This window comes from Hordeum vulgare, chromosome 6H (genome assembly GCF_904849725.1).
Source record: "Hordeum vulgare subsp. vulgare chromosome 6H, MorexV3_pseudomolecules_assembly, whole genome shotgun sequence".
NCBI classification, from domain to species: Eukaryota; Viridiplantae; Streptophyta; class Magnoliopsida; order Poales; family Poaceae; genus Hordeum; species Hordeum vulgare.
This window is the reverse complement of record NC_058523.1, coordinates 301,569,779-301,641,867: the sequence shown is the minus strand read 5'-3', so window position 1 is coordinate 301,641,867 and position 72,089 is coordinate 301,569,779.

Below are 72,089 nucleotides of genomic sequence, written 5' to 3'. Positions count from 1 at the left end.
GTCTTGTTTTGTCGCTTGAGGGGCCCGCCGGCTGCGAGGTCCCGTCTGTCTGTGGGACCCATCGGCTATCCAATGAGGCTCTCGTGTAAGGTTGACGCAGGACACGTGCGGTACGTCCGGCGTCTTCCAGCGAGATTCGTGATGGGCGGACAATACGGCCACCTCCAGAGTTCCCATGCCGAGTGCAGTAATGGAGTGGGAGTTTGACGGGCCGACACTGTGTTGGGTGATGGATCAGAGCCGGGGGAGGTCAGCGGCGTGGCCGCCGACGCTGGTACTCTCCATGCACTCCGATCTAGTACCTTTGTTGACGCGTAGCCAGCTTTAATCGTAGGGTCTCGTCATGACCTATGATCTGATGTGACTTGACGTACTCGGTCGGCTAGCGTGTTTGACTAGCCGGCCTGGGAACGGCCGCCTCGTCCCTAGCCGGCTGGCTTGGCCTAGGCGGCCAGGAAGAGGTAGCCGTCTTGCCTCTAGCCGGTAGGTGTTGCCTGGCCGGCCAGAGAGTTGGCCGTCTCTCCCCCCAGCAGGTAGGTGTCGCCTAGCCGATCAGGGTACTTGGGCCTTGTAGAATTGTTTTTGGTCATTCCTTCTGGCCGAAGACAAGGGTGTGGATTCGCTTGACCTAGCTCTCAATCTATGGTTACTTGAATCTATTGACCCTAGAGACTCGCCTTTATATAAAGGTCGAGACCTAGGTTTAGAAGAATCAGGGTCACGTTATGATTCGTGACAATGTCTCTAACTCGCCTTGCCTGTCAAGCAAGGCCTATCTTTTGCCTATCTTCTACCTCGTGGGCCTTGACCCGCCATCTTCATAGCGAGAACTGAGAGGTGGAACAGGACGCCTTCCACCTTTGGTATTGTTCATGTAAGCCCATCTTGAATACATCCTTAAGCCGACATAATCATGACCCGGCCCATAGGGCGGGTTATACGACGGGGTAATATCCCCAATAGGCACTGAGCCAAGGGTTCCCATTTATTGCGCCACAGGCCTAGGCACTTCCTAAAATGACCGAGCCGGTCAACACGCGTGGGATTACATAAACCAATACCCATATCCCCTTAGATGCGGGGCATGATCTCCACATCGACGAGACGTGCGTGTGGGAAAGTGGCCTCGAGCCGCGAATCTATTTTTCGTCAGAACTGCGTGTTGTGAACTTTCGTCAGAAAGGTTGTCAGTTCAGGAACTGTTCACACTCGGGCCTTTTGGCCTTCTGATTAACCAAAGTATATTTTGAAGGCATGATATCACTAAAGGAACAATTTTAAAGCCAACCGAACATGAGAGGAACCATTTACATCGGCATTGCATGCTACTTCGGGGGCTAGTGAGGGAGTCCAGGATTAAGGGGTCCTCAAGTAGTCGGGCTATTGTTCATGGGCCGCATTATTGAAGACCGGACTACATGATGATCTCATAAACAAGTAGGAAAGCTCCAAAGAGTGGCGTGTCATCCAAGTTGCGTAGGCTAGCTTAGCACGTTTACCCTTGGTTGATGTCGGTTGTATGTAGCCCTAGGGACCCGTGGTGTCTATATAAACCAGGAGGTTTCATCCGCATAGACAAGCTGATTCATCTAGGGTTTAGCTCATATGATCTCGAGGTAGATCAACTTTATAATCATCATACTTCGTCAATATAATCAAGCAGGACGTAGGGTTTTACCTCCTCAAGAGGGCCCGAACCTGGGTAAAACAATGTCCCCTTTGTCTCATGCAACCCATCGATCCAATGTTTTGACACCGACACCGGCGCTGCCCTCAGGCTGGGTTTTCTTCTTGTAACCGGTCCCTGCCTCCATCGCGAGGGGAGCGCGTTATCACCGAAAGCGTCATGCGAGGGGAGTTGGCTCCACCCTCGAGAGAGGTCGTGGTGCCGGGGCCCACGGGCGTGAGTCCGGGTCGATGGTGAGCCTGCCGAGCTCCATCCAAGTTGTCTCTAGCCTCTGCTCCACCTGGGGGCTCTAGGCCCCTCGGCCTCCGAGCCTCGGGGATCGCCAGGAGGGGGTTGTCCCGCTTACCCTCGTGGCCCGTCGGAAGAGGGCCCCATTGATCATTGCGGGGCATCCCCTCGACGAGGGTCGCCCAGTTCTTATGGTTGTATAGGGGGAGCATCCTTTTGGGAAGCGTGTTGGGTTCTTTGCCAGTTAGGATTTTGAACACCCTGCTTAGTACGATGTGTGGTAAGCGAGCCGCACGGATCTGCAAGGGGTCAAATGGACCTATACTGGCCCATATTGGGCAAGAATGGCATTGGAGGAGACCAATCCGTCGGCCGATGAACACCCTCACGACCATCAGCGCTATTACATACAATGCCCTCGGGGCGTCCAGTCTCATCTTCACTCATGAAAGTCCAATCCAGAGCCTCACGAATTCCAATCCAGAGCTCGGCTCTTCACGGGATGATGGAGTCAGTAGCAGGGAGTTATACTGATCTGCATCTGCGTACACCAACTGACGCCTTGAGACCAATGTTTCGCTTCTAAGATCCTTGTCTATGGATTCGCCCGCCGTTGCACTCACCGCAAGGAGTATGATACTCGTAATCTGCGTTGGGTTTTCCGTGAAGAGGAAAGGGTTATCGCAGCACAAACTGGGTAAGTATTTCCCTCAGTTATGAAACCAAGGTTTATCGGACCAATGGAAATATAACCCACTACCGTCTTCAGCTCCTGCATAAAAAAGAACAAACAACTTGCACTCAACAGGGGCAAGAGGGTTGTCAATCCTCTTGCCTTTTTTACTTAAATCAAGTGAGGTGTCTAGATAATTGTAGATAGCAAGATAAAATAAAAACAAGTAAATGGAAGAATGGTAATGAAGGTTTTATCAGTATGTTGTGAATAGACCCGGGGGCATATCTTTCCCTAATGGCATCTCTCATTGAAAAATAGCATAAAGTGGGTAAACAAATTAATGTTTGGTAATTGACAGTAAACCAGATAGTTATGCGATATTCATGGAAATGATCATGTGTCTTTAGGTATCACGTCCATAAACAAACAAGCCGACTCCTGCCTATACCTATTACTATTACTCCACTCATCGACTGCTATCGAGCATGCATCTAGAGTATTAAGTAAAATAGATTAATGCATGGAGAACAATGACATGATGTAGACAAACTAAAGTCAAGCAATATGAATAAACACCATCGTTTTATCCTTAGTAGCAGAAACACAAAGACGCAACTTTCACCCTTCTGTCACTAGGATACAAAAATTCGCCACGTTGAACCTACCACAACGCACCTTCTCACTTAAGAAATATCAATCTAGTTGGCCAAACTATTTCAATAGATTGGAGAGAATTACAAAGCTATCATAATCATGCACATGAGAATCATTTAAGTATGCAAAGGTGACTCTAATATTTATCATGCATAATCTGAACATAAACAAACAATTCATCGGATCCCAACGAACGCACCACAAAAAAGGATATACATCATAATGATCAAAGCGAAGATGCGATGATCATTGTATTGAAGATTAAAGAGAGAGATATTGCCACCTAGGTACTGACTATGGACTCGTAGGTCTGTGGTGAACTACACACACATCATCGTGAGGGCACCAAGGTTGATGAAGAGGCCCACCGTGACCGATCACCCTCAGGTAGTGCATCGGAATGGAGCTCCAGATGGCCTCCTACTGGAATAGAGATTTGGGGCCGCATAGAAAGTGTTTCGGGACTCCCTCTAGTGTTTTTATGGTAGATGAGAATTGGTAAGCCAAAGAACAAAGTCAGGAGTGCCACGTGGGTGGCACAAGCCATTAGGGCCCCTCTAGGCCGCACCCTGTTGGCTTGTGGGCCCGTCGTGGGGCCTGCGACTTTCTTCCAATGCTTGTTGGTCTTGTTTTGGTCCACGAAAAATCACCCAAATATTTCATGACAATTGGACCTTGTTTGGTATGGAAAACCTGCAAAGTCAAAAACGTGCTGAAAACAGCAACTCGCCCTGGGCACTAGGTTAGGTTAGTGCTAAAAAATAATATAAAATGGTAAATAAATACCCCAAAAGTATTCTAGAATGATAATATATCAGCATGGAACAATCAAGAATTATAGATACGTTGGATACAAGCGTCCCCAACCTTATGTCCTTCTCGTCCTCGAGTAGGTAAGTGATAAAAACAGAATATTTGATGTGACATGATATCCATGATGTAACCTTATGCATCTATGCTGATTGAGAAACGATGAATTAGGAAACATTAACATAGCAACACTTATTGGTATAAGCAACAAATCATTAATCTTTCAAAGTATACGATCCTCGAAGATTATTTTACCCCCCATCCATCTTTATTATAATATGAAGGCATGGCTCCTCTTCACCACATTAATACAAATGTCAAGCACCATGGTTTTCAATTCAGGCAATTGGATCGTCCTTCCTCAATATGCATCAATTTTTATTCTTCACGCAATACATGAGCGGGAACCATTGGACATAGCATAAAGGTGGAATAGAATATGGTGGTAGGTTTCAAAGGGGTAAAACTGTACAAAATAGTCTCACATCAACTAGGCGCGCCAACGAGCTATGGAGATGCCGTCGATAGATGTCGATGTGAGGAGTAGGGATTGCCAAGAAAACGATGCACAAGAGCTATAGGTGTATGAAACCAAGGTTTATCAAAACAATAGGGATATCAACCAAAACTGTCTTGAGCGGCTGCACACAAAAGAACAAACATCTTGCGCCCAAAGCGGGCAAGAGGGTTGTCAATCCTCTTCTGTTGTTATTTGCGGTGTGTAGATAATTGTAGATAGCAAGATAAAATAAAAACAACTAAATGTCCCAAGGTAATGAAGGTTTTATCAATATGGTGTGAATAGACATGGGGCCATAGCTTCCCTATTGGAATCTCTCATGGAAAAATAGCATACGGTGCGTAAACAAATTCCTGTTGGGCAATTGACAAAAAAGCGGATAGTTATGCGATATTCACGGTAATGATAATGTGTATATAGGAATCATGTCCATCAACAAATAGGCTGACTTCTACCTACACCTATTACAATTACTCCACTCATCGACCGCTATCTAGCATGCATCTAGAGTATTAAGTAAAACCGAGTAATACATGGAGAACAATGAAATGATGTAGACAAAGTAAACTCAAGCAATATTTATAGACCCCACCGTTTTATACTTAGTAGAGGAAACACAAAGACACATCATTTACCCTTCTGTCACTCGGATATATAAATTCTCTAGGTTGGACCTACCACAACGCACCTCTCTCAACGAAGAAATATTGATCTAGTTGGCCAAACTATTTCAATTGATCGCACATAATTAAGAAGCTATCATAATCATGCACATAAGAAACATATAAGTATTCAGGGGTGAATCAAATATTTATCATGAATAACCTGAACATAAACCCACAATTCATCGTATCCCAACAAACGCACTTTACAAAAGGATTTACGTCATATGGATCAAAGCGAAGATGCGATGATCATTGTATTGAAGATAAAAGAGAGAGAGAGAGAGATTGCGATCTAGGTACTGAATATAAACCCGTAGGTCTATGGTGAACTACTCACACGTCATCGTGAGGACAACAAGGTTTACGAAGAGGTCCTCCATGATTGATCCCCCTCCGGTAGGGTGCGGGAACGGAGCTCCAGATGGCCTCATGTCTGAACAGAGACTTGTGGACGGGTAAAAAGTGTTTTGAGACTCCCTTTGGTTTTTTCGGATAGATGAGAATTTATAAGCTAAATAACGGAGTCGGGAGGGCCACGAGGGAGGCACAATCCATAAGGGCGCCCCCTAGGCCACGCCCTGTTAGCTTGTGGGCCCCTTGTGAGGCCTCCGACCTTCTTTTAATGATCGTTAGTCTTCTTTTGATCCAAAAAATCACCAAACATTTCAGGGCAATTGGACATCGTTAGTGCTCAAAATAATATAAAATCTTAAATATATAACCCAAAAGTATTCTAAAATGATAATATATATCAGCATGGAACAATCAGAAATTATAGATACATTGGAGACGTATCAGAGTGAGACGCACCCGGAGCATTGGTTGGGCCCGGTCAGCAGGAGGCACAAGAAGTGTCGGAGTGGCACCACTTATGGGGCTACGCCGAGAAAATCTTCCCACAAGAAGCCAAAGGTGGAAAGGAGGAGGATGGATTTTGGCTCAAAGTGTAGCACATGAATTTGGTAGTGCGAGAGTATGTCGTTGAAGAGGTCTGAGAATGGGGGCAACAACTCGGAGAAGAGTGTTGGAAGATGGATAGTGATTGTAGTGGCATCCACATCAAGGATGGGCCGTGAAGACGGCCGGATCCGCCCCCCAATCATTGTAGCGGTGGAAGTATAACTTGATTGAGCCCCTCGAGGTTGCGCACCATGGAGTCTCCCAGGGAGGGTGCCAGCACCGATGTCTCCTCCACCCCCGTCATTGCTGTTTTTCTCGCGCTAGTGGGGCATGGTGCATGGGTGGAGCAGAAGACGGCATAAGTTCGGCGGTGAGTGGGTAATCTAGCACGAAGACGAAGGATCGGCGGTGAGTGGGAAAGCACAGTAATGGCAATCCAGTGCTGCGCGCAGGCTTTATGACAGCCTGAGCAGTTGCCGAGGCGTTGCGGGGGAGACCAGCTAACTCGCGTTTGACAGCCCGAGACCGACGTTCCAGAATATTCCCCTTTCTTTATGTTTTCGTTGTGTGTCTTTTTTATTTTGTCGCATCATCATCGCATCATGCGCATCATCTGCATTGCATCGGTGTTCCGTTGCCGCAAGTTTCAAAACTTGGATCCGTTGTTAGTTGCCTGTTCTCGTCGTTGTCCGTTATGAGCCCGACCGCACACGCACGCGCCCGCGGCACCGTCAAAAACTCTGTTTTAAAAGGGTGCGTAAAACTTTCTCTGATTGGGTGAGATTTGACGTGCGGTATTGTTTTAATATAGCTAAGCCGCCTGTCGAATTTCATTGCGATCGGAGTCCGTCTGGTACCCGAACGGTCGACCATAGCGGCACCGTATTCGGTCCATCGTCGGACGTCTGTCGGTGTTTTAGAAGTACGTTGCCGGGTCGCCCGTCTTCCCTCTCATCTTAGCCAACACCACTCTACACAGCTAACCCTAACCCGCCTCTCCGACTGGACCGCACGAACGCGATCGGAGGGTCGAAAAACCACCAGATACCCTCCATCCTAGCCCCTTCCTATAAAAGAAGCCCCCTGCCATTTTAGGCAAACCCTAGTGGCTGCCTCAAATTCCGCGCCCACCAACCCAGCCACCGCCACCTGGTCTACCTCCTCTCCCCGGAGCACCTCCTACCCCAGCGGCCGACCCACATGAGCCCATCCGGGGCCCGCCGGTCCCGAACCGCCGTCGCCGCCTCGCCCGTTCCTCCCGCAACCCCCGTGCTCCCGTGCCCCTGGTGGTGAGCCGCCACCCCGCTGCCGTGTCGCCCCAAGGTCCCCGTGCCCGGCTGCCGGCAGCAGCTCGCCGGAGAGCCGAGCGCAGCACCTCGCCGTCGCATCCCCGCTACTCGCCGGAGACCCGCGCGTCCTCTGCCATGCCCGCTTCGCCGCCGAGCTCCCATGTGCCGCCTCGAGACGCCTCACCTCGAATCCGGGTGGATCCCGGCTGGACACCGTCGCCCCTCGCCTCCCTCGCCTCGTTGAAGGTCGCCGACGCCAGCAGTTCCCGCTCGGGAGGACGAGGAAGCCCTCGTTCGTTCGCTGGCGTTGACGCCTCCCCAGCAGGTCGGATCTCGTCCCCTATTCGTCCTGGCCAAGCCGGGCCCACGTGGCCACTGCAGCCGACCTCCCCATCCAGCGCCTCGGCCCACCAGCAGTCTCCCCCGCATGGGCAGGACCATCCGGCTCCGACCGGCCGCCCTCCCCTCTGCAGCACCGGGCCAGGCCCAAGGTGAGCACTCGTTCATTTTTTTCTTCCCCCTGCCTCTATGCACCGCCTAAGCACATTTTAATTAGGTTATGCCCCCTGTCCGGCCCGTTAGTAATTTAGAAATTTTGGAATTAATATAAATTCTAGAAATTAGACGTATAATCAACCCTCGTAACTTTTATTCCGTAAGTCGGATTGAGGCGTGTAGCATATGGTTTTGCGCGTAGAATTTCTCGTAGAATCCGTTTTGCAACATGCATAATTGTTTGACGTAGTTTGAGACGCCATATGTATAGATTCACGTGCTGTCCTATTATGTTTGTGTCCCGTGTTATTTTCCGCATGTGTCCGGTTAGCTCGAATGCCGTAGTAGAAATGTCCATGTTTTAGGAACCACTTTTCCATGTATTTTAGAGTAGACGTTGGTATTTTTGCGTGTAGTGGTTGCCGCTAGTTTATTTTTCCGTGTATAGGTTATTATCTCGCATTTACGTGTGACATTATTTTTGTTGCGCAACCCCACATATTTTATATGTTTTCGGGGTAGAAAAATCCATGGTATTTTTCTGTGCAATTAGTTTTAGCATTAGAGCAAGTTAGTTCGCATGATATTTTGCTATGTTGCCCTCTTGTCTATTTCGTAGGATTTATTTCGTGCTTCGTTTGATTAAGTTGTCAACTAGGGAGTTGTTCTTTGATGTTTAGTATAGCCGCTGGTATTTTTAGTTGCAATAGGAAAGCATGTTTAGGTGTGGTTTTCTTGCTCTCAAGTTGCAAGAAATAGTGCTGATTTGGAGGTGCTGAAATATTTTGTTATATTTTGTTGCTGTCTTGTCTTGCTTCTATCTTGTGTTCTGTAGGTCTTCTGAGGTTCGTGCAACGGAGTTAGTTGTAGCCCTTGTGATTCTCTAGGATGCTGTGAATTTTCATGAGGTGTTATTTTCACTAAGTCTGAAATAGTGTGTGGGAAGCCATTTTGTGACTTCTTTTCCTAGTGTTCCTTGTTGCCATGCTAGTTGTTGTTAGTTGTTTGTTGTAGTGCTTCTTGCTCTCTATCGTGTCATTCCTTGGTTGAGTTTATAGGAGTTGAGTAGCTCGTAGTTGTGGGGTGTAGGAAATGCTATGTGGCTGATTTTGGCAGATTGTAGTGATTTCTTGTTTTGCTCGTAGTTGTTGAAGCGTAGCTCCGATTTGACCGTGTCCTACATGAAACTTGCTTAGAATCTCGTGTAGCTTCATTTTCTCTTGCTGGATGTATGTTTTGAAGTGCTCGAGACCGCCGTTGCACACATATTGCATTCATGCCATCATATCTTGCGGTGCTTGTAACTTTTGATCCGTAGCTCCGTTCGTGATGTTCTCTATGTGTAAATTGCTTGTAACGACGCGTAGAATCACATGAACCTATTTGTTTTGGTGTTTAACAACTAATTAAATGTGTTAGTTCAGATCTGGACAGAATTGTAAATTAACATGTGAGGTCGTTTCGGAGATGTTATACGTCATTTCCGACCTCATTTAAAATGCCTAGAAAGGTAGATTAATTACGCTTCACCTCTTGCCATGTTTAACCACATTTAATATTGCCGAGTACCTAATCGGGATAGAAATAAATAAAGTAACGTGGAGTTTCGTCCATATGCAACTCGTTGCATATTGAACTTCACTTAATGTGTGGTGTCTGTTTGTGTGAATTGTCATGCCATGACTTGCATGTATTCAGCTGCTCATGCATCATTTGTGTTGTGCATCGTGTGGTGAATATCGTGTGGTGATGCTTGTTTCCGGTTTCCCCCATCTCTGTAGAGCTCCGCAAGCGTGTCGGATGTGAGGACCCGTTCGACTACGTCGGTTCGTCTGCTTCACGGAGTCATTCTTCTTCCAAGCGAGATCTCAGGCAAGATGACCATTTCCCGGATACCATTACTATCATTGCCATGCTAGTTATATCGATGCTATCGATTATGTCTCGTTGCCTACCACATGTTCAATATCAGCCTGTTCAATATCAACACTGCCATGAAAACCTTCAACCTGTTCAACCTAGCAAACCACTGATTGGCTATGTTACTGCTTGCTTAACCTTGTGTTAGTGTTGCTAGTTGCAGGTACAGTTGCTTCCATGTGATAACATGGGTTCCTTGATATATCACCATATTAAATTCTATTTAATTTAATGCACCTATATACTTGGTAAAAGGTGGAAGGCTTGGCCTTTCTAGCCTGGTGTTTTGTTCCACCTTTGCCCCCTTAGTTTTCGGCTACCTGTGTTATGTTCCATAAATGAGCGCTCCTAACACGATCGGGGTTGTTATCGGGACCCCCTTGATAAATCGTTTTAGATTAAGACTGGTCTGGAAAGGCCCAACTTTGGTACTACATTTGCCTAATAACCTAATAATAATACATAGGGACCCGCCGGCACCCGCGGACTAATTTAATCAACCCCCGGGCGAGTGCTCCTCATGAGGGTTGGTCCAAATTGGCAGACTATGGGGCCACCGCGGGGCAACCCGAGGTTTGGTTTCTCCTAGTGTGACCCATCCATCGTGTCCTAAGAACGAGATACGCGTCTCCTATCGGGATCGTCGACACGTCAGGCGGCCTTGCTGGATTAGTTTTACCTTTGACGAAATATCTTATGCATCGGGATTCTGGTGATGGTTTGGGTAATCTCAGAGTTGAGGTTTTCCACTAGGGAATCCGACGAGATCGCGAGCTTCGTGATTGAGGATTTCTATGCGGCTTGTGGTAATTTGTGATGGACTAGTTGGATCACCCCTGCAGGGTTAAATCTTTTCGGAAAGCCGTGCTCGCGGTTACGTGGCAACGTGGAAACTTTGTTTAACACTGGTTCTAGTTAACTTGAAGTAACATAGTTAAAATATGCCAATTGTGTGCGTAAACGTGACTGTCTCTTTCGCGAGTTCTTACTCCGATCGAGGACACGGTGGGGTTAAGTCTGACGTAGGTAGGTGTTCAGGATAATTCATTTGATCAACAGCAGTTCACGTCCGTTATGTGTAGATCTTCCCTCTCTTATTTCTTGTACTCGTAAGTTTATCCACCAAATATATGCCTAGCCACTGCTGCAACCTCACCACTTAACCATACCTCACCCATTAAGCTTTGCTAGTCTTCATACCCTTGGAAATGAGATTGCTGAGTCCCCTGTGGCTCACAGATTACTACAACACCAGTTGCAGGTACAGGTAAAGGTTACTTGACGCGAGCGCGTTGATTGTTCATTTGGAGTTGCTTCTTCTTCTTCTTCATCGATCTAGGATGGGTTCCAGGCCGGCAGCCTGGGATAGCAAGGATGGACGTCGTTCTTCTTTTCTCGTTTGTTTTCGTCCGTAGTCGGACCCCGCTCTTCTTCATGATATTTATGTATTGTACTGTTGTGACTCTGATGTAGCTTGTGGCGAGTGTAAGCCAATTCTATTGTATATCTCTTCTTTTTAGTACATGTACTTGTAACGATATCCATTCTTGCGACACGGCGAGATGCGCTTCTATCCCTGACGAGGCTCTCGTGCCAAATTGAGGATAGGGTCGCATCTTGGGCGTGACATCACGCCCCTTCATGCACCGCGTGTCGTGCCTGGGACGCACGCGATTGGGGCCTGCGCCATTTCGCTCCAGCCGTGGGCGAGATCATGCACAACACGAGCCCACGGGCTACTGTCGGGCACGTGGGACTGGGATACCGACGCGTGTCTACCTACGTCCCAAGATGTGATGCACGCCATGGTCCCGGCATGTCCTACCATTGGTTCTCACGAGCAAGTTCCTCGCGAGGGCCTCCGCCTCATGGTGCACACGTCGATGAGCAGCATCGCGAACCACACAAAGGCCCTCTCATGAGGTCGCCACCCGAGGCTACCCCCAAGGCCCTGCAGGGCAGTTTAATCATAGGAGGCCCGGTGAGGTCACACGGCCATGCACCTCCATACATATAAGGCACACCATGTCGTACGGTGTCAGGACCCATGCCAGCTGGCACGGACGGGGAGGCTTTCCCCTTTTGCGCTGAGGGACTGGAGCGAGCTCCCGGTTCCCAAGGAGTCCCCAAAGGTTTCCCATTGTGTGCGAGAAGACTAAAGCATCTCTCTCTAGGTGTGCAGTAAGGACGATTGTGACACAACAAAACTAAAAGACTCCTACGATACAAGACGCTCCTAGCAAATCACATAACATGTGGCGAATAAAAATATAGCCCCAAGTAACGTTACCGATGGATTGAAGACGAAAGAGGGGATGCCTTCCCGGGGTATCCCCAAGCTTAGGCTTTTACGACATCCTTGAATCAACTTGGGGTGCCTTGGGCATCCCCAAGCTTGAGCTCTTGCCACTCTTTATCTTTTTGTCCATAAGAACTTCACCCAAAACTTGAAAACTTCACAACACGAAACTTAAACAGAAACTCGTGATAACATTAGTATAAGAAAGCAAACCACCACTTCCTTAGGTACTAAGAAAACTTAAATTCTACTTATGTTGATGTTGGGTTACTGTATTTTCAATATTCCATGGCTAATACCACCCGATACTATCCATAGTTTCATCAAAATAAGCAACCAACTCAAAAAAAACAGAATCTGTTAACAGCAGACCAGTCTGTAGCAATCTGTATACTTCGTATACTTCTGGTACTTCAAAAATTCTCAAACATTACTACAATCTGAAGAATTTGCCTAGCAATCAACAGCAAAAAGAATCAACTCAAAATCTCTTACAGAAAAAAAATGAAAATTATTTTCGTTAGCAGAAAGTTTCTGTCTTTTCCAGCATGACCAAACGATCATCCCCAAGACTAATCATAACGGTTTTGCTTGGCACAAACGCAAAAAGAAACACACACAAAAATCATAACATAATTATGAAAGTGTGGAGAACACAAAACGGAAAGAAAAAGGATAGATTGGTTAGGTTGCCTCCCAACAAGCGCTATTGTTTAACACCCTTAGCTAGGCATAAGGTGATGGAATCACGTATAGTCACCCTTGGTGCTCAAACCATAAGTAGCCCTCATCATAGATTCATAAGGCAATCTTATTTTATTTCTAGGAAAATGCTCCATGCCCTTCTTTAGGGGAAATTGAAATCGAATATTCCCTTCCTTCATATCGATGATAGCACTAATAGTCCTGAGGAAAGGTCTACCAAGAATAATGGGACATGAAGGATTGCAATCTATGTTAAGTACAATGAAATCCACGGGTACATAGTTCTTATTTGCAACAATAAGAACATAATCGATCCTTCCCATGGGTTTTTTGACAGTAGAATCCGCAAGATGCAAATTAAGAGAACACTCTTCAATCTCATGGAAACCAAGAATATCACATAAAGACTTTGGAATCACGGAAACACTAGCACCCAAATCACCCAAAGCATTGCATTCATAGTTTTTGATCTTGATTTTGATAGTAGGTTCCCACTCATCATGAAGTTTTCTAGGTATAGAGACTTCTAATTCAAGCTTCTCTTCAAGAGATCTCATCATAGCATCTACGATATGTGCGGTAAAGGCTTTGCTTTGGCTATAAGCATGTGGAGAGTTTGCAATGGATTGCATCAAGGAAATGCATTCCAACAAGGACCAACTACCAATAATTGAATTCCTTGAAATCGAAAGTGGGAGTTTCATTACTACCCAAAATTTTGTTTTCTTCTACTCCACTCTCCACACCTTTATCATCAAGATAGGTGGGCTCCAAATCATTGGGGCGTTTTTCAACCAAAGTGGACTCATATCCAGCCCCATCATCAATTGGTTTGACACGCGAAAACAAAGATTCAAGAGGAGTCACACCAAGCACTTTAAGATCTTCGTGATTTGCATCACTAGAACGCACCCTTTTAAACCATTCATGCCTAGCGTGAATTTGGGCGGTTCTTTCTTTGCTCTCATTCATGGAGACATGCATAGCTTTTAAAATTTCATCCAAGTTGACCTTGGGAGGAGCACATCTAACTTTCAAAGCATCAATATCACAAGACATCCTATCAACGCTCTTAGCCAAATCGTCTATTTTGAGTAGTTTTTCCTCAATGGACGCACTGAAAATGTTTTGAGAGTTGATGAGTTCTTTGATATTCCTCTCTAAATCAGAGGGTAATTTTTTGTGATTTCCATAAGTGTTGTTGTAGGAATTGCCATAATTGTTAGAGGAGTTACTAGGAAAAGGCCTAGGAACATAGTTTCCTCTAAAAGCATTGTTGTTGCCAAAATTATTCCTACCAACAAAATTAACGTCCAAACTAGCATTGCTACTCTCAATCAAGGAAGATAGTGGCATGTCATTAGGATCTAAAGGAGCATTTCTACTAGCAACCAAATTCATCAACTCGTCCATCTTAGCACTGAGCGAGTTAATTTCTTCTATAACGTGTACCTTTTTGCTAGCAGGTGACCTTTCAGTGTGCCACTGAGAGTAGTTGGTCATGCTATTGTCTAGGAGTTTTGTAGCGTCTCCTAACGTGATTTCCATGAATGTTCCACTTGAGGCGGAGTCCAAGATATTGTGAGAAGCGAAATTCAAACCAGCGTAAAAGGTTTGTATAATCATCCACAAACTCAAGCCATGAGAGGGACAATTTCTAATCATTAACTTCGTCCTCTCCCAAGATTGTGCAACGTGTTCATGATCGTGTTTCTTGAAATTCATGATATCTATACGTAGGGAGATAATCTTAGCCGGCGGAAAATACTTGGATATGTAAGCATCTTTGCACATATCCCAAGAATCGATACTAGTTTTAGGCAAAGAAGAAAACCAAGTTTTTGCGCGATCTCGCAACGAGAAAGGAAAAAGCTTCAACTTAATCACGTCATTATCCACATCTCTTTTCTTTTCCATATCGCAAAGCTCAGTGAAGGTATTGAGATGGGATGCGGCATCTTCACTAGGAAGGCCAGATAATTGCTCTTTCATAACAAGATTCAGCAAAGCTGCGTTGATTTCATACGAGTTCGCACTAGTGGTGGGAGCAATCGGAGTACTAATAAATACGATTCAGCCATGATGACTTCAACAAACCAACAAGTACACAAGCAAGCAAGAAAACTGGCAAAGTAAAACGGGAAAGGGCAAAAGAAAACGGCAAAGGAAAACGACAAAAAGCCAAAAGGAAACAGCAAAGGAGAAAGGCAAAAGATAACGGCAAATGTGAAGTGGGGGAGAGCAAAACCAGAGGCAACTGGCAAAAAAAAGTAAATGCAAGAGATGAGTTTGTGACACCTACTTGGATAGATCTCCTCACCGGCAACGGCGCATGAAATCCTTCTGCTACTGCGACAACAGACCTTTCCCGGCAACGGCGTCAGAAATCCTTCTGCTACAGCGACAACAAACCTTCCCTGTTAAGGGCGCCAGGAATCCTGCTGCTGCGGCTACGCCTATATGGACTTCATTGGCAAATATGCAAAGGTTTTCCCCGCGGCCTTGGAGCCCTGCGTTGGTGTTCCCTTTAAGAGGAAAGGGTGATGTAGCACAGCGGCGGTAAGTATTTCCCTCAGTTTTAAGAACCAAGGTATCAATCCAGTAGGAGGAGAATGATAAGTCACAAGTACCTGCACAAACACAAAGAGCTTGCACCCAACTCTATAAAGGGGCTGTCAATCCCTTATAGATTGTTTGCAAAGTGAGAACTGAAAGCAAAGAGTAAACAAAGTAAAGTAAAAGTGAAAGTGGAAACGATAGTTGTGAATAGACCCGGGGGCCATAGTGTTCACTAGTGGCTTCTCTCATGAAAACAAGTAGACGGTGGGTGAACAAATTACTGTCGAGCAATTGATAGAACCGCGCAAAGTTGTGACGTTATCTAAGGCAATGATTATATCTATAGGCATCACGTCCAAAACAAGTAGACCAATACTTTCTGCATCTACTACTATTATTCCACACATCAACCGCTATCCAGCATGCATCTAGTGTATTAAGTCCGAAAGAACAGAGTAACGCCTTAAGCATGATGACATGATGTAGATGGACAATCTCATATCTACGATAAAAGCCCATCTTGTTACCCTTGATGGCAACAACACGATGCTTACCTTGCTACCCCTTCTATCATTGGGAAAGGTCACCACACGGTATGAACCCAAAACCAAGCACTTCTCCCATTGCAAGAATCATAGATCTAGTTGGCCAAACAAAACCCAAGAATCGGAGAGACTTACAAGGATATCAAATCATGCATATAAGAAATTAGCAAAGAGTCAAATATAATTCATAGATAATCTGATCACAAATCCACAATTCATCGGATCTCGACAAACACACCACCAAAGAGGATTACATCCGATAGATCTCCATGAAGATCATGGAGAACTTTGTATTGAAGACCCAAGAGAGAGAAGAAGCCATGTAGCTACTAACTACGGACCTGTAGGTCTGAAATAGACTACTCACGAGTCATTGGAGAGGCGATGATGTTGATGTAGAAGCCCTCCAACTCCAAAGTCCCCTCCGGCAGGGCACCTGGAAGGGTCTCCAGATGTGATCTCGCGGAAACGGAAGCTTGCGGCGGCGGAAAAGTGTTTTCGTGGATGCCCTCATTTTTCCTTGATTGTTAGGGAATTTATTGGCCAAAGAGCTAGGGCAGGGGTGCGTCAGGGAGGCCACAAGCTTGGTTGCCGCGGGCCCCCCCTAGCCGCGGCAACAGGGCTTGTGGGCTCCCTGTGGGCCCCCTACCTTGGCCCTCAAGTCTCCCGATCTTCTTCCGTTCTGGAAAAATTTATTTCGGGGATTTTATTCCGTTTGGACTCCGTTCCAAAATCAGATCTGAAAAGAGTCAAAAACACAGAAAAACAGGAACTGGCACTTTGCACTGAATTAATAAGTTAGTCCCAAAAAAGATATAAAAGGTAAACAAAACATCCAAAGTTGACAAGATAACAGCATGAAACCATCAAAAATTATAGATACGTTTGAGACGTATCAAGCATCCCCAAGCTTAATTCCTGCTCGTCCTCAACTAGGGAAGTGATAAAGAATGAATTTTTGATGCTTTCATGCTACCTAGCATAGATGTCCATTGTAACTCCTCTTATGTGACGTGAATGTTCAGATCCATTAGATTCAAAACAAGAGTTTGCTATTGACGTGCAGACAATAATAATTCAAGCAAACTAGCAAGGTAATCATGAACTTTAAAAATAGCAAGCCCAAAAGAAAGTTATCCCTACAAAATCATATAGTCTGGCTATGCTCCATCATCCTTGCACAACGAATTTAAATCATGCACAACCCCGGTATTGGCCAAGTAATTGTTCTCACACCTTTACTTTCTCAAACTTTTTTGACTCTCACGCAATACTTGAGCGTGAGCCATGATTTTAGCTTGTGGGATCACTGTGGGCCCCCTGCCTTCGCCCTCAAGTCTCCCGATCTTCTTCCATTCTGGAAATAATTATTTTGGGGATTTTATTCCGTTTGGGCTCCGTTCCAAAATCAGATCTGAAAAGAGTCAAAAACACCGAAAAAACAGGAACTGGCACTTGGCACTGAATTAATAAGTTAGTCCCAAAAAAAGATATAAAAGGTAAACAAAACATCCAAAGTTGACAAGATAACAGCGTGAAACCATCAAAAATTATAGATACGTTTGAGACGTATCAGGCCCTACCGTGTGAACTTGACCATTCGGTCACGCGATGTAATAATTCAGTACTTTGATGTACGACTCTTATTATTCAGTATATGTGTGTTCGGTGAGCATTGATCTCTAGGATCACTGAGCACGTTCGTTGGCGATCTCGACTGGTAAGACGGGGTCCCCACAAATTTGTATTTGAATAATAACATAACAGAGAAGTTGCTTGGAAAAATGTGCAAAGCACATCTTTGGAGAGCCCTTGATTTTAGGAACATGCAGGATTTTGAATCATTAAATTTGGAGCTCATATGATTTTAATATAGATTTTTGAAGTTTCCGAAAATGAATAAGGTGAGAAAGGTGGGATTTACCGTGGAGCTAAGCTGTGCTCAGGCGGACTATAGGCAGGTGGGCCAGCCTAGCCACGCGAGCTAGCCAGCGGAGCGGCCACGCCGAAGGCGCATTCCATGGAATGTGTCTCACATGTGGGGATGCGGCCTCCATCCGAAGACGCGACCACTTAACCTAGGGGGGCCGAGGCCTTAGCCACTTACAGGTGGCCCCGATGGCAGGCCCTTCCTCTACCCCTCGCCTGAAGTAGAGGAGGGCAGAGAAGAAAGAGCCCAGTCGCGCGAGATCTTGTGCCGGTGGCTTCGGCCAGTTCCGGTGATTGCCCGGCCACAGACGGCCGCGGGGCGAGGGCCGCGTTCCTCTGAGGATGCTAGCTCTAATACGTGTCCAATGTATCTATAATTTTTTATGGTTTCATGCTATTATCTTGTCAAACTTTGGATGTTCTGCATGCCTTTTATATATTTTTTGGGACTAACATATTAACTCTGTGCCAAGTGCCAGTTCCTGTTTTTTCCATGTTTTTGACCCCTTTCAGAGGAGATTTTGAAACGGGGACCAAACGGAAGAAAATCCCCGAAAAGATTTTTTCTGGAACGGAAGAAGATCGGGAAGCTTGGGGTCCTAGGAAGGGGAGCCCCAGGGGCCCCACAAGCCCCCACCCCGCCGCCAGGTGGGTAGGCCGCACCACCCAGGCTTGTGGGCCCCCTGAGCGCCCCCTGGCCTAGGGGTTGCACCTATAAATTCCCTAAAAATCCCAAAAAAATCAGGAGATCATCGAAAGTAGTTTTTCGCCGTCGCAAGCTTCTCTCTCCGCAAGATCCCATCTAGGGCACGTTCTGGTGCCTTGCCGGAGGCGGATTCGGATACGGATGGCTTCTTCATCAACACCATGACCTCTCCGATGATGCATGAGTAGTTCACCATAGACCTACGGGTCCATAGCTAGTAACTAGATAGCTTCTTCTCTCTCTTGGATCTTCAATACAAAGTTCTCCATGATCTTCATGGAGATCTATCTAATGTAATCTTCTTTTGCGGTGTGTTTGTCGAGATCCAATGAATTGTGGGTTTATGATCAGATTATCTATGAATCTTATTTGAGTTTCTTCTAATCTCTCTTATGCATGATTTCATATCCTTGTAATTCTCTTCGAGTTGTGGGTTTTGTTTGGCCAACTAGATCTATGATTCTTGCAATGGGAGAAGTGCTTGGTTTTGGGTTCATACCGTGCGGTGACCTCACCCAGTGACAGAAGGGGTAGCCAGGCACGCATCGTGTTGTTGCCAGCAAGGGTAAAAAGATGGTGTTTTCATCATTGGTTTGACATTATCCCTCTACATCATGTCATCTTGCTTAGCGTGACTCTGTTCGTCATGAACTCAATACACTAGATGCATGCTGGATAGCGGTCGATGTGTGGAGTAATAGTATTAGTTGCAGAAAGTATCGGTCTACTTGTCTCGGACGTGATGCCTATATGTATGATCATTCCTTAGATATCGTCATAACTCTGCACGGTTCTATCAATTGCTCGACAGTAATTTGTGCACCCACCGTGATATTTGCTATTTTGAGAGAAGCCTCTAGTGAACACTATATCCCCCAGGGTCTACTCCTCACCATATTTTCAGCCTTACACTTTTTCCTCGTTGCACTTTCCGCCTTCAGATCTCACTTTGCAAACAATCTTGAAGGGATTGACAACCCCTTTGAAGCGTTGGGTGCAAGCTTGTTTGTGTTTGCGGAGGTACTTTGGACTTGATGAGGCCCTCCTTCTGGATCGATACCTTGGTTCTCAAACTAAGGGAAATACTTAATGCTCCTTTTCTGCATCACCCTTTCCTCTTCCACGGAAAAACCGACACAAACCAGAGAAGTAATAAGAAGAATTCCTAGCGCCAAGGAAGGACTTTTGTTGCCGCAGCAAAAGAATTTCTGGCTTCGTTGCCGGGGAGGAAGATCAAGTCAAGAACTCATCCAAGTAGGTGTCGCAAACTCATCTCTTGCATTTACTTTGTTTGACAGTTGCCTCCCGTTTTCCTCTCCCCCACTTCACCAATTTGCCTTTTCCGTTTGCCCTTTTGTTCGCCTTTTCGTTCGCCCTTTTTTTTCTCGCCTGCTCTTTGTTTGCTCGCTTGCTTGCCTGCTTGCTGAAGTCACCATGAACGAAAACGCCAAACTTTGTGACTTCTCGAATACTAATAAAATGATTTTATTAGTACTCTGATTGCTCCCGCCACTAGTGCAGAGTCATACGAAATCAATGCCGCTTTGCTGAATCTTGTTATGAAAGAGAAATTCTCTGGCCTTCCTAGTGAAGATGTGACATCCCATCTCAATACCTTCATTGATCTTCGCAATATGCAAAAGAAGAAAGATGTGGATAATGGCATAATTAAATTGAAGCTTCTTCCTTTCTCGTTGCGAGATCGCGCAGAAACTTGGTTTTCTTCTTTGCCCAAAAATAGTATTGATTCTTGGGATAAGTGCAAAGATGCTTATATATCCAAATATTTTCCGCCGGCTAAGATCATCTCTCTCCGTAATGATATCATGAATTTCAAGCAACTTGATCATCAACAGGTTGCACAAGCTTGGGAGAAAATGAAATTAATGATTAGAAATTGTCCCGCTCATGGCTTGAGCCTTTAGATGATTATTCAAATCTTTTACGCTGGCTTGAATTTCACTTCTAGAAATATCTTGGACTTCGCCTCATGTTGAATATTCATAGAAATCACGTTAGGAGAAGCCACAATGCTCTTAGACAACATCATGATGAACTACTCTAGGTGGCACACTGAAGTTCACCTACTAGGAAGAAGGTACACGCTATATAAGAAATTAACTCGTTGAGTGCTAAGATGGACGAGTTAATGAATTTGGTTGCTAGTAGAAGTTCTCCTTTGGATCCTAATGATATGCCTTTGTCTTCTTTGATTGAGAGTAGCAACGCTAGCTTGGACGTTAATTTTGTTGGTAGGAATAACTTTGGCAACAACAATGCTTTTAGAGGAAACTATGTTCCTAGGCCTTTTCCTGGTAACTCCTCTAATAACTTTGGCAACTCCTACAACAATACCCATGTTAATTACAATAGCTTACCCTCTGATCTAGAGAGTAATATCAAAGAGTTAATCAACTCTCGAAAGATTTTCAATGCGTCCATAGAGGAAAAGCTACTCAAATTTGACGATGTAGCTAAGAGCGTTGATAGAATGTCTAGTGATGTTGATGCTTTGAAAGTTAGATGTGCTCCTCCCAAAATCAACATGGATGAAACTTTGAAAGCTATGCGCGTTTCCATGATTGAGAGCCAAGAAAGAACCGCCAAAATTCGTGCTATACATGAATGGCTTAAAAAGGCGTGTTCTCGTGATGAGAATCACGAAGATCTTAAACTGCTTGGTGTGACTCCCATTGAATCTTTGTTTTCTTGTGTCAAACCTAATGATAATGGGGCTGGATATGAATCCACTTTGGTTGAAAAGTGCCCCAATGATTCAGAGTCCATCTATCTTGATGCTAAAAGCATTGAAAGTGGAGTAGAAGATGTTAAAACTTTGAGTAGTAATGAAATTACTACCATGGATTTCAAGGAATTCAATTATGGTATTTGCTCCTTGATTGAATGCATTTCTTTGATGCAATCCATGTTAAACTCGCCACACGCTTATAACCAAAACAAGGCCTTTACCGATCATATCGTCGAAGCTATGATAAACTCTCTTGAAGAGAAACTTGAATTGGAATTCTCTATCCCTAGAAAGCTTCATGATGAGTGGGAACCTACCATCAAAATCAAAATCAAAAACTATGAATGCAATGCTTTGTGTGATTTGGGTGCTAGTGTTTCTGCGATTCCAAAGTATTTCTGTGATGTTCTGGGTTTTAATGAGATTGAAGAGTGCTCTCTTAATTTGCATCTTGCTTATTCTACTGTCAAGAAACCCATGAGAAGGATCAATGATGTTCTTATTATTGCAAATAGGAACTATGTACCCGTGGATTTCACTGTGCTTGTCATTGATCGCAATCCGACTTGCCCTATTACTCTTGGTAGACCTTTCCTCAGGACTATCGGTGCTATCATCGATATGAAGGAAGGGAATATTAGATTTCAATTTCCTTCAAGGAAGGGCATGTAACACTTTCCTATAAATAAAACAAGATTGCCTTATGAATCCATGATGAGGGCCACTTATGGTTTGAGCACCAAAGACGATGATACGTGATTCTATCGCTTTTATGCCTAGCTAAGGGCGTTAAACGATAGTGCTTGTTGGGAGGCAACCCAATGAATTTATCTTTTTTCTTTCTGTTTTGTTGCATCTACACCATCACAATTCTGTTGTGATTGTGTTTTTTGTTTTTCTTTTTGTGTTTGAGCCAAGAAAAACCTTTATGACTAGTCTTGGTAATGGTTGTTTGATCCTGCTGGAAAAAGACAGAAACTTTTCGCTCATGAGATGATTTTTCATTCTTATTCAGAAAGTGGTTTTGAGTTGATTCTTTATGCTGCTGGTTGATATGCTTTTTTCCCAGGCCGTCGTAAGTTTTCTGATTTTTGGAGGTAATAGAAGTATACGAAGTATACAGATTGCTACAGACTGGTCTGTTTTTGACAGATTCTGTTTTTGTTGAGTTGGTTGCTTGTTTTGATGAAACTATGGTTAGTATCGGGGGGTACTAGCCATGGAAAAGTGAGAATACAATAGACCAACACCAATATAGATGGAATTCAAGTTTTCTACAGTACCAAAAGAAGTGGTAGTTTGTTTTCTTGTACTAACGTTATCACGAGTTTCTGTTTAAGTTTTGTGTTGTGAAGTCTTCAAGTTTTGGGTGATATTCTCATGGACGATGAGATAAGGAGTGGAAAGAGCTCAAGCTTGGGGATGCCAAGGCATCCCAAGCCAAATTCAAGGACACCAAAAAGCCTAAGCTTGGGGATGCCCCGGGAAGGCATCCCCTCTTTCGTCTTCAATCCATCGGTGACATTACTTGGAGCTATATTTTTATTCACCACATGATATGTGTTTTGCTTGGAGCGTCTTGTATCGTAGGAGTATTTTCTTTTTTTTTCACAATCATCCATGCGGCACACCTTTTTGAGAGAGAGAGACATGCACTCATCGTGATTTTGCTAGAATGCTCATAGTGCTTCACTTATATCTTTTGAGCTAGATACTTTTGCTCTAGTGCTTCACTTATATCTTTTAGAGCACGGCGGTGCGTGATTTGGTAGTTGGATTATGCTATGAAAGTAGTCCCAAAAGTGATAGATACCTAAAGAGGAAGCAAAAACCTCCATCTTCATGTGCATTGAGTAGAAAGAGAAGTTTCGATTCCTCTCAATTAGTTTTGAGACGTGGATTCGTAATATTGAGAGCTATGTTAGTAGGGTGTTGTGAATCTAGAGATACTTGTGTTGAAGTTAGTGATTCACGTAGCATGCATGTATGGTGAACCGCTATGTTATGAAGTCGGAGCATAATTGATCTATTGATTGTCATCCTTCGTGTTGAGGTAGGGATCGCGCGATGGTTAACACCTACCAACCTTTCCCCTCGGAGTATGCATTTAGCACTTTGTTTCGATTACTAATAAAAACTTTCACAACAAGTATGTGAGTTCTTCATGACTAATGTGAGCCCATGGTATAGATGCCCTTTCACCTTCCACCATTGCTAGCCTCTCTAGTGCCGCGCGATTCTCGCCGGTGCACAAACCCACCAAATTCCTTCCTCAAAAAAGCCCCCATATCTACCTACTATGGCATTTTCATAGCCATTCCGAGATATATTGCCATGCAACTCCCACCGTTCAATCTCATGACTTGTGCCGTCACTCTCATATTGCAATTGCATGGTCGTAAGATAGCTAGCGAGATGTTCTCAACGTCATACGCCATGCTAGATCGTTGCACATCCCGGTACACTGCCGGAGGCATTTCCTATGGAGTCATCATCATTGTGATCTTTGAGCTGTGAGTAAATAAAAGTGTGATGATCATCATTATTAGAGCATTTTCCCATGTGAGAAAAAAAGAGGCCAAAGAGCCCAAAAACAAAAAAAACAAAAAAAGAAAAGAAAAAAAGAGGCCTAAGAGCCCAAATGAAAAAAAGAGAGAAAAAGAGAGAAGGGACAATGCTACTATTTTTTCCACACTTGTGCTTCATAATAGCACCATGTTCTTCATGATTGAGAGCTTCTTGCTTCGTCCCCACCATACGCTAGTGGGAATCTTCATTATATAACTTGTCTTGTATATTCCAAGGATGGGCTTCCTCAAAATTGCCCTAGGTCTTCGTGAGCAAGCAAGATGGATGCACACCCACTAGTTCTCCTTTTGAGCTTTCACATACTTATAGCTCTAGTGCATCCTTCTGTATGGCAATCCCTACTCATTCACATTGATATCTATTAATGGGCATCTCCATAGCCTATTGATACGCCGAGTCAATGTGACCATCTCCTCTTTTTTGTCTCACAACCACCACCAAACTCTATTCCACCTATAGTGCTATATCCATGGCTCGCGCTCATGTATTGCGTGATTGTTTTAAAAAGTTTGAGAAAGTAAGAGTGCGAAAACAATTACTTGGCCAATACCGGGGTTCTGCATGATTTACATTGATTGTGTGAGGATGATGGAGCATAGCCAGACTATATGATTTTGTAGGGATAACTTTCTTTGGCCTTGTTATTTTGAAAGTTCATGATTACCTTGCTAGTTTGCATGAAGTATTATTGTTTTCATGTCAATAGCAAACTATTGCTTCGAATCTTACAGATCTGAACATTCATGTCATGTGAAAGACGTTGCAAAGGACAACTATGCTAGGTAGCATTCCACATCAAATATTCATTCTTTATCACTTCGCTACTCGAGGAACAGCATGAGTTAAGCTTGGGGATGCTTCATACGTCTCCAACGTATCTATAATTTTTGATGGTTTCATGATATTATCTTGTCAAACTTTGGATGTTTTGCATGCCTTTTATATATTTTTTGCGACTAACTTATTAACTCAGTGCGAAGTGCCAGTTCCTGTTTTTCCATGTTTTTGACCCCTTTCAGAGGAGATTTTGAAACGGAGTCCAAACAGAAGAAAACTCCCTGAAAAGATTTTTTCTGGAAGGGAAGAAGATCTGGAAGCTTTAGGGCCAAGGCAGGGGAGCCCCGGGGGCCCCACAAGCCTCCACCCCGAGACTAGGGGGGTAGGCCGCGCCACCCAGGCTTGTGGGCCCCCTGAGCGCACCTTGACCTAGGGGTTGCGCCTATAAATTCCCTAAAAATCCCAAAAAAAATAAGGAGATCATCGAAAGTAATTTTGCGCCGCCCCAAGCTTCTGTCTCCGCAAGATCCCATCTGGGGCACGTTCTGGTGCCCTGTCGAAGGGGGATTCGGACATGGAGGGCTTCTCCATCAACACCATGACCTCTCCGCTGATGCGTGAGTAGTTCACCATAGACCTACGGGTCCATAGCTAGGAACTAGATGGCTTCCTCTCTCTCTTGGATCTTCAATACACAGTTCTCCATGATCTTCATGGAGATCTATCCGATTGAATCTTCTTTTGCGGTGTGTTTGTCGAGATCTGATGAATTGTGGATTTATGATCAGATTATCTATGAATCTTATTTGAGTTTCTTCTGATCTCTCTTGTGCATGTTTTCATATCCTTGTAATTCTCTTCGAGTTGTGGGTTTTGTTTGGCCAAATAGATCTATTATTCTTGCAATGGGAGAAGTGCTTGGTTTTGGGTCCATACTGTGCGGTGACCTCACCCAGTGACAGAAGGGATAGCGAGGCACGCATCGCGTTGTTTCCATCAAGGGTAAAAAGATGGGGTTTTCATCATTGGTTTGAGATTATCCCTCTACATCATGTCATCTTGTTTAAGGCATTACTTTGTTCGTCATGAACTCAATACACTAGATGCATGCTGGATAGCGGTCGATGTGTGGAGTAATAATAGTAGATGTAGAAAGTATCGGTCTAGTTGTCTCGGAAGTAATGCCTATACGTATGATCATTGCCTTAGATATCGTCATAACTTTGCGCGGTTCTATTTTGAGAGAAGCTTCTAGTGAACACTATGGCCCCCAGGGTCTACTCCACACCATATTTTCAGCCTTACACTTTTTCCTCATTGCACTTTCCGCCTTCAGATCTCACTTTGCAAACAATCTTGAAGGGATGACAACCCCTTTGAAGCTTTGTGTGCAAGCTTGTTTGTGTTTGCGCAGGTACTTTGGACTTGACGAGGCCCTCCTTCTGGATCGATACCTTGGTTCTCAAACTGAGGGAAATACTTACTGCTCCTGTGCTGCATCACCCTTTCCTCTTCAAAGGAAAAACCGACGGAAACCACAGAAGTAACAAGAAGAATTCCTAGCACCAAGGAAGGACTTTTGTTGTTGCAGCAAGCTCCACCAGGGAGCGTTGGGGGAGAGGGGCCACGACCTTGGCAGTGGGTCCAGGAAGTTGGTCGCAGCTAGGGGACTCCGGCTGCCGGGAGGAGGAAATGGAGCCTGGGGGAGGATCTTGGGCATTGGCAGGGCGCTGCGGCGGAGCCAAGGAGAGAGGAGGTGGAAGGGAGATCCCGAAATCGAGCGGGGCCGAGGTGATGTTGCGGCGGCCATGGGAGAAGGAGGAGAGGGAGGAGCCCCAATGGCTTGATACTCGGCCCCTTCGGGGAGGTATGGGTGCTCTAGCGGGGTCTAGGGGCCTCGGTAGAGAGGATAAGAGAGTGGAGGGAGAGAGAGCTCGAGAGCTCTCAGGAACTCCCTGTGCATGGCGGTCACGCGCCCCAGACGAAGCTTGGAGGCTATTTGATGTATGGAAGTGCTTGGAACGGTCAAGTGGAGGGGCTGTGACATGCTGAGACAAGAAGTGGCTACCAGATTCAAGCTATGGGGCAAGGTTAAGGTGCAGAGCATCAGTTTTGCTTGCCAGGATGGTGATCACCATGGGCACCTGTGCCCAGGGTGCCGTTTTGACCAGTTAAACATATCGAACACGAAGGCATACTTGTAGGAAGGAGATTGAGGAGTTTGGAAGCATTTGGGGCTGGTTTGGTGGGGTTTTGACTGCGTTTAGTTTGCAGCAGCAAACTTAGGGCTAGGATTGAGGGTGCTTTATGGAGTGATTTCATGATGGGACTTTGTCTAGCATGCTTGGCTATGCAAGGACTACAACACTACCAAGTTTGAGCTCAAGCAGAGGAGGGTAGCTAGTACTTGTTGTACAAAGCTACTTTTCAACCAGGAATCATCTTGTAGATGTGTTGCTCATTTTCCCCACATGAGCATGCCATATGTTGGTTTGAAATGAGGCCTTGGGATGCTAGGGACCTTCTGGAAAGAGGTGGGGCATTAACTTAAGCTTGGGTAGGGCAAGAGGGGTAAAAATGGTGATCCAAGGATAAAAATGAGAGGTAGCTACAAGGGGTGTCTCTCTAATAATTGACCAGTGGCCATGGCAAGTATACTAGAGTAAAAAGGTAACTAGGGGAGGCTATGGTCAAAGTTTAAGCTCAAGGGTAAATGTAGAAGGGACCAAAGTAGCCACTTTGGTGAGTGCACACAAGGTGTTTGATAAGTGTCAGGGCAACCAGATGAACTTTAATGGATATGAAACTTAACAGGATGAAATAATAGATGAAAATAAGCTTGAACGCCAAACTTGGGATTTGGTGGAGAAGGTTTCCAATGTAGACTTGGAAAGCCCATGAAATGGGCAGAAATGGACTTTTGCTTACAAAGCTATTCAAATCAATTCCCACAAATCCCATATTTGTTGTGGGGGCATTATTTCAGCATTAAGGCATGCCCAAAAAGTTTGGGGTCAATTGGAGAAACTTTATAATGTAATGTTTCCCAAAGTCAGAAATCAACATAGAGAGTTTTGAGGGACATGGGACAAGTTCTTCTATTCTCCTTGATGCACCACTTGGTGTTGATGCACTATTGGAGTATCAGAACTTGTCCACCAAATTTGAGCACAATTGGAGACACTTGGCAATGTAGAGTTGCTCAAATTTGGATGTGGACACACAAGGTTTTAGAATAATTAGGAGAGTCAAATCAACTCTGATTGAGATGCAACTTGGCGAGATCACCACATATATCATATGTGACATGCTATAATTTTATTTGAATTTATGGAGAATATTTCCTATAGAAATATCCCAAAAGCTTGAAATAGGCAGGAAGGGTTTTGAAGGGTTTGCCCAATATTTTGAACATCACCATGTGTTGAAACTCATATATATGAAATATATATCTCCACTGAGGTTCCTTCAATTTTATAAAATATTTTGAAAGCAATAAAAATAATTTGCTTCATAAGAGACCATTTCTGGCCTCATAGGAAGGCATTTAAATAAAATAGTAAAATAACAGTTAAAAAAATAATATTGTGGTTATGGGAAGCCATTCTGATAATGAGTTTTAAATAAAATAATTGGTGCAAAAATAAATTCCCTAATTTGATGACTTGTAGTACAAATCCCATCTAAGGGGTTTTGAAAGCTTAATTCAAAGAAATGGTTTTTGGTGAAAATACTATTTGGTAAAAATAGTTTTTGGTCCTAAACACATGGCATGATCATTAGGCAGGAGTTTTGGGCTAAGGAGGTGAGTCTCGAGAGTAACATGAATTATTGAGAATCAAACACAAGCATATCAGCAAGCAAGCAAACAACAGTCACTTCAAGCATCACAAGCATCCAGAAAATTTCAATTGGTCCTAATTTTTGGGAAAGTCAAATCAGTCAGGAGAGTTAAAAACAGGGTGTTACACACCTTACACCCTTAATAAAATCTCGCCCCGAGATTTCTAGGCTAGGGGTTGGAGAGATACAAAATCTTGAGTCGGAAGTAGTCTTCATGTCCCCATGTTGTTGTTGTGGGTCTTGAGGCGCTTGATGATACAGCTTCGAATGCTTCACACATCCTTGCCTGACCGTGAGAGGGTTCTCGCAATAAGTTAGGCTTGACCGAGGGTTAAGGGCTTGGTGCACTATGCTCGTGCAAGGTTCTGTCTTGCAAGTGCATTCCAAAGTCTGAATAAATGGCAAGATAATGTGTCTGGGTTTTGGTCCTGGGGCTGCTCAAGCCGGCTAGTGACATCTAGATGTCTCGTGAATAATGTACGATCAAGGTCCTCGCGTAGCTAAATGCTGACGGGGAAGTCCTAGACTCCTTTAAGGCAGGCAAACTATGGTCGCAGGTGGTCTTCATCATCGAGGGTGTGGCAGTGGGTCTTCGAAGGCTTCTCATGAAAGGGTATGGGACGGTCTTGCTCATGAGTCTAATCTCGAAGACTCAGTGTCCAGAACAGGTCCTACCCTCTCGGAAGGTTCGCGAGTGGTTCTGGAGCTGGCTACCCAAGAGTACAAACCAGTAATCCACTCCCAAGGTTCGTGGCTCAGCAAGAAGGTGAATCACCTCTAGCAGGTCTTCACCATGGTCCAATTTAGGACTCTTGTCCCTGGTTTGGACCAAAAAGGGGCTCTCTGATTTCTCTCATTGTCCAAAGGCTTAATCGGCTTGAATCATCAAGGGTTCTTGACATCGTTGATGTAGTCGGCGGAGGATCGGTGGTTGACTTCTACTGCTTCTTCTTCATTGTCGTGGTTTTCCCAATTATGGCGGTTCTTCGTCTTGTCTTGGGAAGGATAGACTTCCGCTGTCTAGAGGTTGCTTCAAAAAACCCATTCTCTTGAGATAACAGCTTACACTCGAGAGGCATAGTGATCGGCGTGCCTGGGGCTCGTCCAAAGAGGACTAAGTGGTCCTCCTCTTATTGGGTGGATAAGTATGTCATCCATGAGAGTAACAACATACTTCCCCAAGCATCTTATAAGCACGGTGCTCATGAGACAGGTGAGGAGAATACGGACTTGCTATGGGTGGTCACTGGCCGAGAGGTTCGTGGTCCAACATGATCTAGTCCTGCATGCCCATATTTGGCATAGACGCGAGGGGTGGCGGTCTGGCGGAGTACTCACCATATTCTAATGACTTAGAGCCGCTCTCTATGGTCATAATCCGATCACCTTATGGCTCGATGAAGCTTTAGGGTTTAAAGGAACTTAGGACGTGAGTGAACAACTATCATCTTATTGCTAAGCACATTCTTTAGATGCCAATAGTTTGACCTCTTACTCCGGATCAAAATCACCCTATTTTATCAAGATACCATGTCACATAATTCAACTTCATACCACTCATGCTAGTCAACATGAGGGTTGAGGGGAGAACTAAACCCAAACACCACAAGTATGGGGTAGCTACATTGCACATGCATCCCTGTGCAAGAACCTCCGGGAAGCATACAAGCTGCTAAGCTTGAACTGGGATGCTACAAATCCAATGTCCAACTAGATCATTCAATGGATAGGGTACTGCATATCTATATTAAGGAGACACGTAGTATTCCAATACAAGAACTTGTTTCCTTTCTAAGAATACGATCAAGTGGTCCATGAATCCGGTCGATCATCACTGGACCCATTACTCCTACAACTCCAATTCCGATGGGGTTCCACATAATCACTTAGAGTCCTCATAATCCACATATTATTGCCAGAACTACATCATGGTATATTCACTGATGTTCAGCATCATGGCCAACTAATCTCCAAGGCCATCTTATACAGGTTCGTAAGTCATTTCTACAACTCCAATTACTACTACTCATTATCCACCGAGAAACATGGTATCATGATCAATATTGTCGGACTAAACCTGATTTACTCCGAACCATGTGGTATTTGTCATCATCGATACTCTATTGAGATTACCTACTTAAATCCAAAACTCAAGTCCAATAAGAATACTTCACTCAATAGTCCAAGTCATCATGGTGAAATCATCAAACCAGGTCAACTACTTGATAAAGTCAACTATTCCACCAGGATTCTTTGCTTGTGATCATAATCGGCCTACTGAATCTAAACTTACTCCAGGAATATGTAGGTTATGCTACTTATCAACTTGTTCGACCAAGTTCACCTACCTTTATAAGGGTCTTAAGATACACCAAGATAGCCTAGTTATATCCTCCGGACAACTATCATCATCACGACAACTCCGTGACTACACTTCATATTTCCGAGGATGATCCTTCGTATGGCATCAGGGTTTTGGTGCCAGCTTAAGATTGAAGGATACTTCTTTACCGTGACCACTTGTTTCATAAAGAACCTAGTGCTACACATGGGTTTATCGGGGCTCGACAGTTGTTCTGGCAAATCCATGTATTGGACACGTGACGAGAAATTTGAGCTGGAAAGGCTTGTGAAGGTTAGGCTAGGCTAGGGAGGGTTTCCAATCATGAGGAAAGCATAACTCCTACAGGTTGCGTGAGGTTAAGCATGGTATAGTCAGTGTCTTCAATTCAGCTGTCCATCAAAGTTGATCCTTGGTGCATCTTGTCTTGCTGGTCTTCAGTTGTCGAGTGGGATGACAGAGAGAGAGAGAGAGAGAGTAGTACAGAGGGGAGTTCCCAAGGGGTGCTATAGTGCAAGTGCAATCAAACAAGGGTTGGAAAAGTCAACTCAAACATCAATATGAGGCAGGTGATATAATCACATGCTTGTTTCCTAGAGAAAAGTCTGACTCGTATCAAAGCACAAACAAACAAAAACAAGCAACACGCAACATGGTTCCATCCGAACCATCATACAGACTCGACTTCGCATAGGGGACTCACGACTCATCCTACCCTAGGGGTCCTCGGACTCGATAGTCGTGCTTGCTTCGTGTCCGAAGTGAGTCCGCTTAGTCTTTTGGGTCTTCTAATGGTGTTGTCGTGCATCTTGTTGTTGCTCGCCGAAACGACTCGGGTTGAGTTGAAAGATTTCTTGATGAATTCTCGTGTGGTGAGTTGCCGACGAAGGTGGTTCTTCATGGTCGTCGTTGACAGGGTCTTCTGTTGTCTTTATAATCTTGCCATTGTCTTCTTGCCTTCCAAGGCGTTTAGAGTTCTGAGTGGACGACCTTTATGCAATGATGTCAGCAAGGCAGGATAGAGCTCTGACCCGTTAGTCATGCTGATCACGATATCAACACCTAGGGCGGGGGATGAAGAGAACCGTTTTCCTGCTCACTAAGGTGAGGCGGACCAAATGCCGAGGTTCTCATCCACCGATGGTGGTCGACACAACCGAAATGTTGACATGGTCGCTCTATTGGCGATGCAGATCATGGTCTTGCACATATTATGTCCTGAACATCGTAGGGAAGATGGCATCATGCCGGAATAGTGTCGATGGTGTCGCCATCTTCTGGGTTTCGATGTCCTTGCTCCTCATGGAGGTACTTCTGTTGGGGATATTGCTTATCAAGTGACTCGCCCAAGATGGGCCGGGTTACTAGTAAGGCGATTCATCCTTTGGGCTACTTCGGCTTCAGCCTGGGCGGTTCAAGGTCGCGGGACGGTTATGATTTATGGAAGGTCTCTGGGTTTTGCAGGACGGCGACTTAGAGACCACGGTGGTCACGATTTGTAAGGAGGAAGGGACTCTTGTAAACCCTAAAGCCTCGACCTATATATAAATGCGAGTCTAAAGGAGGAGAGGAGGTGAGAAATCATCGAGTGCTAGGTTAGGCGAGTTACGCCTCCCTTGTAATCGAATCCACATCAATACACACAAAGCAGGACGTAGGCTATTACCTCCACTCGAGGGGCCGAACCTGGGTAACCCACCGTGTTCCTCCCATTTAACCCCTTTGAGTCGCCACCAAGGTGCGATGGCTCCTGTACTAAGTCCTTTCACGAGGACATCTGCCGTGACAAAACCACGATAGTTGGCGCCCACCGTGGGGCCTACGCACGGTGGAGTTGAGTTCTCAAAGGGAGCCCTACTAGGGTTTGGGATCTATGCGACGGCGCTCATGACTCGGAGCCGCCGCGGGATAACTTACATCGACAACCAACGATGGGGACCTGAAGCGAATTCTCTCGAATCAGGCTACAGGGTCCCCTTCGGCAAGATCAACGTCTTCATCGGCATGATCGGATCATCCGTTCCTGAGCCGAACATCTCCACCGACATCGTCGAGCCGGCCATGTACGTCCGCCCAGTCATAACACAGCATCTGACTCGCCCGGTCTTTGTGGGGTTCACACAGGGGTCGGAGGAGCCAGAACACGTGGCGGCTCACGAGGTCACCCCGGTCAACTCCGACGATGAGTCATCCATGGGCGATTCAGATTCCATCCAGTCCCTCCACGGAGACGGTCTCGGAGGCTTGTCGCTGGCCATGGATCCGGAAATCCTTGATCGAACCCGCCGCCAGATCGCCATCTACATGGCCGGGGCAACCCAACCCACACAGAACCCCACCGGAGGCGATGGGACCAGCGGGACGTCCAGAAGTGCGTCCGCAGCCCTGGTGGACTTAGCGGCGGAAATCACGAGACTAATGTCAACTCCCCTCACGCCAGAGAACCAAGGGGAGATAAACGCAGAGTTAGCAAAGCTGAGGGAGGCGGTGGAAAAGGCCCATCAGGATGCTGAGATGGAGTCCGCCAGGATTGAGACTCGACAAGCCCAAATCACGGCCGAAAGGATGCGATTGAACACCGACAACTGGCGGCTCGAAAGACAGCAGCGCGCGTCCGACGCCGTCCATCAGCGGAGACACCAGGGTCGCCTACCCCATGATCTCAACCCGACTCGCCTGTTCGACACTCCTCAAACACCGGGATGGGAGCCGCCCCAGCAGGAGGGCCGGGCCGCCCGCCTAACCTGCCGATCCAGCCGATTGAGGGTCAAAATCATCGTTTCCGGACCCCTCGAGGCCACTTCTCCAACCCGGTGGATAACGTGCTTGCCGCAACTCACCATCTGGAGTCTCTTCCGATTCACGGCAACACCCCAGCTGTGATTGAAGCAAGGAACGCCATTGAGATGTTGAAAAGGGCGGTGGTTCAAAACGCACAGTTCTCACACAGCCTTGAGAGATTGCACTCCACCCCTCAGGCGAGCTACACCAGGAGTAGGCCGGAGGATCAGCCAGCCGTAAACAGTGCCCCGCGACACTTCCCGCAGGACAACCCGCCCGAACGGAATCCGTCGGGCAGAGATCCCCCAACATTCAAGATGCCCAGGCCCCCCTCTCGGGGACCGGAGGGCGAGTTGGGATACCCTGCTTGTCCCTAGCCCTTCAGAGCGAAAGAATGCCCAAGGATTTCAAAGGACCAAGAAAGGTGCCTAATTACACACCAGATCTCGAACCAACATCATGGATCGAGGGCTATGAGATCGCCATGGACATGCTCGACGTAAATGAGGCGGTTTGTGCCAGATATTTCACCATGATGCTCGAGGGATCGGCGCGCACTTGGTTGAAAAACTTACCTCCCAATTCTATCCAGTCCTGGGCCGAGCTGAAAGAGCGTTTCATCAAAAACTTCCGGGGAACCTGTAAACGACCGATGACGATCGTTGACTTACAACACTGCGTACAACGCCCGGATGAGTCGGCGCACCATTGGTCACGACGGGTCGTAGAAATTATCCATTCATCAGATGGCATCACGGCGGCACAGGCTGTGCTTATCCTCGAGCACAACTGCCACTATGAACCGCTGGTCCAGAAATTGGGGCGACTCAAACGGAAAGTTCAGGACATGGGCGAACTGATGGACACCCTCACTAGGTATGCCGAGGCCGACGATACCAAGGATCCCGGCGAGGATGGTAAGGGTAACTCGCCCAAAAAGGGCGATTCGACCAAAAAAACACCCGTTTCCAAGGCCGCAACCGTCACAACCAGGGGACCAATGGCAAGCGTAGGCCACAGGAGGAGCCCTCGGATTTGGTTGCCAACACCAATGCCAATGACGCCAAAAATAAGAATCGAGGTTTCAGTGGGAAAAGGCCGCGTAATTATGAAGAGCTACTCAAAGGACCTTGCCCGCACCACGCCACGGCCGACGGCCCGGCGGGCCACTCTTGGGAGAACTGTTTCGTGATGCGAGAATTCCGGGCTGAGGCAATCAAAAAGAGCCAAAACGAAGATCCGAACCGTCGCCAGGACCAACTCGCCGCGCGCAACCAAAGGCAGAACCCCTTCAGCGGTTTTCCCGAACAGGAGGCTCAGGGAGGCCCGCAACCAGGCGGCGGCCAGTACCCGGTGCACCACCAGCGGCGGGACAACACGCCGGGAGTTTTCCAGCAGCCACCCCCACAGGGGGCTCCACAGGACCAGGATGACAACGGGGGCTTCCGCAACAATCCCAAACAGCTAAGTAATGGGCAGTACCACGTTTTCACCACCAATGCTTGCAGGCGTGATAAAAAGGTAAATCACCGGGCGTACAGCGTAACTGAGCCGGCGATTCCCAGATATCTCCACTGGTCCGAGCAGACCATAACATGGAGTAGAGATGATCGCCCGCCAAGAGTAGATAACCCGGGCGACCTGGCATTAGTCGTGGCTCCCCAAGTGGGGGGTTACCCCTTGTCAAAGGTATTAATGGATGGTGGCAGCAGCGTTAATATCCTATACTTCGACACCTTTCAGAGGATGAATCTATCGGAAAAGGTCTTGATGCCTTCAACCATGGTTTTCCACGGTATTGTCCCGGGCAAGTCGGCTTATCCCATAGGCCGGGTCTGGCTCTCAGTAGCGTTTGGAACGGCACAGAATTACAGGTCGGAGTCCCTAATCTTCGAGGTGGTCAAACTGAAAAGCCCGTACCACGCGCTGTTCGGACGACCGGCTTACGCCCGCTTCATGGCCCGCCCGTGCCACGTCTACCTCGAGCTAAAAATGCCAGGTCCCAAAGGACCCATCACGATTGATGGAGATAGAAGAATCGCAAAGGAGTGCGAGGAGGGGGACGCGGCTTATGAGGAGGTCGCCTGTGCGGCGGAAGAGCTCAAACATCATCGGGCCAATGTTGACCCGGCAAACATGTCACCACTCAAGAAGCCGACAACAGATTTTGAGTCGCTCAAACATCATCGGGCCAATTCAAACCGACGAATGATACTAAGACAATCGATTTCGTTCTTGGCGATTCATCCAAGCAGTTCACCATTGGGACGGGTCTGGATCCCAAATAGGAAAGCGCGCTCATCGAATTCATCCGTGAGAATCGGGACATGTTCGCATGGAATCCCTCTGACAAGCCGGGTGTACCGAGAGAATTCGCTGAGCACCATCTTAATATTGACCCAAAATGCTAACCGGTCCAGCAGTACCTTCGCAGATTTAACGAGGAGCGACGGAAGGCTATTGGAGAACAAGTCGCCCGTCTTTTAGCCGCCGGGTTCATCGTGGAAGTCTTTCACCCCAAATGGCTGGCTAACCCGGTGTTAGTACTCAAGAAGAATGGCACTTTCCGTATGCGTATTGACTATACGGACCTCAGCAGAGCTTGTCCCAAAGATCCTTTCGCTCTTCCCCGCGTCGACCAAATCATTGACTCGGTGGCGGGATGCGAACGATTGTGCTTTTTGGACGCCTATTCAGGTTATCATCAGATCAAAATGGCCGTGGAAGATCAGGAGAAGACGACCTTCATAACTCCCTTCGGGGCCTTTTGCTATGTGTCCATGCCATTCGGGCTCAAGAGCGCAGGGGCGACTTATCAACGCTGCATCCAGAATTGTCTTCATAACCAAATCGGCCGCAACGTCCATGCTTATGTTGATGACATTGTGATCAAGACCCGCCGGGGGGAGACACTTTTGGAAGACCTTAAGGAAACCTTTGATAATTTACGGGTATATCAGATGAAGCTAAATCCTACCAAGTGCGTTGTTGGCGTACCTGCGGGAAAACTACTGGGTTTCTTGGTATCAGAGCGCGGCATCGAGGCTAACCCGGACAAAATTGAAGCGGTTACCTCCCTCGGGAAGCCGACGAATGTTGACCAAGTTCAGCGACTGGCGGGTCGCATTGCGGCTCTAAGTCGTTTCGTGAGCCGCCTTGGGGAAAAGGCGATTCCTCTTTATCAATTCTTGAGAAAATCCGACCGATTCGTATGGACAGAGGAGGCGAACGAGGCGCTTCAGTCCTTGAAGCATCAATTGGTTAACCCGCCGGTCCTGGCAGCCCCAACCGAAAAGGAGCCTATGCTCCTGTATATCGCGGCAAATTCCAAGGCGGTCAGCGTGGCTATGGTCGTCGAAAGAAAGGAGGAAGGAAAGGAATACCCGCTGCAACGCCCGGTATCCTTTATCAGTGAGGTGTTAACTCTTTCCAAACAGCGATACCCACATTGGCAGAAACTGGTCTATGGGGTGTTCATGGCGAGTGGAAAGGTTAAACATTATTTCTAGGAGCACCCGATCACTGTGGTCATTTCCGCGCCCCTAGGTGACGTCATCCAAAATTGGGAGGCAACAGGGCAAATCGCCAAATGGGCAATAGAGCTTGGGTCTCATCACATACAATATACCCCCCGCACGACCATCAAGTATTAGGCACTAGTTGATTTCGTTAACGATTCGACAGAACTTCAGGCTCCGGAAGATCGGCCTGATCTTACCTATTGGACTATTTACTTTGATGGATCCAGGCAGTTGGAGGGCTCACGGGCTGGTGTGGTGTTGATATCCCCTCAAGGAGATAAGTTCTGCTATGTTCTCCGGCTCATGTTTCCCTGCACAAATAATGCGGCGGAATATGAAGCTCTGCTTCACGGCTTGCGACTAGCAAAAGAAATGAACCTAACCCGAGTCAGATGCTTTGGGGATTCAAATTTGGTGGCGCAACAGGTTTCGGGTACCTGGGACTCTTGGGATCCTATAATGGCGGCTTACAGGCGAGCTGTATCTGATGTGGCAGGCTATTTTCATGGGTACCAGGTTGATCATGTTGATCGGCGACTCAACGAAGCAGCTGATGCCCTCTCGCGAATCGGCTCACAGAGGAAACCGGTCCCCCCTAATGTTTTTTTGGATATCTTGCATAAACCGTCTGTGACTATACCCACGGAGGAGGAATTGGCGATACCGGATCCCGAGTCTCAGCTTGTGGCAGCTCTCCATGTCACTCCGGATTGGGCTCTTCCTTATCTGGCTTATCTCACTCGTGGTGAGTGACCCACCAACGAAGTTTTGGCTCGCCAGATCATTCGACGTAGCAAATCCCTGGTCATCATTAATGGCGAGTTATATAAACGAAGTGCTTCAGGGGTCTTTCAGCGGTGTGTTTCTTCCGAGGAAGGATGCGTAATCCTAAATGACATTCATTCTGGAGACTGCGGGCATCACGCCTGGTCACGTTCTTTGGTATCAAATGCTTTTCGACATGGTTTCTTCTGGTTGACGGCTCATGCAGATGCAGAAGATATAGTACGGCGGTGCGACGGGTGCCAACGATATGGGAGACAGGCTCATGTGCCGGCTCAAGAATTGAGGATGATTCCCATTACTTGGCCTTTCGCGGTCTGGGGGCTGGACATGGTCGGTCCCTTTAAAATGTCCTCTAACAAGAAAACTCACTTATTGGTGGCAGTTGATAAGTTCACTAAATGGGTTGAGGCGGAACCTGTTGGAGCTTGCGATGCGGAGACCGCGGCAAATTTCTGAAAAAGCTAATTTTCCGTTTTGGATATCCGCACAGTATTATCACGGACAATGGTACTAACTTGTCCCAAGGAGCGATGCTGGATTTTTGTCGTCGAGAGCATATCCGGCTTGATGTTTCTTTAGTTGCTCACCCACAGTCCAACGGGCAGGCAGAGCGGGCGAATCAAGAAGTTTTGCGAGGGATTAAACCTCGGCTCATGGTTCCCCTGGAAAGGACTCCAGGGTGTTGGGTTGAGGAATTACCTTCGGTATTGTGGAGCATCCGGACCACCCCGAATCGATCCACGGGGTTCACTCCTTTCTTTTTGGTCAATGGAGCAGAAGCTGTCCTTCCTACTAACATAAGACATGATTCTCTTAGAGTCGCCGCATATGTGGAGCAAGATAATTTGTTGGCGCGTCAGGATTCCTTGGATGCCTTAGAAGAGGCGCGTGACCTGGCTACGGCTCGTTCGGCTATCTATCAGCAAGATCTGCAGCGTTATCATAGTCGCTGGGTTAAGAGTCGGACTTCTCAGGAGGGCGACTTGGTACTTCGTCTGATACAAGATCGGGCAGGCATGCACAAGCTATCACCCCCTTGGGAAGGGCCGTTCGTCGTCAGCAAGAACCTCCGCAATGGCTCTTATTATTTGATGGATCTTCGGCCTAACCGACCAACTACAGAGGCTGAGTCAACTCGCCCTGGAATATTGCTCATTTGCGGCCTTACTACACTTGAGCTCTTAAAGCTCCACACTTTGTAAGTTTTTCAGTTTCATTACGAAGTAATAAAATACTCTCCGACTTGGGGGCTTCTTCATTAAAAAATGCAATTTGTGTCATCCTGTTGCGACCTTATGAGCCGACAGAACCAGCATTTAGGGTGGGTGCACGAGCTTTTTGACTCGCCTCCCCCTGTCGCGACCTTATGAGCCGACGAAACCTGCATTTAGGGTGGGTGCACGAGCTTTCTGACTCGCCTCCCCCTGTCGCGACCGTATGAGCCGACGAAAACTGCATTTAGGGTGGGTGCACGAGCTTTTTGACTCGCCTCTCCCTGTCACAACCTTATGAGCCGACGAAACCTGCATTTAGGGTGGGTGCACGAGCTTTCTGACTCGCCTCCCCCTGTCGCGACCGTATGAGCCGACGAAACCTGCATTTAGGGTGAGTGCACGAGCTTTCTGATTCGCCTCTCCCTGTCGTGACCTTATGAGCCGACGAAACCTGCATTTAGGGTGGGTGCACGAGCTTTCTGACTCGCCTCCCGCTGTCGCGACCGTATGAGCCGACGAAATCTGCATTTAGGGTGGGTGCACGAGCTTTCTGACTCGCCTCCCCCTGTCGCGACCGTATGAGCCGACGAAACCTGCATTCAGGGTGCGTGCACGAGCTTTCTGACTCGCCTCTCCCTGTCGCGACCTTATGAGCCGACGAAACCTGCATTTAGGGTGGGTGCACGAGCTTTCTGACTCGCCTCCCCCTGTCGCGACCGTATGAGCCGACGAAACCTGCATTTAGGGTGGGTGCACGAGCTTTCTGACTCGCCTCCCCCTGTCGCGACCGTATGAACCGACGAAACCTGCATTTAGGGTGGGTGCACGAGCTTTCTGACTCGCCTCTCCCTGTCGCGACCGTATGAGCCGACGAAACCTGCATTTAGGGTGCGTGCACGAGCTTTCTGACTCGCCTCCCCCTGTCGCGACCGTATGAGCCGACGAAAACTGCATTTAGGGTAGGTGCACGAGTTTTTTGACTCGCCTCCCCCTGTCGCGACCGTATGAGCCGACGAAACCTGCATTTAGGGTGGGTGCACGAGCTTTTTGACTCCCCTCGCCCTGTGGCGACCGTATGAGCCGACAAAATTACTCTTATTATGATTTGATCTGGAAGGTTTTTACCCTTTCTGCATATCTCTTAAAATTATTCGTAGTTCATGTGTTTTCACAGATGATGTGTTCAAAGTTTTAAGACTGGAGGGTGCTAAGATTTGTTTCATCCTTGGAGGATTAAGCATTGTACAAGATTCTTATAAAGGTGGACCAAATATTTCAAATCGCCTCAAAAAGCGATATAAGGGTTTTTTTTGCAGAAGATATCATCAAAGAATAGTACTGACTATTACATGGCTCGCGGGCCAAATTCAGGAAAGTCTACTTCGCTAGATCCTGGTGTGAGCTCTCACCAACTTCGATTTGGAAATCGCCCAAGACCCAATTGCACCTGGCCAAAGCAGCAAAGTCGTCTTCGTCGGTCAAAATTGATGCGAAGTCTGCCTCCCAGTCGAAAGGATTCTTGGGTCGCCGAGGAATTAGGTTGGTCACCACGAAGGTTGGCGGGCTGACTTTCTTATTCTTACTGTCATAAGCCGCCTGATACTTTGTTAAATCAAGACTTGCGGCGAGTCGAGTTGCAGCCAACCGAGAATCCTTGACAACTTTCTGGTAATCCTCTTCAACGAACTCCGATCCATCATCTTTAAGCTGAGGGAAGCCAGCGGCTACTTCTTCCAAATTGATCTCCGGGCCATACGCTAAGCAGCGACTCAGGGAAGTCAGGACACCTTTCCGGGCGGCTGACCGAGTTAAGTCGCCAATCTGGGGAGGAAGCGTGGACAGACATCCAAGTACCTTCTTGATGGAAGTAATAGGCTCTTTGGCACCCACTACAGCTTTGACGGTCAACACACTGCCTGTGTACAGTTGCTCTGTCAGCGTATAAATCGCCTTCAGCATCAACACACAGTCTTCTTGCAGGTTGGCGACTCTTGGACCTGGAATTTGATAATTAGTAATTTAACATCAGAAATTTGGCCAAAAGGAGGGGATAAGGTTGGAGATTTAGGTAAGACTTACCAAAGATGGCTTGCGTCATGTTAGAGATATGACGTTTTAAGCCGGATAACTCCTGTTGAACAGTCGCCAGCTTCGCTTCAACCTTCTCTCCTCTCTTCAAAGCGGCGTTTTGGTCAGCTTGAGTTTTTTCTAACTCGGCTTTGAGTTTTTCCAGTTCGACCAGAGCCAATTTATACTTATCTTCCGACTGAGTTCGGGCGTCTTGTTGTTCAACTATGTTTTTCCTTACATCGCCCAGCGCCAGTTCGGTCTGAGCAAGGTTTTCCTATTGAAAGTTTAAAATAAAGACAAGTCTCAGAATTATTGCAAAGCAATATCCCTGACACTTGGGGGCTAATGTATAATTTTTCAGGAGAAATTATACAGATATCAAGACCCGGCTCATCTTTTTTATTGATGACCCGACCCTTGGGGGTTACTGGTCGCGAAGCTTTTTCTAAATTTTCAACGACCCGGCTCATCTTTTTACTGATGACCCGACCCTTGGGGGTTACTGGGAATAGTATAAAGTATAACAAAGTTTACCTCATGTTTGTTGTTTAACATCTTTAGCTGATTTCTCTCCATCTCATAGCTCGCCTCCAGGCGACTTGCAAAGCCAGAACAGAGTTCCTTAAACTCCAGATTTGCATAGTCGGAATGCTTCGCCTTGGAGAGCCCAGACTCGGGAATGGCCTGAGAGGAGGATGCTACGTGTTTGGACAGAACTGTCGCTGCCGGCTTGGAAAAGCCAGAACCAGTAATGACTACAGCATGTGGGTCTTCTGTTGTCATCAATGGGTTCGGCGATTTAGAGGCATCCGTTGTTTCTTTCGGCGACTTAGGAAGGTCCATCTGAGTTGCCGGCTCAGCATGATCCGGATCGTCTTGAGTCGGAGTTGATTTCTTTGGAGGTTCGGAAGTTGCATCAGGAATTGATCCACTGGTTTTCCTTTTCTTGGCTTGTGTCCTAACAAAAGGGAATAAGCATGTTAAGGAATTGAAAAGGTCGTTGTTCCCAAAAGTCAAGGCAAGAGACTTACCCGGGAACTCGAATCATTGGTGGAAGTGTTGACATCACTGAGTCGCCGGAAGTGGGAGGAGAATTCTGCAAGAATTATATATCAATAATACAGGCGGATTACAAATGTTATCCAAAGAAGCGCGAATAATGGTTACTCATAAAAAAGGTACCTCGCTTGGCTTTCTTTTGTTTGTTGCTGGTAAGCCAGATATCAGATCGCCAGAGTGACTTCGTGTCTTCCGGTTTGAGGCATGCTGTGTTTTCTTCAGTAAGAAGTTTGGGTCCAAATGGGCATTTGGATGTGAGAAGGGGACTTTCCCACATATTCGTCGGGCTGGCTTAGGTGGAGAAGGAGATGAATCGGAGAGAACAGAAATTACCTCAACAGAGTCTTCTTGGCTTTCGTTATCTTCATTCTATTACGAGAAGAGTGAGAGATATAAATAAAAGGTCAAAAGTAACAGGTGGCGAGTGAAAAGAGGAAGGATTGGTACCTCTGAAAGTGCATCGCCGACTTGAGATTCGTCGACTTCAGATGGCTCAGCCGCAGCAGATTTACCTTTGCCCTTGTTTTTCTTGGAGGGCGGCTTAGCAGTTTTCATGGCTTGCTTTTCAGGTCTCCTGGACCAGAATTTATTGCCTTTCTGGAAAGGTATATGTTATGAAATCATGATGGTAATAAAACAGAGGGGATAAAAACCAAGGGCGGGTCAGCTTTGGTTACCTTGGGCGCCGGGTTAATCTTGCAAAAGGGCTTAAGGCCGATTTGGCTGCACTTTCCTGCGGGCTCAACGGTCAGCTTTTTGATGATGGCAACAATGTGTTTCTCTGTTAGTGCTGTGTGAAAGTAGCATTGGGGATGATCCAGTGTGCCGTCAAATTCACACATCAGACCATCTCGGCGGCTCAGAGGAAGAATCCGCCATTCGACCCAGCAGCGGATCAGGTCAACCCCGGTAAGACCATTGTTCGTCAGGGATCTCAGTTCAGACAATATTGGGATGAACTCCGACTCTTCTTCCTCGGTGAGCTTGTCGGGGAGCTTGAAGTTGACCGGAAGGCGGGTTGGCCTGTTATTCTCACCAACAGGGGACATTTCTTGACAGTAAAACCAAGATTCGCCCTAGCCCTTGGGATGGCTAGGCATGATGAGTGAAGGGAACGGACTATCCCTACGGCGCTAGATGTTGACACCGCCGAGTTCCAAACTGGGGCCATTGTGGAATTCCGTCTGGCGATTCAGATGAAAAAAATGCCAGAATAGAGGGACGGAAGGCTCAATCCGCAGATAAGCTTCACAAAGGACATGGAATTGGCTCAAGTTGCTTATGGAATTGGGTCCCAGATCCTGGAGTCGGACGTTCATGAAGGTCAAAGCGTCCCTAAGAAATTTGGATCCGGGCGGCTTAAAACCCCGTTCCAAGTGTTCCACAAAAACTACTATTTCCCCTTCTTTGGGGTTAGGGAGATCTTCTCCCAACCCGGTGCGCCATCCAATGACATCTTGAGGATCCAAACAGCCCGCTTTCACGTAATTAGCTAAGACAGCGTCATCAACTTTGGTAGGAAGCCAATCGCTCTTGAAGACGGCACCCATGCTACAAGTAGGTAAAAGTATGATATTACATGTCTTGGACATCTACTATATGAATCGGAATCGGTTCATGTTAACCCGCCGGACCAAGAGGCCGGGTTGGGTTGCTATGGCGACTTATAAAAGTAGGGTTATTCCCAAAGGCTATATTTCTGTGGATGGCAAAATCTATTCGTTCCAAAGCACTAAGGGGGGATGAAGGCTACAAACAGTTTTCTCGCAAACAGTAAATGAGGAATGGATCTGCCGAACAGATGTGAAAACCTACGAACATAACTGAGCACGAACAATTTATTATCAGGTGACGCTCCTCGTTTGGAGAAGACATTATGTTCAAAAATTCGCGAGTACAGCGGATGATTAAAATTATTCAGCGCACTGGCTACCCTATCGGAGCTTGGACTAATCTATTCGAGGGAGATGAATAACTGTGAGTGAAAAGCTTCGAAGCTACAGCAATGGCGGAAATACAAGCAAGGAATAAACCTACTCCTAAGAAGGTGAACGAAGGCCTAACCGGATGCTCTTTATCAAAGAAGACCGGCGGTGACAGAGATTGTCGGAGAAGCGCGGGGGTCCCAACGAACGAAGAGATCTTCGGCGGCGGCGGAGCTCGAGGTGAACAACGAGGTGGTCGGTGAGGATGCGATCGACAATGGCGGCGGACGGATCGTCCGCGGTGCGAAGCTTGACGACGGCAACGGCTTGCGGGCAGTGCTGAAACTTCTCGAAACGGGGGCGGAAGTTGCGACCGGCGGCAGAGCCCTCGGGAAGCGATGAGGTCTTTTGCTCCGATAATGGGGGGGGACTGACGAGACTGGTAGGTGGCCAGCGCCAGCCCTGTCCCTTCCGCCTATTTATCAGGACGGGCGCTGGAATCGAGGCGCCGTGAGCGGGAACCGTTGGGGAATAAAAAGATTCGCCATGATGACGTCCGAAAATTTTGGGATAATGATGCACTAAAGATCCGTTGGGATTATGTTAAATTTCCCGAAAATCGAGGGATAAGGAAGATGCCAACAAGAAATGGTTTGGCGACTCAAAGATTTTTTCTGAGGTGCCGGATGGCGAGTTCAAATTTCTGACGTATGGAGGAAGACGAAGGAGTGAATCACCTTCAACTAATGCGGAAGCATTGGCATGAAAATTCATGTCAATTTGGGGCCTAATGTTGGGGATATTGCTTATCAAGTGACTCGCCCAAGATGGGCCGGGTTACTAGTAAGAAAATTCATCCTTTGGGCTACTTGGGCTTCAGCCTGGGCGGTTCAAGGCCGCGGGACGGTTATGATTTATGGAAGGTCTCTGGATTTTGCAGGACGACGACTTAGAGACCACGGTGGTCACGATTTGTAAGGAGGAAGGGACTCTTGTAAACCCTAAAGCCTCGACCTATATATAAATGCGAGTCTGAAGGAGGAGAGGAGGTGAGAAATCATCGAGTGCTAGGTTAGGCGAGTTACGCCTCCCTTGTAATCGAATCCACTTCAATACACACAAAGCAGGACGTAGGCTATTACCTCCACTCGAGGGGCCGAACCTGGGTAACCGGCCGTGTTCCTCCCGTTTAACCCCTTTGAGTCGCCACCAAGGTGCGATGGCTCCCGTACTAAGTCCTTTCACGAGGACATATGCCGTGACAAAACCACGACAACTTCTGTTGGTGTTGTCTGGTCGTAGCGTTGTCGTCCTTTCCCTTCTAGTACATGGGTGGTCGCTTGGAAAGATTGCTTCCTTCCAAGTTGCCCAAGAGGATTTTAAGTAATTCCGTGGTCAGGCATAAGGGTGCTAGCGGCCAGTTGCAAGTTTTGTCCTAACTGGCGTTGGTGCTATCTAAGGGCTTCCTACAGTCAGGATGGCTCTGATACCAGCTCTATGGGGACCCCGACTTATGTGTTGAGATTGCCGAATGAACGTGCTCCGTGATCCCAGAGATCAATGCTCACCGAACAAACAGAAACTGAATAACAGGAATCTTACATGCATACATATAGTTTGACACAATATATGACCGTTGCAATCAAGTCTTACATATATAGGGCCTTGAGGGCCAACACACCAAATTTGATCAACAGCGGAAATATTGGTCGAAAGCGTGAAGCCATGCCATCAGCCTTAACCTATAGGCATTCTAATTGGGAAGCGTCCTAGCTCGCAGGAACATCACCAAGTTACACTCCACCATATCATGTTCTCTCATACCTGGTCAATGAAATAACCAGTGGCAACTAATGAGTACTTTGAATGTACTCGCAAACAGCCCATGTGTCGGGGAAACCGACACCTATGGGAAACTCGAGGAGTCCCTTGATCGTTCGACGGGGAGAGAGAGGTACGGCAACGAGAGTGGAGCTAGCAATCAACACCGGCAAGCCCTTTTTACACAGGTTCGGGCCGCTTGTCGTGTAAAATCCTACTCCTTCTTAGTTTGTATTGTCTGATTGCTGTAGGGTGGTTTGCTACCGTAACTTAGTAGGTGATTAGGGAGTGATTGATCCCAAAAATTCAAACCCGTGAGAATCAGCTTTGGGCCTCCTTTTATAGGCAAAGGGGTCACCAACAGTGTGCTCAGGGAGTGCATAGTAAACAGTGTTCACCGCTCTACTTCTTTGGTGGTGTCAGGGGCAGTAGATGCCTTGTCTGACCCCTGGCCTTTTGGAAGGTGGTCGCGACACGTACCCCGGTGAATGGACACCTGGGTCTTGTGCTGGCACATGAGGGATGTGCTATAGCTGTTGGATTGTGGTAGAATTATGGGAGGACACCTCGCGACAAGGAGGGCTTGCCGGGGGCTTGAACACTTTTCCGGCAAGGAGGGCTTGCCAGGGGCTTCGTCAGTCTATGCGAGCCTTCCCGGCAAGGGAGGCTTGCCGGGGTCTTGCTAATCTTGGGAGTCTTCCTGGCGCAATGAAGTTGTCAGGGCCTTGGGAATCTTCCCGGCAAGGAGGACTTGTCAGGGCCTTGCATCTGGAAGCCTTGTACTCCACACCCCTGGAGAGAGGGAAAGGCGTGGTCTTGGTGGGTCTTCAATTAGCTTCCTATAGTTCTCCCATTTGTACTTCTGTCAGGGGCGTCGTCGATGCCCGTGCACAAGTCTCTAGTGCACTGACAGGAGCCCCCGAGCCTGGGCCACGCACGCGCGCGGGGGCTTTGGTGGGCCAGGCCCAAAGTAGTGCATGGGTTTCCTTGGTAGGGGACTTTGTAGCTTCAGAGCCGTAGTAGATAGCCCTTCCCCACGTGGCGCATCCAGCGGACGAGGTGGAGAAGTGCGCGCACAGTAGCCTCCCAACCTCTCGACGTGTTACTGCCACGCGTAAACCATGCACAGTAACGGTCAGGCAAGTTGCGTTCGTGGCCATGAAGGCCGCAGTCGTGGCAGGGCCCGCCCGCGCATGCATTGGTGCAGCAGGGCGGTTCCCTGTTCGCCCGTGATCATGGGTGCTTGGGCGAGAGGGGCAGCGGTTTCTAGAGTGAGGGGAGCTAGTCCCCCGCGCCTCGCCCTATAAATTAGGAAGTTTGTGAGGGTGTTTTGCTCATCCATCAACTCCTGAAACATCCACCACCCCCATCTTGCATGTGCAGAAATCTTCTCTAATTCTAGGTGGCGCTCACCCCTAACCATGCCTAGGGGACAAGGGAGGCCGCCATCAGCCGCTACGGTGGCAAGGGGATCCCACTCAGATCATGCCACAGCTTCAGGGGCCGCATCTATGGAGGGCGGCACGAGCGCCCATGGTGGCGGAGGGCGAGCGGCCGCGATCGTCGTGGAGGCTGTGGCCAGGAGAGGCGGAGTGCTACTCCAGCACCTCCGCCTTCTCCTAGGCTTGTTCCTGCTGGGACTCACGTTGAAACGACTCTGTTGGAGTTTCTTGTCAGACGTGAAGGTTGCATTCGGACCCGACTTCAAATCCCCATCGCCTTCGCCAAGGTGATGAGGAAAGAGAAGCCCCTGATGTTGCGGCTTCAGGTGCGTGGCTGCGGCAACGGCGCGGTCCCGGTGACCGTGGAGCAGCCGGGGCCTCGGCTCCTATTCCTCGGCAGCACGTGGAAGAGCTTCGCCCATGCCCATAACCTCTGGGATGGGCACGTTCTTCGTTTCAAGATGATGGCGGACAACCTTCTCTCCGTCAAGATTTACGGGAGCTCGGGTGCACGCCTCGGCTGCGGCGAAGAAAGCTCGAGCTGGACCGACAACCCTTCCTTGCGCCAGAGCGACGAGGGCGGGTCATATGGTAGCGACGGCGAACACGGGTCAGACCCTCGGTAGGCTAAGCGTGGGTACGAGGATTTGTCCTCGGACTAACCGGTGGTCGCCCCATCACCGTCAGTCCGCGGTCCTCCTTCTCCCGAGCCGGAAGAACCGACGCTGGCGCATATCGTGGGAGCGCCCGGTTCCCTTTTCAGCCATCCCATCATGCCCTGTTCTCCACTTCGCAATGCTGGTCCAAGAAGGGCCATGACTAGTCGCACTGGGGCCTTGCCCCTTTTTGTCTTCTTGAACTTCTGTCCGGCGAGCACGTCCCTCGCCAAAAGACAGTACCATAGGTTAGAGTACCAAAAATCATTCATGTAATATGTCTGAGTTTGTTTCAAACAAATGACTGAAATGTTGTTTCCCTTGCATCTGGTCCTTCCCCATGTATGATATGCCTTTTGCATTTTCCGGAAGCTTGCCGACGTGACTGGTCCTGCCGCTAGTGCTTTGAGGAACGGATCCCTAGCAGTTCCCTTGAGGGGTCGTTGCCGGCAAGGCTCCTTGCCACACTCAGTGCAACCGTTAGATCATCGAGCACGGCTCGAGGCGAAATAAGGTGATGTGTAGCCACTTAAACTGTTGAACAGGTTCAAAACAGTGTGAAGGCGCTCTCTGGCCGTCCAGTCGTTCAACTAGTTCGAAACAGAACTAAGGCGCACTCATCTTGACAAGGTTCCATCTACGCGCAGGTTTTTCAAACAAGGTTTGGGATCTTCCAAAAAGGAAACAACCTATCTACTCTGAAATCTCATCTGAAATGTTTATCACTTATCTGTCGAGCCGCGACACTTCTCCCCGCGGTGCTTGAGTCCTTTGTCGGGTCCTCAGGTCTCCAGCAAGCAGGAGACTATACTTTCCTGGCAACTTGCCCTCCTACAAGGTACTTGCCGAAAGTTCTTGACTATGGTACGGGAGGGGGTTGCCAGAGCATAACTCATTTTCTTGTTTTACCAGGTCGTGCTGATGGAGCCCCCGAGCGCATAATTGGCGATGACGCGATGCTTCCGACGGGAAAGCGTTTCGGCTGGAGTGCTTCCGTGGGTTCCGAGGCCTGTAGGATCATTCTCGACGGCTATGCATCACTCCGTGGAGGTGCGTCGGCCCGAGTATGAGCCGAAGGCCTCGCTGAAGCCCCCAGGCACGCCCTCGATAGCAGCACACTGTCCGGGATCGGCGAGTCAGCCTCATGTCTCCAAGCTCGAGGTCTCCGTCTTCCTAGCCTGCGTTCGTGCAGCGGGACACCCACGCAGGTGTTAGGAGGCCGTGGCGAAGCAGAGCGACCACCGCTGCACCCTTCTTCGAAGGGACTGCAGTGGTGCGCGCTACTTTCCATGAGCTAGCGCGGAACCTGCTTGAATCCGCGAAAAAGCTCTCAACCACCGCTTCCTCGCCCCCTACCTGGCGCGCCAAAGATGTCGGGGAAACCGACACCTATGGGAGACTCAAGGAGTCCCTTGATCGTTCGGCAGGGAGAGAGAGGTACGGCGTTGAGAGCAGAGCTAGCGATCAACGCCAGCAAGGCCTTTTTACCCAGGTACAAGCCGCTTGGCGCGTAAAACCCTACTCCTCCTTAGTTTGTATTGTGTGATTACTATAGGGTGGTTTGGTAAAGTAACTTAGTAGCTGATTAGGGAGTCTCTGATCCCAGAAAGTCCAACTACTGGAATGAGCTTTGGGCCTCCTTTTACAGGAAAAGGGGTCATCAAGAGTGTGCTCACGGGGTGCACAGTGAATAGTGTTCACCACTCTAATTCTTCGGTGGCGTCAGGGGCAGTAGATGCCTTGTATGACCCGTGACCTGCCCCAAGGTGGTCGCGACACGCACCCAGGTGAATCGACACCTGGGTCTTGTGCTGGCACATGAGGGATGTGCGGGAGCGGTTAGGTTGGGATAGAAATGTGGGAGGACACCTGGCGATAGGAAGGGGCTTGCTGGCCTAGAGTCTCTGTTGGATCACTTGGTCACCTTCCCGGCAAGGAGGGCTTGCCGGGGGCTTCGTGAAGTCTATGCGAGCCTTCCCGGCAAGGGAGGCTTGCCGGGGTATTGCTAATCTTTGGGAGTCTTCCCAGCGCAATGAGCTTGCCGGGGCCTTGGGAATCTTCCCGGCAAGGAGGGCTTGCCGGGGCGTGTTGGAAATATGCCCTGGAGGCAATAATAAATTAGTTATTATTATATTTGTTTGTTCATGATAATCGTCTATTATCCATGCTATAATTGTATTGATTGGAAACACAATACTTGTGTGGATACATAGACAATACACTGTCCCTAGTAAACCTCTAGTTGACTAGCTCGTTGATCAAAGATGGTCAAGATTTCCTGACCATAGGCAAGTGTTGTTACTTGATAACGGGATCACATCATTTGGAGAATCATGTGATGGACTAGACCCAAACTAATGAACATAGTATGTTGATCGTGTCATTTTGTTGCTACTGTTTTTCTGCGTATCAAGTATTTATTCCTATGACCATGAGATCATATATCTCACTAGCACCGGAGGAATGCCTTGTGTGTATCAAACGTCACAATGTAACTTGGTGACTATAAAGGTAATCTACGGGTATCTCCGAAGGTGTCCGTGGAGTTAGTATGGATCAAGTCTGGGATTTGTCACTCCGTGTGACGGAGAGGTATCTCGGGGCCCACTCGGTAATACAACATCACACACAAGCCTTGCAAGCAATGTGACTTAGTGTAAGTCACGGGATCTTGTATTACGGAACGAGTAAAGAGACTTGCCGATAAACGAGATTGAAATAGGTATGCGGATACCGACGATCGAATCTCGGGCAAGTAACATACCGAAGGACAAAGGGAATGACATACGTGATTATATGAATCCTTCGCACTGAGGTACAACCAATAAACATCTTTGGAGTATGTAGGATCCAATATGGGCATCCATGTCCCGCTATTGGATATTGACCGCGGAGTCCCTCGGGTCATGTCTACATAGTTCTCGAACCCGCAAGGTCTGCACACTTAAGGTTCGGCGATGTTTTATGTGTATTTGAGTTATATGGTTGGTTACCGAATGTTGTTCGGAGTCCCAGATGAGATCACGGACGTCACGAGGGTTTTCGGAATGGTCTGGAAACAAACATTGGTATATGGGATGACCTCATTTGATTACCGGAAAGTTTTTGGCATTACCGGGAATGTACCGGGAGTGACGAAGGGGTTTTGGATGTTCACCGGGGGGGCCAGTCCACCCGGGGGAAGCCCATAGGCCACGTGAGGACATTCCACTACATCAACCGCGTTTCTTAACGCTTCCTGTTGTGCGATCTACAAGGGTACATAGATCGGAAATCCCATCTCATAGATGGACATCACCATGATATGTCTTCGTGCGCGTAGGAAAATTTTTGTTTCCCATGCGACGTTCCCCAACAGTGGCATCATGAGCCAGGTTCATGTGTAGATGTTATCTCGAGTAGAACACAAAAGTTTTTGTGGGCGGTGATGTGCGATTTGCTTCCCTCCTTAGTGTTTTCTTGATTCCGCGGTATTGTTAGATCGAAGCGGCTCAGACCGACATTACTCGTACGGTTACGAGAGATTGGTTTCATCACTACGAGCAACCCCGTTGCTCAAAGATGACTGGCGAGTGTCGGTTTCTCCAACTTTAGTTGAATCGGATTTGACATAGGAGGTCCTTGGACGGAGGTTAAATAGCAATTCATACATCTCCATTGTGGTGTTTGCGTAAGTAAGATGCGATCCTACTATATACCCACGGCAACCACGTAAAACATGCAACAACAATTAGAGGACGTCTAACTTGTTTTTGCAGGGTATGCTTGTGATGTGATATGGCCAACGACGTGATGTGATATATTGGATGTATGTGATGATCATGTTATGATAGTTAATATCGACTTGCTCGTCGATGCTACGGCAACCGACAGGAGCCATAGGGTTTTCTCTAAACTAACGTTTGTGTTTGCAGATGCGTTTACTATATTGCTAGGTCGTAGCTTTAGTAGTAATAGCATAGTTAACACAACAACCTCGATGGCAGCACGATGATGGAGATCATGGTGTGGCGCCGGTGACAAGAAGATCATGCCGGTGCTTTGGCGATGGATATCAAGGAGCACTTGATGATTGCCATATCATGTCACTTATGAATTGCATGTGATGTTAATCCTTTTTGCACCTTATTTTGCTTAGAAGGACGGTAGCATTATGAGGTGATCTCTCACTAAAATTTCAAGACGAAATTGTGTTCTCCCCGACTGTGCACCATTGCGTCAGTTCGTCGTTTCGAGCCACCACGTGATGATTGGGTGTGATAAACTCAATGTTCACATACAACGGGTGCAAAACAGTTGCACACGTGGAACACTCAGGTTAAACTTGACGAGCCGAGCATGTGCAGACATGGCCTCGGAACACAAGAGACCGAAAGGTCGAACATGAATCATATAGTTGATATGATTAGCATAGAGATGCTTACCACTGAAACTATTCTCGACCCATGTGATGATCGGACTTGAGATAGTGGATTTGGATCATGTACCACTCGAATGACTAGAGACATGTACTTTTTGAGAGGAAGTTCTTAAGTAATATGATTAATTGAACTAATTGTCATGAACACAGTCTAATGGTCTTTGCGAATTATGATGTAGCTTGCGCTATAGCTCTACTATTTGTATATGTTCCTAGAGAAAATTTAGTTGAAAGTTGATAGTAGCAAGCTTTGCGGACTGAGTCTGTAAAACTGAGGATTGTCCTCATTGCTGCGCAGAAGGCTTATGTCCTTAATGCACCACTCGGTGTGCTGCACCTCGAGCATCGTCTGTGGATGTTGTGAACATCCGACATACACATTTCTGATGACTACGCGATAGTTCAGTGCAATATACTTAATGACCTAGAAGCAAAGCGCGGAAGACGTTTTGAAACGTCACGGAACATAAGAGATGTTCTAAAAGGATGAAATTGTGATTTCATGCTTGTGCCCTTCTTAAGAGGTATGACACCTCCGACAAGATTCTTTGTTCACGAAGTAAAGGAGAAAAGCTCAATCGTTGAGCATGTGCTCAGATTGTCTGAGTATGACAATCGCTTGAATCAAGTGGGAGTTAATCTTCCAGATGAGATAATGATGGTTCTCCGAAGTCAATGCCACCAAGTTGTGAGAGCTTTGTGATGAACTATAACATATCAAGGATAGATACAATGATCCTTGAGCGATTTGCGATGTTTGACACTACGAAAGTAGAAATCAAGAAGGAACATCAATAGTTGATGGTTAGTAAAACCACTAAGTTTGAAGAAAGGCAAGAGCTAGAAGGGAAACTTCGTGAAACGGCAAAACAGTTGCTGCACTAATGAAGAGACCCAAGATTAAACCCAAACCCGAGACTAAGTGCTTCTATTACGAGGGGAACGGTCACTGAGGCGGAGCTATGCTAGATGCTTGGTAGATAAGAAGGCTGGCAAAGTCGAAAGAAGTATATTTGATATACATGATGTTGATGTGTAAATTACTAGTACTGCTAGTAGCGCGATGGCATTGGATACCGGTTCGGTTGCTAAGTGATTGGTAACATGAAATAAAAGGCTACGGAATAAATGGATACTAGCTAAAGGCGAGGTGAGGATACATGTTGCAAGTGTTTCCAAGGTTGATATGATCAAACGTTGCACGCTCCCTCTACCATCGGGATTGGTGTTAAACCTCAATAGTTGTTATTTGGTATTTGTGTTGATCATGAACATGATTGGATCGTGTTTATTGCAATACAATTATTCATTTAAAGAGAATAATAATTATTCTATTTGCTTGAATAATTACCCATAATGGTTTATAGAATCTCGATCGTAGTGTTACACATGTTCATTATATTCGTGCCAAAAGATACAAAGTAATAATGATAGTACCACTTAGTTGTGGCACTGCCAGTTGAGTCATGTTGGTATAAAATGCATGAAGAAGCTTCATGCCGGTGGATCTTTGTACTCACTCATTTTTGAAATGTTTGGGACATGCAAACCATACCTGTTGGTATAAAATGCATAAAGAAACTCCATAGAGATGGATCGTTTGGACTCACTTGATTTTGAATCACTTGAGTCATGCAAAACATGCCACATGAAACAAGAGAGTAACTTGTCGGGAGTAATGCATTTTTGATGTGTGCAGTCCAATGAGTGCTAAGGCACGCAGTGGATATCGTTATGTTCTTAATTCATTGACGATTCGAGTAGATACAGGAGTATTTACTTGATAAATCACAAGTATGAAATATTAAAAAGTTCAAAGCAATTTCATAGTGAAGATCGTCGTGACAAGAAGATAAACAGTCTACGATATGATCATAGAGATGAATACCTGAGTTACGAGTGTTTTGGTACGCAGTTAAGACAAAGTGAAAATTGTTTCGCAATTCATGCCACCTAGAACACCATAGTGTGATGAGGTGTCTGAACGTCATAGCCACACCCTATTTGATATGGTGTATATATACTATGATGTCTCTTATCGAATTACCACTATCGTTTATGGGTTATACATTAGAGACAACATCATTCACTTTAAATAGGGCACCGCGTATTTCCCTTGATATGACACAACATACACTATGGTTTGGAGAAGCCTAAGTTGTCATTTCTTGAAAGTTTGGGGCTGCGATGCTTATGTGAAAAAGTTTCAGTACGATAAGCTCAAACCCAAAGCGGATAAGTGCATCTTCATAGGATATCCAAAACAGTTGGATACATCTCCTATCTCAGATCCGGAAGCAAAGTGTTCGTTTCTATAAACGGGTCCTTTCTCGAGGAAAGATTTCTCTCGAAAGAATTGAGTAGGAGGGTGGTGGAACTTGATGAGGTTAGTGAACCGTCACTTCAACCAGTGTGTAGCAAGGCGCAGGAAGATGTTCTTGTGGCACCTACACCAATTGAAGGGGAAGCTGGTGATGGTGATCATTAGAGCTTCAGATCAAGTTACTACAAACCTCCTAGGTCGACAAAGATCGCGTACTACTACAGAGTGGTACGGTAACCCTGTCTTGGAGGTCAGGTTATTGAACAACAATGAACCTACGAGTTACGGAGAAGCAATGGTGGGCCCGGATTCCGACAAATGGCTGGAGGCCATGAAATCCGAGAGAGGATCCATGTATAAAACATGGTGTAGACTTTGGAAGAACTACTTGATGGTAGTAAGACTATCAAGTAAAGATGGGTCTTTCAAAGGAAGACAGATGATGATAGTGATAAGTCACTATTAAGAAAAGCTCGACTTGTCGCAAAGATGTTTTCGACAAGATCACAGAGTTGACTATGATGTGACTTTCTCACTCGTAGCGATGCTAAAGTCTGTTGGAATTATGTTAGTAGTTGCTGCATTATTTGTGAAATATTGCACATAGGAAGTCAAAACATTGTTTCCTCGACGGTTTCCTTGAGGAAAGATTGTATGTGATACAATCAGAATATTTTGTCGATCCTAAGGATACTAACAAGTCTGCAAGCTCCAGCGATCCTTCTATGGACTGGTGCAAGCATCTCGGAGTTGGAATATATGCTTTGATCAAAGCTTTTGGGTTTATACAAGGTTTATGAGAAACTTGTATTTCCAAAGAAGTGAGTGGGAGCACTATAGAATTTCTGATAAGTATATGTGGTTGACATATTGTTGATCAGAAGTAATGTAGAATTTCTGTAAAGCATAAAAGGGTTGTTTGAAAGGAGTTTTTCAAAAGAAAACCTAGATTGAGCTACTTGAACTTTGAGCATCAAGATCTATGGAGATAGATCGAAACGCCTAATAAAAGTTTCAACAAGACACATACTTTGACAAGTTTTTGAAGGAGTTGAAAATAGATCAGCAAAGAAAGAGTTATTGACTATGTTGTAAGGTGTGAATTTGAGTAAGACTCAAAACCCGACCACGGCAGAATAAAGAGAATAGACGAAGGTCGTCTTCTATGCCTTAGCCGTAGACTCTAAAGTATGTCATGCTGAGTACCGCACCTGATGTGTGCCTTGCAACAAGTCTGTTAAGAGGTATAGAGAGTGATCTAGGATTGAATCACTGATCAACGGTCAAAGTTATCCTTAATAACTAATCGACTAAGGAATTTTTCTTGATTATGGAGGAGGTTAAAGAGTTCGTCGTAAAGGGTTACGTCGATGTAAGCTTTCACACTAATCTGAATAACTATGAGTAGTGAAACGGATTCGTATAGTAGAGTAGATATTTGGAGTATTTCTGAATAGCACGTAGTAGCAGCAATTATAAGATGACATAAAGATTTGTAAAGAACACACAGATCTGAAAGATTTAGAACCGTTGACTAAAACCTCTCTCACGAGCAAGACGTGATCAGACCCCAGAACTATATGGGTGTTGGATTCATTATAATCACATGGTGATGTGAACTAGATTATTGACTCTAGTGCAAGTGGGAGACTGTTGGAAATATGCCCTAGAGGCAATAATAAATTAGTTATTATTATATTTCTTTGTTCATGATAATCGTTTATTATCCATGCTATAATTGTATTGATTGGAAACACAATACTTGTGTGGATACATAGACTAAACACTGTCCCTAGTAAGCCTCTAGTTGACTAGCTCGTTGATCAAAGATGGTCAAGGTTTCCTAACCATAGGCAAGTGTTGTTACTTGATAACGGGATCACATCATTAGGAGAATCATGTGATGGACTAGACCCAAACTAATGAACGTAGCATATTGATCGTGTCATTTTGTTGCTACTGTTTTTCTGCGTGTCAAGTATTTATTCCTATAACTCACTGGCATCGGAGGAATGCCTTGTGTGTATCAAATGTCACAACGTAACTGGGTGACTATAAAGATGCTCTATGGGTATCTCCGAAGGAGTCCGTTGAGTTAGTATGGATCAAGACTGGGATTTGTCACTCCGTGTGACGGAGAGGTATCTCGGGGCCCACTCGGTAATACAACATCACACACAAGCCTTGCAAGCAATGTGACTTAGTGTAAGTCATGGGATCTTTATTACAAAATGAGTAAAGAGACTTGCCGGTAAACGAGATTGAAATACGTATGCGGATACCGACGATCGAATCTCGGGCAAGTAACATACCGAAGGACAAAGGGAATGACATACACGATTATATGAATCCTTGGCACTAAGGTTCAACCGATAAAGATCTTCGGAGTATGTAGGATCCAATATGGGCATCCAGGTCCCGCTATTGGATATTGACCGAGGAGTCCCTCGGGTCATGTCTACATAGTTCTCGAACACGCAGGGTCTGCACACTTAAGGTTCGGCGATGTTTTATGTGTATTTGGGTTATATGGTTGGTTACTGAATGTTGTTCGCAGTCCCGGATGAGATCACGGACATCACGATGGCTTCCGGAATGGTCCAGAAACGAAGATTGATATATAAGATCACCTCATTTGATTACCGGATAGTTTTCGACATTACCGGGAATGTAATGGGAGTGATTAATGGGTTCCGGATGTTCATCGGGGGGGCCTGCCCACCCGGGGGAAGCCCATAGGACTTAGGGGTGCCGCACCAGCCCTTAGTGGGCTGGTGGGACAGCCCAAGAGGCCCGATCCGGAGGGGAGAAAGAAATCTAATGAAAAGGAAAAAAAAGGGGGAAGTGGGAAGTGGAGAAGGACTCCACCTTCCAATCCTAGTTGGACATGGATTGGAAGGGGAGGACTTCCCACCTTGCTTCGGCCGATCCCTTGGGGCTCTCGTGAGCCTCAAGGCAGGTCCCTCCCCCTCCCTCCTATATATACTGAGGTATTAGGGCTGATTTGAGACAACTTTGCCACGGCAGCCCGACCACATACCTCCACGGTTTTTCCTCTAGATCGTATTTCTACGGAGCTCCGACAGAGCCCTGCTGAGATAGATCACCACCAACCTCTGGCGCGCAGTCATGTTGCCCGAGAACTCATCTACCTCTCCGTCCCTATTGCTGGATCAAGAAGGCCGAGATCATCATCGAGTTGTACGTGTGCTGAACGCGGAGGTGCCGTCCGTTCGGAACTCGATCGGAGCGGATCGTGGGACGGATCGTGGGATGGTTCGTGGGACGGTTCGCGGGGCGGACCGAGGTACGTGAGGACGTTCCACTACATCAACCGCATTTCTTAATGCTTCCTGCTATGCGATCTACAAGGGTACGTAGATCGGAAATCCCCTCTCGTAGATGGACATCACCATGATAGGTCTTCGTGCGCGTAGGAAATTTTTTTTTCCCATGCGACAATCCCCAATAGGGCCTTGCATACTGAACCCTTTTACTCCACGCCCCTAGAGAGTGGGAAAGGCATGCCCTTGGTGGGTCTTCAATTGACTTCCTATAGTTCTCCCATGTGTACTGCTGTTAGGGGTGTCGCCGATGCCCGTGCACAAGTATGGGGCATGAGGGACCCAAGTCTCTAGTGCACCGACACCAAGATATGCATAATGCAGTTGGTATGGTAACAAGTAATATGCAGTATTGGTGGATAGCAGCTTAACTATAAATAAACATGATCATTGATGGATGTGCATCATAAGCTAGACGGTATGTAGAAGAACAAGTTATACATATCAACATATCCGTTGTGGGCTGAACACTTCCGGTTCACCCGATATGCCAAGTCACCAAACTTGGGCATATCAACTCTTTCACATACCTCCTTGAACACAAACACACAGACTTAGTTTATGTGGAAACGACTGGACATAGTTTATGCAGCACCACCCAACTATCCTTGACCGTGGACACGTCTATTTGAATAGTTTTACACTCTGCAGAGGTTGTACACTGTACCCACAATATCCGGGAAACTTCCATGTCATCCATGACTCGCGGTATATAACATAGCCGAGGTAAGTACCCGATCAATGACTTTCCCCTGGCGATACTAGAGAAAGAGATCCACTCGATTGGTACCCAACCCACATGATGTACCAACTCTGGATAGTATCATCCCATGCGGGGATCAACGGTGTGCCCGGAACACGTAAAAACGACATAGTTGACCTACCTCATATGAGCCCGTCACGAGAGTGACCACACATCACTCCCGCCACTAGTAATGTGGCTCTTTGCTAGCACCGACCAGAGTAATCAACAAGGCCCCGTCCCATAAAGTGGTAACGTGGTCGCACATGTAAGGTTGGGACGGTCAACACATCATAAATCTATTCCCATTTCGGAAACCACTCACACCAAAATATACCCGGTGCACCACTTCTTCACAAGTGGCGACCTAACTCATCATCACCCTCGGGGCATTAGTGGTACCCGACGGGGTTTTCATAAACCTTTGATAATTACCATAATCATGCTCATGCTTCTACTATGCTTACTCCAGATGCTTCTAATTGTCAACATGATATTAGCGTGACCCTCATAGGTGGTAGGATCATGCTCAAGTGCAAGTGCTTCGGAGGAGCCATCGGAAACATCATATCGATGATTTTAGCGAATACTTATGATCATATGCAACGGAAATAATTGCTCTACTAGCCTGCAAAATAATATTTGCTCAAACATTGTCAAAGGGCTACTTGCCTTCGCTCACATAAGTCCCCGGGTCGTTGAGGTCTTCTGGTCCAACTCCGAGTACTCTGTCTACTCCGTCAACTATCGTTAGAAAAAAACACAGTAAGCCACACAACAAGCAGAAACAATAGTGCTAAATAAATGGAAGTTTGATTTTTCTTGGACCTCTCCGGTCATAAGAAAAATACCTGAAGCTTGCCATAGGAGGTTTGCATCAGCAAAGAATTTTGAATGGATGAAAGGAGGAATAGGTGATCTTAAAGGAAGTCTACGGAAAATAATATGAGAAAAATGAGTGGAGGCACTCATTTAATAGAGCATAATTTTAAAAATATTTAGGAAGTGGTTTCACTAGATTTGGAGTTGATATGAATATACCAGGGATTTTCCAACATTAGATAAATAGCAAAAGGAAGCTATTTATTTATTGCACCAGAAATATGTCATATAAAAATGTTGACCAAGGTTTGAAAGATAGGCCATGATATAATAAGTCCCTGGAAATTGGAATCACTCCATTTGGAGTTGATTTGAAAGTTATAGGAATTTTGAAAGGTTAGGCTAGGACTATTCAAATTAGTATTCGAATAATAACATAACAGAGAAGTTGCTTGGAAAAATGTGCAAAGCACATCTTTGGATAGCCCTTGATTTTTGGAACCTGCTGGATTTTGAATCATCAAATTTGGAGCTTATATGATTTTAGTATAAATTTTTGAAGTTTCTTAGAAAGAATAAAGTGAGAAAGGGGGGCTTTACCCTGGAGCTAAGCTACGCTAAGGCGGCCGATAGGCAGATGGGTCGGCCCAGCCGCGTGAGCTAGCCAGCGTAGGGACCACGCCGAAGGCGCATTCCCCAGGATGTGTCTCCCATGTGGGGAGGCAGCCTCCAGCCGAAGGCACGCCACTTAACCCAGGGGGCCCGGGGCCTTAGCCACTTACAGGTGGGCACTAATGGCAGACCCTTCCCCTACCTCTTGCCAAAAGCACGGGAGGGCAGAGGAGAGAGAGCCGAGCCGCGCGAGAGCTCGTCCCGGTGGCTCCGGCCGGTTCCGGTGACTGCCCAGGCACAGAAGGCCGTGGGGCAAAGGCCGCATCCCTCTCAGGATGCTAGGTCCACCGAGAGCGTCAAGGGGAGAGGGGCCAAATCCGTGGCAGCGGGTGCAGGAGGTTAGCCGCGACTGGGGGACTCCGGCTGCCGGGAGAAGGAAAAGGAGCCCGAGAGAGAAGCTTGGGCAGTGGTAGGGCGCTGCGGCGAACCAAGGAGAGAGGAGGGGCAGGGAGAGTCCGAAATCGAGTGGGCCAAGGCGATGTTGCGGCGGCCATGGGAGAGGGAGGAGCCCCAATGGCTTGATACTCGACTCCTTGGGGGAGGTATGGGTGCTCCAGGGACGTCTAAAGGGCTCGGGAGAGAAGATAAGAGAGGGGAGGGAGAGAGAGATCGAGAGCTCTCGGGAACTCCCTATGCATGGCGGCCACGCGCCCTAGACTAAGCTTGGAGGCTAGCTAATGTATGGAAGTGCTTGGAATGGTCAAAAGGAGGGGTTGTGACATGCTGAGACAAGAAGTGGCTGCTATATTCAAGCTGTGGGGCAAGGTTAACTTGCAGAGCACCAGTTTTGCATTCCAGGGTGGTGGTCACCACGGCCACATGTGCCCAGGGTGCCATTTTGACCAGTCAAACATGTCCAACACGTAAGGCATACTTGCGGGAAGGAGATTGAGGAGTTTGGAAGGATCTGGGGCTGGCTAGGGGGGTTTTGACTCGGGTTTAGTTTGCAGCAGCAAACTTACGGCTAGGACCGAGGTTGCTTAATGGAGCGATCTCAGGATGGGACTTTGTCTAGCATGCTTGGCTATGCAAGGACTACAACACTGCCAAGTTTGAGCTCAAGCACAGGAGGGAGCTAGTACTTCTTGTACAAAGCTACTTTGGAGCCAGAAATCAACTTGTAGATGTGCTGCTCAGTTTCCCCACATGAGCATGCCATATCTTGGTTTGAAATGATGCCTTGGGATGTGATGGACCTTCTGGAAAGAGGTGGGGCATTAACTTAAGCATAGGTGGGCAAGAGGAGTAAAAATGGTGATCCAAGGGTAAAAGTGAGAGGTAGCTACAAGGGGTCTCTCTCCAATAATTGACCAGTGGCCATGGCAAGGCTACTAGAGTAAAAAGGTAACTAGGGGAGGTTGTGGTAAAATTTTAAGTTCAAGGGTAAATGTGGAAGGGGCCAGAGTAGCCACTTCGGTGAGTGCACACAACGTGTTTGATAAGTGCCAGGGCAACCAAATGAACTTCAATGCATATGAAACTTAACAGGATCAAATAATAGATCAAAATACGCTTGGACACCAAATTTGGGATTTGCCGTATAAGGTTTCCAATGTAGACTTGGAAAACCCATGAAATGGGCAGAAATGGCATTCTGCTTACGAAGCTATCCAAATCAATTCCCACAAATCCAATATTTGGTGTGGGGGCATTATTTGAGCATTAAGGTATGTCCAAAAAGTTCCCCAAAGTCAGAAATCAACAGAGAGGGTTTTGAGGGGCTTGGGACAAGTTCTTCTATTCTCCTTGATGCACCGCTTGGTATGGATGCATTATTGGAGTATCAGAACTTGTCCACCAAATATGAGAACAATTGGAGATAATTGACAATGTAGAGTTGCTCAAATTTGGATCTGGACAGATAGGGTTTTAAAATAATTAGGAGATTAAAATCAACTTGGATTGAGATGAAACTTGGCAAGCTCATCACATATATCATATATGACGTGCTAGAATTTTAGTGGAATTTATGGAGAATATTTCTTATAGAAATATCCCAAAAGCTTGAAATAAGCAGGAAGGGTTTTGAATGGTTTGCCCAATATTTTGAACATGACCATGTGTTGAAACTCATATATATGAAATATACATGTGCACTGAGCTTCCATAAATTGTCTCAAATATTTTGAAAGCAATAAAAATAACTTTCCTTCATAAGAGACCATTTCTGGCCTCACAGGAAGGCATTTAAAGAAAATAGTAAAATAACTTTTAAAATAATAATATTGTGGTTATTGGAAGCCATTTTCATAATGGGTTTTATATAAAATAATTGGTGCGAAAATAAATTCCCCAATTTGAGGACTTGTAGTACAAATCCCATCTCACGGGTTTTGAAAGCTTAATTCAAAGAAATGATTTTTGATGAAAATAATATTTGGTAAAAATTGTTTCTAGTCCTAAACACATGGCATGATCATTAGGCAGCAGTTTTGGGCTAAGAAGGTGAGTCTCTAGAGTAACATGAATTATTGAGAATCAAACACAAGCATACAAGCAAGCAAGCAAACAACAGTCACTTCAAGCATCACAAGCATTCACGCAAATTTTAATTGGTCCTAATTTTTGGGAAAAGTCAAATCAGTCAGGAGAGTTAAAACAGAGGGTGTTACACTAAGATGGTATCCCACTACTCAACTGTGGATTGATATCTGGTGCCTTCTATCATCAATATAATTCTATCATCTGGAGTGAAGTGAGTTGTAGAGTACAATTGCATGATTATCTCATTGTTCCATGATGTCATTTATCTCCTAACAAAGTTTTCAATGTCTATGGCCGTATAAGTTACTTGCACATGAGGGAAGTAATCTTCATGCTGCTTGATGTAGTTCCAATCTACATACCTCATGTCACTAACAGCAGGACTCTTGTCTAACAAGATAGTCTCCTAGAAGTCTTGCTGCTCCTTTGTGTGGAAGCGAGAGTCAACTGTAGTTCTCCTACAGATAGCATATGGATCGGCTGCTCTCCACTTCCTAAGTTCATGGTCCTTACTCTCCCTCAAGTTTTCACCTATAGGGTGTTCATCATTGAGCTTTGGCAGATGTGGTCTCAGCTTCCTCAACACAACCATTTCTTCTTCCTCTATATCAGCATCTCTTGAAGCAGAACCCTTGTTCTTCTTAGTTGTAGGAATATCTATGGTAGTCCTCTTTGGCTTAGAGGCTACAAGTTTCTTGGCCTTGGGAGCAGATGGCTTGGCCTCCGATGTTGGCTTGTTGGGCATAGAATCTTTCAGCAGTTTCTTCTGCTTGGAAGGAGGTGGGTTAGGAGATTCCTCCTCTTCCTCCTCACCGTCTAGATACTCAGGTGTTGATGGTTGCACAACAACTTTGACAAACCTGGTCATTTGCCTCTTTTGTCGTGACTTCTTGGCCACTACTTTTGTTCTCCCAACACCACTAGGTTGCTCCGAAGATAGAGACAACCCTCTATTGGCTACAAGAGACTCTGAAATCTTCTTGGAAATTGCCCTCTCTTTCTACTTGTGAGAAGTGCTCTCCTCTGGGAGAAAATCTGCATCTTCTTCATCAGAGTTGAGCTTCTTCATTGCCCTAGTTGTTGCCTAGGGAAGGTCATGGGAGCTAGCGTTGCCTGGGTCTGACTGGCTCCTCTGAAGACTAGTGCGTGAATCAAGCTAAAGAATTTGTTCTATGTGTGCATTCTAGCTGTCCTTAGATCCTGACATACTGACAAGCTCACCCTTTGAATAGATATTGAAGAGTTGGAAAGATAAGAAACACAAAACACAACTGATTCTGCAAAATTTGAACTCCAAACCTTAGTCTCCGGATTCAGCTATGTGGTTTCCGGTTCCACCAACATTTAATTTTGGAGCCACCGAGACAAACTTTATCCTTAACAGAGACTTGTCCACTATCATGGTAACTATTTTGAAAATAGAATGCGGTAGCCTAAAGGAGCATGATCTATCGAGATGTAAATTGTGACACGGTGATTTTAGTGAGTTCGGGCCTCTCGCGGTGGAGATAACAACCCTACGTCTCGTGCTCCGGAGAGGCTTTTCATATGTGTCATGAACACGGAGTTACATGGTGTATTTGAGGGAGAGAAGGAGGAACAGATCGTCATGCCCGAGGTAAGTCCTAATGGCGCGGAAGCCAAGGGGAAGAATGAGCCAGCCCTAAACTATGTGGTGTGGTGGCTTATATAGAGTGGGCCACCCCTCACCTCTTATGTTACAATGTGGGGCATTAATGCCATGATGTGAGCCCACTACGAAAACTGCACTATGAGGACGATGCTCTGAGTGCCTTGCTGACTGTTGATCCCTACATATGCGAGTGAGCCGTATGGCCGAATGGTTGATTGTTGTCCTAGTGGATAGACTGTACTTGTCCGAGTGGATAGCATGTCTGTATTTTTCTGGGTCCAACTCATGTGTGCACCTCATGGTATTATGGTATTTGGACCCTTCATGGCCTACCCGTTATGTGTAACCCCAATAGTATCCCGTGAGACTCTGACTGATTGCTGGTAGTCCGTTGGAGTCTATAGAGTCTGTTGAACTTGAATGTTGTTGCTGGACCTGAACAAGCAGATTGTTTGTTTTTGTATTTCTCTTCCAGTCAGGGCACGTTGAGTCTAGCAGAGGGTTTAAGCCTTCTACTGCTCGTCATGCTGACTGCTTGTTTAGTGTGCCTTATATTCTTTTTGGATCAAGATCGAGTCCCTCAGTGTATTTTTTAACTTTGGGGATACGGGGTCGCAACTAATCCCTCGAGTATGGATGATGTGTGTACTTGGACTAGTATTTAACTTAGGTGAAGTCAGGTTTGTAGTGAAGTCCCAAAGTGTGGAGGATGTCGGTACTCAGAGTTGTTTCTAACTTAGGCGATACGAGGTTGCAACTAAGTTCCCGAGTGTGGAGGATGCGCGTACTCGGAGTTATTTTTAATTTAGACGATACAGAGTAGCAGCAAAGTTTTCGAGTGTGGAGCATGTCCGTACTCGAAGTAGTTTTCAACTTAGGTGTAGTGAGGTTTGCAACTAAGCCCTCGAGTGTGGAGGATTTCCGCACTCGGAGATGTTTTTAACTTAGGTGATACTGAGTCACAGCTAAGTTCCCGAGTGTGGAGCTGTTGGGGAACGTTGCATGGAAAAAAAATCCTACGCACACAAAGACCTATCATGGTGATGTTCATCTACGAGAGGAGATTAAATCTACGTACCCTTGTAGATCACTAAGCAGGAAGCGTTAAGAAATACGGTTGATGTAGTGGTACACCTTCGTGATTCAAATCACCGTCGTCCCACGATCCGTTCCGGTCTAGCGCCGAATGGACGGCACCTCCGCATTGAGCAGACGTACAGCTCAATGATGATCTCTGCCTTCTTGATCCAGCAAGAGAGAAGGAGGAGTAGATGAGTTCTCCGGCAGCGTGACGGCGCGCCGGTGTTGGTGATGATCTATTCCTGCAGGGCTCCGCCCGAGCTTCGCAGAAATCTAATTTAGAGGAAGAACTACGAGGTGTAGGTCTGAGTTGCACGTGGCAAAGTTGTGTCTCAAACATCCCTAAAGCTCAAGTATATATAGGAGGAGCCAAGGGGTGGGGCAAGCCCTTAGGGCGCCGGCCAAGAAGGCCTCCTTGGGTCAACCGACTTGGGGAAGGGAGGAGTCCTTCTCCAATCCCACTTGGATTAGGACTCCTTCCTTATTTTCCCACCTCTTTTGGAATTTCCACTTTTTCCTCTTGGGCTTTCCTTGGATGACTTTGTCAGCCCATTATACCTTATTGTACAACCAATAAACCCAGGTGGACCCCTTGGGACGTTGTGGGCCCCCGGAACCCATTCGTCACTCATGACACTTCCGGCCTATATATCAATCTTCGTTTCCGGACCATTCCGGAAACCCTCGTGACACTACAGGAATCAGCTTCTTTGCCGTCTGCCATCACAAACGACAAAGACTAAATCCCGGCCGGCAAAGAGAAAACCACAGGCGGCAAAGAATCTCACGGCCGGCAAAATTTCTGCGTCAGCCTACGACGGCATAGGACCTTCTTTGCCGTCTCTCCCCCCAAAGCGAACGACAAAGCTCTTTGCCGTCAGCTGTCCTTAGGAGCAGTCGGCAAAGTACTCGAGACGGCAGCCGACAGGCGTTGCCTCCGTTAGGGGTTAACGGAGGCTTTGTCGTCTGCCTCCCCTTATTCTTTGTCGTCTGCCTCCCCCTTATTCTTTGCCGTCTGCATCCCCCTTGTTCTTTGCCGTCTGCCTCCTCCTCCTCCCCCCCCCTCCACTCTTTGTCGTCTGCCTCCTCCTCCCCCCTCCTCTGTGCCCTCTTCTTTGTCGTCTGCCCACCCTGGAGGCAGACGGCAAAGAGCCTATATAGACACCCCAGGATGCATAGTTGGGTGCCATGTGGCACCTTGGCCATCTACCAGCTGATGGCACAGGTCTTTGCCATCAGCTGGCAGACGGCAAAGAGCCCATATAGTACCTGTTTCTTTGTTTTATATTATTGCACAGCACATATATATATATATATATATATATATATATATATATATATATGACATCACATTTATATAATTCACCACACATATATGATATATAGTTCACCACACATATACTTGCCAACACATATATATAACACATATATGATATACATATAAATCAATGTACATCCCCATATATCGAAAGAACCAACATACAAAGCATTGCACTGTTTATCCATATATACATATACATATAGTTCAACATTGTTTATCAACTCAAATGAAAACTAGATGATATACATATAAAGTTCATCCATCGACATTGTTCAACTCCATGAATGCCAGCTTCCATGCATGTAGTATATCCAATCTGCAAAAATGTGAATAAGAACGTCAGAAGAAGAACAAAATATGATGTTTTTCAGCTAATTATGTCATTTTTAGCGGAAAACAAGCTAAGAATATAATATTCATGTGCTAACCAAGGTTCTTATGCCATTTTTAGCTTATTATGGCATTTTGGAGCTGAATGGTTTAATTAAAGAAAGGATAATATGAAAGAGGAGAAGAAAGAGGAGGAGGAGGAGAAGAAGAAGAAATCAAGAAGAAGGAGGAGAAGGAGGAGAAGCACTAGAAGGTCCTTGGCATTCTCCTCCTCCTCCTCCTCCTCCTCCTTCTCCTTATTCTCTTCTTCTTCTTCTTCTTCTTCTTTCTTTTAATTTTGCCTATTTCTTCTCCTCTTCTCCTCTTGTTGGAGCTAAATTACCTAATTATGTCTTTTTGGAGCTAAATGGGTTAATTATCCCATTTGAGAGGAAAACAAGCTAAGTATATAATATTCATGAGCTAACCAAGGTTCTTATGCCATTTTGATCTTATTATGGTATTTTGGAGCTAAATGGGCTAATTATGTCATTGTTGGAGAAATTAAAGCAAGGATAATATGAAAGAGGAGAAGAAAGAAGAGGAGGAGGAGAAGAAGAAGAAATCAAGAAGAAGGAGGAGAAGGAGGAGAAGGAGGAGGAGGAAAAGGACTAGAAGGTCCTTGGCCTTTTCCTTCTCCTACTCCTCCTCCTCCTCCTTCTCCTTCTTCTCTTCTTCTTCTTCTTCTTCTTCTTCTTCTTTCTTTTCATTTTTCCTATTTATTCTCCTCTTCTCCTCTTGTTGGAGCTAAATTACCTAATTATGTATTTTGGGAGCTAAATGGGCTAATTATCCCATTTTAGAGGAAAACAAGCTAAGTATACAATATTCATGAGCTAACAAAGGTTCTTATGCCATTTTGAGCTTATTATGGTATTTTGGAGCTAAATGGGCTAATTATGTCATTGTTGGGGAAATTAAAGCAAGGATAATATGAAAGAGGAGAAGAAAGAGGAGGAGGAGGAGAATAAGAAGGAATCAAGAAGAAGGACGAGAAGGAGGAGAAGGAGGAGGAGGAGAAGAACTAGAAGGTCCTTGGCCTTCTCCCCCTCCTCCTGCACCTTCTCCTTCTTCTCTTCTTCTTCTTATTCTTATTCTTCTTCTTTCTTCTCATTTTTCCTATCTCTTCTCCTCTTCTCCTCTTGTTGAAGCTAAATTACCTAATTATGTCTTTTTGGAGCTAAATGGGCTAATTATCCCATTTTACAGGAAAACAACATAAGTATATAATATTCATGAGCTAACCAAGGTTCTTATGCCACTTTGAGCTTATTATGGCATTTTGGAGCAAAATGGGCTAATTATGTCATTGTTGGGGAAATTAAAGCAAGGATAATATGAAAGAGGAGAAGAAAGAGGCGGAGGACGAGAAGAAGAAGAAATCAAGAAGGAGGAGAAGGAGGAGGAGGAGAAGGACTAGAAGGTCCTTGGCCTTCTCCTCCTCCTCCTCCTCCTTCTCCTTCTTCTCTTCTTTTTCTTCTTCTTCTTCTTCTTCTTTCTTTTCATTTTTGCTATTTCTTCTCCTCTTCTCCTCTTGTTGGATCTAAATTACCTAATTATGTCTTTTTGGAGCTAAATGGTCTAATTATCTCATTTTAGAGGAAAACAAGCTAAGTATATAATATTCATGAGCTAACCAAGGTTCTTATGCCATTTTGAGCTTATTATGGAATTTTGGAGCTAAATGGGCTAATTATGTCATTGTTGGGGAAATTAAAGCAAGTATAATATGAAAGAGGAGAAGAAAGAGGAGGAGGAGGAGAAGAAGAAGAAATCAATAAGAAGGAGGAGAAGGACTAGAAGGTCCTTTGCCTTCTCCTCCTCCTCCTCCTCCTCCTTCTCCTTCTTCTGTTCTTCTTCTTCTTCTTCTTCTTCTTCTTCTTTCTTTTCATTTTTCCTATTTCATCTCCACTTCTCCTCTTGTTGGAGCTAAATTACCTAATTATGTCTTTTTGGAACTAAATGGGCTAATTATCCCATTTTAGAGGAAAAAAAGCTAAGTATATAATATTCATCATCTAACCAAGGTTCTTATGCTATTTTGAGCTTATTATGGCATTTTGGAGCTAAATGGGCTAATTATGTCATTGTTGGGGAAATTAAAGCAAGGATAATATGAAAGAGGAGAAGAAAGAGGAGGAGGAGGAGAAGAAGAAGAAATCAAGAAGAAGGAGGAGAAGGACGAGGAGGAGAAGGAGGAGAAGGACTAGAAGGTCCTTGGCCTTCTCCTCCTCCTCCTCCTCCTCCTCCTCCTTCTCCTTCTTCTCTTCTTCTTCTTCTTCTTCTTTCTTTTCATTTTTCCTATTTCTTCTCCTCTTCTCCTTTTGTTGGAGCTAAATTACCTAATTATGTCTTTTTGGAGCTAAATGGGCTAATTATCCCATTTCAGAGGAAAACAACCTAAGTATATAATATTCATGAGCTAACCAAGGTTCTTATGCCATTTTGAGATTATTATGGCATTTTGGAGCTAAATGGGCTAATTATGTCAGTGTTGCGGAAATTAAAGCGAGGATAATATGAAAGAGGAGAAGAAAGAGGAGGACGAGGAGAAGAAGAAGAAATCAAGAAGAAGGAGGAGAAGGAGGACGAGGAGAAGGACGGGAAGGTCCTTGGCCTTCTCCTCCTTCTCCTCCTCCTCCTCCTCCTACTCCTTTTCCTCCTTCTCCTTCTTCTCTTGTTCTTGTTCTTCTTTCTTTTCATTTTTCCTATTTCTTCTCCTCTTCTTGGAGCTAAATTACCTAATTATGTCTTTTTGGAGCTAAATGGGCTAATTATCTCATTTTAGAGGAAACAAGCTAAGTATATAATATTCATGAGCTAACCAAGGTTCTAATGCCATTTTGAGCTTATTATGGTATTTTGGAGCTAAATGGGCTAATTATGTCATTGTTGGGGAAATTAAAGCAAGGATAATATGAAAGAGGAGAAGAAAGAGGAGGAGGAGGAGAATAAGAAGGAATCAAGAAGAAGGACGAGAAGGAGGAGAAGGAGGAGGAGGAGAAGGACTAGAAGGTCCTTGGCCTTCTTCCCCTCCTCCTGCTCCTTCTCCTTCTTCTCTTCTTCTTCTTATTCTTATTCTTCTTCTTTCTTCTCATTTTTCCTATTTCTTCTCCTCTTCTCCTCTTGTTAAAGCTAAATTACCTAATTATGTCTTTTTGGAGCTAAATGGGCTAATTATCCCATTTTACACGAAAACAACCTAAGTATCTAATATTCATGAGCTAACTAAGGTTCTTATGCCACTTTGAGCTTATTATGGCATTTTGGAGCAAAATGGGCTAATTATGTCATTGTTGGGGAAATTAAAGCAAGGATAATATGAAAGAGGAGAAGAAAGAGGAGGAGGACGAGAATAAGAAGAAATCAAGAAGGAGGAGAAGGAGGAGGAGGAGAAGGACTAGAAGGTCCTTGGCCTTCTCCTCCTCCTCCTCCTCCTTCTCCTTCTTCTCTTCTTTTTCTTGTTATTCTTCTTCTTCTTCTTTCTTTTCATTTTTGCTATTTCTTCTCCTCTTCTCCTCTTGTTGGATCTAAATTACCTAATTATGTCTTTTTGGAGCTAAATGGTGTAATTATCTCATTTTAGAGGAAAACAAGCTAAGTATATAATATTCATGAGCTAACCAAGGTTCTTATGCCATTTTGAGCTTATTATGGAATTTTGGAGCTAAATGGGCTAATTATGTCATTGTTGGGGAAATTAAAGCAAGTATAATATGAAAGAGGAGAAGAAAGAGGAGGAGGAGGAGAAGAAGAAGAAATCAATAAGAAGGAGGAGAATGAGGAGAAGGAGGAGGAGGAGAAGGCCTAGAAGGTCCTTTGCCTTCTCCTCCTCCTCCTCCTCCTCCTTCTCCTTCTTCTGTTCTTCTTCTTCTTCTTCTTCTTCTTCTTCTTCTTCTTCTTTCTTTTCATTTTTCATATTTCTTCTCCACTTCTCCTCTTGTTGGAGCTAAATTACCAAATTATGTCTTTTTGGAGCTAAATGGGCTAATTATCCCATTTTAGAGGAAAAAAAGCTATGTATATAATATTCATCATCTAACCAAGGTTCTTATGCTATTTTGAGCTTATTATGGCATTTTGGAGCTAAATGGGCTAATTATGTCATTGTTGGGGAAATTAAAGCAAGGATAATATGAAAGAGGAGAAGAAAGAGGAGGAGGAGGAGAAGAAGAATAAATCAAGAAGAAGGAGGAGAAGGAGGAGGAGGAGAAGGAGGAGAAGGACTAGAAGGTCCTTGGCCTTCTCCTCCTCCTCCTCCTCCTCCTTCTCCTTCTTCTCTTCTTCTTCTTCTTCTTCTTTCTTTTAATTTTTCCTATTTCTTCTCCTCTTCTCCTTTTGTTGGAGCTAAATTACCTAATTATGTCTTTTTGGAGCTAAATGGGCTAATTATCCCATTTCAGAGGAAAACAACCTAAGTATATAATATTCATGAGCTAACCAAGGTTCTTATGCCATTTTGAGATTATTATGGCATTTTGGAGCTAAATGGGCTAATTATGTCATTGTTGCGGAAACTAAAGCGAGGATAATATGAAAGAGGAGAAGAAAGAGGAGGACGAGGAGAAGAAGAAGAAATCAAGAAGAAGGAGGAGAAGGAGGACGAGGAGAAGGACGAGAAGGTCCTTGGCCTTCTCCTCCTTCTCCTCCTCCTCCTGCTCCTACTCCTTTTCCTCCTTCTCCTTCTTCTCTTGTTCTTGTTCTTCTTTCTTTTCATT